Below are 72,089 nucleotides of genomic sequence, written 5' to 3' on the forward strand. Positions count from 1 at the left end.
ATTTACTAACCACAAGAAGTACAACACACTTTTTGATATCATTAAATAACACTTTAACTTTCGTCAATATAATAAAAAAAAAATCTTTAAAAAAGCTCAACTATTTCACTTTTAAAAAAACTTCTAAGTTAATATAAAATTCTAAAATATTATGCTACAAAACACCATTCTACCATACTGCCTAAACGCCAAGTTCTAAAAACGTGGAACAGTTCCTTAGCACAAAAATCGGTTCCGTAAGACGCGGGATTTGACATACCTATTTCTAGGCTTTTCTAAATGCTTTTCTCATTCACGTGGTTTTACAAGCAAGATCTGCAAGCAAATTTGAGCTTAAAAGGTTTTCTTAGCTTTCAAGAAGAATTAATGTTGTTTTCTGTTTAATTTAATTTGTCTAAATAGAGTAGTTTTAATTAATGTTTGTTTTTTCTTGGCTTTTTACTTATTTGTTTTCAGATTCTTAAGAATTAGGCCACTTACCTAAGCAAGATTTGTTTATTTTGTAGTGCAATTGGAAAGAGCTGAAGTGCTTTTTAGTTTTTTAAATAAAAGGGTTATTAATAATAAAAATTTTTATGTAGTGGAACTGTTACTGATGTGAGTAAGTTTAATATTTTGTCTTATTTTATATTGGATTTTTTCTGTATCTATATAAATATTATGTCTAAGAAAAAAATAACAAAAAATAGAAAAATTAAATAAATTCCTGCTGGAGGTAGTAAAAAAAAAAAAAAAGTGTTTTTTTATATTTTATTTTATATATATATATATACACACGCACTTACACAAACATACATATATACATACATATTACTTTAGAGTAAAATATACTGATTGGCATTGCTTCATTTTTTATACAAGATTCTGCATTTATTATTTATTACAAAAGATCACAATTCGTAAAATTCTTTAACGTTTATTTAATATTCAGTTGTAACAATAGTATTATTACTGGTAATATGTTTAATAATAACAGTGAAATTGAAATGGATAATATTAGGTTCCAAGAAGGTATTAGTGTAAATGGTAATCCATCCAGTAGGCGTTATGTCACTGTATTATGTTTGTTCAGCACCTTTTATTACTGGTGGGTTACTTTTAATTTACATTTTAATTTAGTATTTGCTGATAAATATTGAAATTTCAGTACTTTTTACACCCTAAAATAACCAAAATAATATGTAGACAGCAATGAAAGGCAACATTTTGTTTAAACAGAGATTTAAAAGCATGTAAAAATAAAGTAAAACCACCTGAAAGACTTATGTCGCAGAAATCTATCCGCTTTTTCTTTTGATTAACTTTCAAGGTAATTTAAGGACATAAAGTTACTGTTAAATTATGTTTTCTTCACTTGGCGTATAAGAAAAAATAGTTTGTTTTTCCCCAATTCAATATGGTTACTTTTGATTTCGCGAATAGTCACGTGGTTCAGACTGGATGGATAGACGACTTAAAAATAATTGTTATCAAATAAAATAGATGGATCTAAGCATGATGAAATTAATTTTCATTACTTTGTAAGAAATGCTGCTCTATGAGCAGAAAACTTACTTGACACAATTCAGTGTCAAGCGGTGTTAATGTCTGTTAATTTGATTTTACATTAGACACTTTAGAACAAAGCAAAGTATGAATTTGACTATTTATAGTAACAATTAATAACAGTTTCAAATTTAAATGATTTTTTTTTTGATAATTTCAAACATAATTATGTTTTTTCTTTTATTTTTAGTTGCCTTTGTCATCACTTGATTATTTTACTAACTGTTGAAACATGGTTTTAATTTTGTAAACTTAATATGTGAAATTTACTCATTAGTCAACAGTTTGAGAGAAGCTGGAACCTAATTAAGAAATGCTGAAAATTAGTTTTAGCTAGGGTAAAAAAATTTTGTTTATTGGTAACAAAACCAGTTACTATTATTTATTGCATGTCTTTTTAATTTTTTTTAACATGCCGAATTGGAAACACTTTCTCTTCCTCTCTCTCTCTCTCTCTCTCTCTCTCTCTCTCTCTCTCTCTCTCTCTCTCTCTCTCTCTCTCTATCTCTCTCTCTATCTCTTTCTCTCTCTCTCTCTATTAGTACAGGGAGAATTGATAAAATTTATGTGATTAATGAGCTCTTGGGTATTTTTTAATACTACAATTGATAGTGACCACGTATAAGAAATATTTTACGATTGGCTTGCTATTTTAAAATATAATTGCTCAGTTTGTTTAACTAGGCCGGGTGAATAAAAATAAGCAATTACTTTTACTTAGTAATTGGTCAGCTTTACGTAAATAAAAACTTTAGCTATTTGCTTAAGTTTTTGTTCACTTAAAGCTGAACAATTACTGAGTAAATTGCTTAACTTTACGTGAATAAAAATTAGATCAAAACTCCTAACATTTTTATTCACACAAAGTTGACCAATTACTGAGTAAAAGCAATTGCTCATTTTTATTCACACGGCCTGCTATAAGTGTCCCTTGATTGTTCAAATATTGTAATAAATAAAATTTTTTAAGTTTCAAGTATTTAGTTAAAAAATACCTTATTAAGTTATGGTGTCATTTGCCAGTGTTACTGCGTTGTGTAATCTAGCCATTTTATAATCTTTTCTCAGTTAATTATCCTGGAGACACATTAACGTATCCTTACAAATACCTTATGCTATGTGGTATTGTTACTGTGTTTTGTGTTGATAGAACTAGGCTGTTTTTATTCTAATTCTTCTACTAACAATAAAATGCAAATAATGCTTTAGTAATTGAAAGTTGTAAATTTTATTTCATTTCTTTTTTTAGGTATTGGCAGGCTTTACTTGACTTTCCTTTTCTGGTACCTGCTGTGTTGTGACAGATATTAAAAAGAACTTAACAGATGATAACGCTGTCTTTTTATGTCGCTAACTATAAGCAATGCCATTGCTGTTATAAAGTCAAGCTTAAAATATTACTTATAGATAAATTTGTACTTAATTTTATTTTTTAGATAATATATCAAGGTAATAATGTGTTTTTGTTGTTATTAATGATTTAATTACTAATAACCCGTATTACGGGTTGCTTACTGCTAGTAATGAAATATTTGTATAACAAAAATAATTTAATAATGCTTTTCGCATCTAAAATATTTTACTATTCATTAGAAGAAAAAATCATTGCGTCAACTAATTTTACGCTATGGAAACATGTTTTAACCCTCATTTGCAGAACGGCATATTTCTTTTTCACGATAAGAAATGATACACGTATATTATATACGTGTATCATTTATATACATTTATACACTATATAAATGATACACGTATATTTCTTGTTAGAGATTTTAATGTATTTATATTTGTTTTACTGAAACTAAAGTGCTTTATGTTCTTAAAGAAGTGCAATTGCAAATTATTCTCTTTAATTTAGATTAAAGACGCTGTTATAAATAGTTACAGACATTAACCCGACACCGCATACATTTTTTTCTTAACGGTTTAAAAAAAAAAATTTTATTAGATATTATCAAAAACTAAGTCGATAATTCGAAAAATTATCTTTTAGTCTTTGTTTCTTTAAAGCAACAATATGCAATCGAGTTTTAAAAAAGACGAGGTTTAAGATTATAATTATGCCTAGAAACCTTGTAAATACTCAACAACAAAGTCAAATTTAGTAGCTTCCAACTTCTGTTTCTTTTTTTACTAAAATAGTAACATAAAGTTATTGATTTTCTATGACATAAAAAAGACCTATACTTGCCTATTTTTCAAAATATTCCAAAAAAAATTTTGAAAAAGGGGATTTGGTACAGATTTCCATAAAAAATCAAATACAAAACAAACAAATTTGTTATTTTCTGTATTAATAAAATTTAACAAAACATATTAAACATTTTTTAAAAATAAAATTCACCAGTTTCAATCAGTGTGAAAATATTTGAAGCAGTTTGATTTTGCAGTAAAGCACAAGTTCACTTTGCATCTTTCACAGTAAACTCTTGTGATGTGCTGACATTCAGGATTCTTGCACCTTCCCTTTTTTACGTCATCCATGACGTAATGATGATATCCATGGCCAATGATGATATCCATCTAAACGAATAGCTTTTATTGGTAGTGGGGCTGTAGGACAACGCTTTTTTTCTCCATAAATTCTTTTTCAATATTTGAAGAATTGGGTCTTTTGTTAGTTGTTGCCTTAGCTTTTCTAATTAAACAATCAGCAATATTCATTTTGAACTCTCTGAGTTTCAATGTGTTGCCTTCATTTTGACGACGATATAAGATCCATGATTGAACCACAACCATGTCAAAAAAGTGGAAAAGCAATTTGTGGTACCATTTTTTAGACCGTATACTAATTCTGTGAAGACTAAGAAATCCATCTAATAGGTCTACTCCACCCATAAACATGTTATATGTTGTTACAATAAATGGACAAACAACATTTACTCTTTTGTTTGCTTTTCGATCAAAACGAGAAACATTAGATACTGGGTTGACACTTTCATACGTTGACAATAGTGTTACACCACGATTATCAAACCATTTGATAGCCCTCAATTCAACACCGTCATAGGTGGTTGTCCATAACTCCACAGAACCTCTGCCATTCTTTCTCATGACTTGATCTGATGTCATTTTTACTTTTGAAAGATAATTTACTCTTACTGTACCTAGACAACCTATTCCTTGGTCATGAAGTGTCTTGAAAAGATCAACACCTGTATACCAATTGTCGCAGAATAATTTATACCACTTGTTCCTAGGAATATGCTGAAGTAATGTTAGCACTATATTTCCAGAAGCTTTTAAATTAGGTTGATTTAAGCACACATCAATGGCACCGGTATGAACTTGAAAGTTATAAATCAACCCATCAATACCAGATAAAACATACAGTTTGTAACCCCATTTCTTAGGTTTCTTAGGATTGTATTGTTTGAATCCAGATTTCCCTTTGAATGGAACTATTTGTTCATCAATACATAATAATTCTGATGGTTTTAGATTTGAAAATTGTTTTTGTAAATGATCGACAAGGGGACGGATCTTATAAAGCCGATCTGTGCAGTTTTTAGGACGAGTTAGATTGTCACTACAGTGTAGAAACTTTTTAATTTTTTCAAACCTGTTTACTGGCATTGTACCTGCAACTTTTTCAAAATAAAATTCTTTGCTCCAGTACAATCTAGTACTTGGCATCTTTACCAGACTCATTGCATACAAAAATACCAATAATTTGTTCAAGTTCGTTGCATGACAAGTTCAATGGGGAAGAAGAATTGCATTGTATGGCATACCTATTTGATTCTTCTACAATAAGTTCAAAAATAGAATTATTAAGAAACTTTTTGTAAAATTCAATTGGCTCCCAGTTCTTCATATCTTCATCATCACTTTGCATTGTCTCAAAGTCTTACGTTATTTTTTCAACTTTGTCTGGATCCTGATTTTTCCATAATAAGGGGCGTTTCTTCACTAAAAGTATAAAAAAATATACATCTATCATACTTTTAGCGATAAAAATAACAGATTATAACTTAAGTAAATTATGAATCATAAATAATGCAAAAAACATATATATATATATATATATATATATATATATATATATATATATATATATATATATTTATTTACTAGTGTATAAACTGTCTAAGAACATCATTAGTTGTATACAAAATGTTACCTTTATCATGACCTCCATTATTGCAAGGTGCAGATGCTGGGGATGTTGTGTTAATAGAATCATCATCATTTGTATCACTATCACTTGGTTCTTTTAAAATTTCCTCGTCAGTTTCACTCTCAATAGTACTTGAGGAAAATATTTTTTCATCAGTGTCACTTGAAAGGTCACTTCTTCAGACAGATTAGTTGGTGGAATACGCAATCTGTGTGAAACCCACTGTTGTTGTTTTTTTGAACCATAAAAACTTTTGCAATTCATCTAAAAGTCAAAGAAAACATTTTGTGGGCCAATAACAACTACATAGAAAGGGTTTAGAAAATTACTTTATATGTTAAAAAATATCCTAAAATGCATAATGTTGCTTTAAAGCAACACATAGTAAAATAAAGCTAGCAGAACGCATATATGGAAAAAATGGTTTTATTCCTTTTTATTACACTTACTAAAGATTAAAAACATTTAAAATAATTTTATATATATTCTGACCCTTTATATATGTATAGATATTTAGTTCAAAAAATACCTTTTTCAAAAGTAGCTAACCGCAGATTTCTTCTTGTTTGAAATTGATAATAAAGACATTTCTTAGGAACAAAAAAACAATTGATGTGTTTTAAACCGCGGGTTTATTAGTATATTTTACGGAATAACCAAACATATGCATATTAATTTAAATAAACACTATGAAATTAAGTCAAATTCTGTTTGTTTCTTTAAATGTACAATATGCGGTGTCGGGTTAAAAATAATTACTTCTGAAAATTAGTTTCCTATATTATGTAGGATTTATGTGGTATAAAAACCTTTAATTTAAGTATTAAATTTTTTAAAGTTCATATTATTTAGTGTTACGTTATCATAGTATATAAAAGAAACACTAAACAATATGAACTTTAAAAAATTCAGTTCATAAGAAAAGGATGTTATTGCATTGTAAATAAATAAAACATAGTTTACTAATAAGTCAAGTTTTATTTACCATATTATTTAGACATATTAAATTTGCGATTGACAGTGTATTTACTTGAAATAATTTATTTGTTTCTTATAATATATATATATATATATATATATATATATATATATATATATATATATATATATATATATATATATATATATATATATATATATATATATATATATATATATATATATATATAATTAAATTTGAAGGTATATATTAAATAAAATAGTATATCAGATGAATATTAATATTTACTTTTTTGTAGTGTAGTCTTTTTAAAAAAGCTCTCCTAATTATTATTCTCATTATCTGATCTATATTTAAATTGTTTATAATTGTTGTTTTTGACAAAGTTATCTGTAGAATTGAAATTTTGATGTTAATAAATGTTAAATTATTATTTAATTATTTGTTTGTATTTATATAATTTATGTTATATTGATTAATTTCGATTGAAATTTTTAAAATAAAATACTACTTTTGATATACTAAGTTTTTCTCAGGTTCATGCTTTGCTTTCGGTTTCAACCCAACCTTGAATTTCCAATGTACCTACATCTGAATCTTCCAGTGCTATGCTAGACAAATGGATGTTTTCAAAGTTCCCTGGAAAAGCTGCCAGCTGAAATCATGGATTTACTCCACAAAAATGCTCCTTTTTTTAAAAATGCTCCTAACTTTATCTACTTCTTTCCTACACCTTCTTCTATATCACTGCATCCTGATTATCTGCGACTGTACGCTCTACATGCTTGCTCTACATGCAATTTTTAAATACTTTCAACATTACTTTTTTTTTTTTTTACTGTAAATAATGATTTATTAATCTGATCTAATTATTATTAAGATCTATCGAATCCTGAAAAAGGAAATTAAATTGAAAAAAAAAACTGTTAAAAAACAGTATGTCACACCCCACCCAAAGGTTTTGACTTTTGTAAACGAACTAGCGCTGTTTGAATGGACAGAGCATCAATAGATCAAAAGACGTTTTGTTTTTATTTATTATAACTATTATAATATGATATATAATAAGTATTATAATATAGTATAAATTGTCATAATAAAATATTATTTGTTATCATAAATATTACATAATGTATAAAATATTATATATATAATAATTACTATAATATATCATAATTTATTAATATTTATTATAACTATTATTACTATAATAATTATTTCATCAACATTTGAGGAGTTCATCTAGAAAGTGCGCTAAGTCCAAGTAAATTGAATTTATGAAAGTGTGTAAAAACTGAGCTACTCATAGTCGTGCATCTACAGAAATTGATATATTTTTTTGATATATATATTTTTTTCTATTTATTGGAAAAATAAATTTTTAACCCTTAAAGGATGGAGGGATATTTTACTACCCCAGGAGAGTTTGATTTTAACTTGTGGTGAATTACGTCTTCCAAGATACTAACAATAATTAGCGGTTGTTTCTTAATATAAACATTAATGTATTTGAAATGATGTGGTCTTCGTAGAGGTATGGGAAAATTACGCCAACGTAATTAATTGTAATTAAGTTTATTTATTTTGTGGTTCTAAACTTTATATAAAAAGGGTGATATTTGTAAATAATTTTTTCGCAGTCAGATGAAAATAAAATAAAATTGATAAACGAGTGAAATCATTAGTGTCTCAGGGAAAGTATTAAAAATTTCCCCACACTAAAAGGTGGCGACCCTACCAGGACCTACGAAACCTACGAGTTAGTAAAGAATGGACCAAGAGCGAATTTACCAAAGAGAAGTCAGCATGATAAGAATAAACATTAAAAACATAGAACGCAACACGATTAATGGCGACAAATCAAGCATAATCTTGGCGCTGGACAAAATAACAAATTTATTGGGAAGATTTGAAATGGCAAAGGATGAGCTGACCAGGAAAATGCTTGACGACGGCGAAAGCATCGATTCAGTTGAAGAATGGCTTTCGAAACCAGTAATGGAAGTAGAAGCAGCAATTGAAATCAAAAACAAAATGGTGGACAAGTTGGATTCGATAAATAAAAACGAATGCGTCAGAAAATTTGAGTATGAAAAACAAATAGTGGAACAGCAGTTAACGATTCAAAAAGAAGCAGAACAAGCCTCATTGAGAAAACTTCAAAGCGAAGAAGAATGGTATTTAAAGAAACTAAAAATGAAAGAAACATTGCGTAAATCTCTTGGAAACGAAAACGAAGCTACTAAACAATCTGTCAAACTTCAAAAGTACACAATTACAAAATTTAATGGCGATTATAAAGACTGGTTGCGATTTTGGAATCAATTCACGGTAGAAGTTGACAACTCAAACATATCGAACATCAGCAAATTCAACTACTTGCTGGAACTTGTCGAAGGAAAGCCCAGGGAGGATATACTTCATTATCATTATTGTCTCAGGGAAAGTATTAAAAATTTCCCCACAAACTGCCACATCAACAAATTTTGTCTATTTGAATTGCCACTTCAGAACATCTTTTATTATCATTTAAAGAAGTTATTAGTGAAAAATGTTTTTGCTTTACTAATCAATTGACAATACTATTGTTAGTTGAAAATTTAGTTACGTTAAAGACGGTTAGGGTATTTTTATACCCCATTCAAATTATCTCATTATTTAGTTAGTGAATCAATAAATATTTATATGAACCATGTTTAGTTTAACACTTACTTGTGTTTTAGTTATTTTTTAATAGGTATGGGGTATTACTTATCTTTTTTATGAGTAAACTATACCATATATGCTTTATATATTTACAATCACTGTAACAACAATAGTGTGCTCTTATTGCATATATTTTGTTTTTATGTCAAAAATATTTATATTATTGATACAAAATAATAATGCCAAAAATAATTGTTATATATTTTTTACATATTTTGTTTGATAAACACTAAAACTGTTTTAGTTTTGCTTATACTTATTATAACTATTATAAAATAATATATAATAACTATTATAATATATTACAATTTGTCATAATAAAATATTATTTAAAATCATAAATATTATGTAATATGTATAATAACTACTATTTTATAATATAATTTGTTTATATTTATTATAACTTTTATTACTATAATAATTATTTTATTGACATATGAGGAGTTCATATGTCGATGAAATAACTCATAACTATTTATAGTTGTGCATCAAAAGAAGTTGATATATTTTAGACTTAGCATGTTTTGCATACAGTCTATATGATTTAAATAGATTTTTTTAAATGTTTTGTAAGTGTCTAAAGTACTCAAAACTACTGAGATTTTTTATGTTGTGTTTGATGTGTATTATATTATAATTTTTAATCCTTTAAAATATGAGTAGTTTCTTAATAGTCGAATTATATTTTTATAGCAACATATAAATTCTACACATTTATTTTTGACTTAAAGTCTGTAAAATGAGTTAAGTGACTGTCTATTTGCTGAATTACCGGAGTTTTTTCGTAAATTTGAACGGAAAAAATAAAATACGGAAACTGTAAATTTTACGGAGAAACTGTTGTCATTTGTCTGTCTAATTTTCTCAGTTAATTTGTACGGAAAAAGGTGTTCAGGTGATTGCCTCCAGTTTGTTACCAAACCCATGTTTTTACTCTCCTCATTACACTAAAGCTTCTTTCACATGATTATGTCGATAGAGGCATGTTGTAGTAAAGCTTCATAAACTTGTGTGTTTGTGTATTGGTGACATTTGCAGCTGTCATGGCATTGAAAATATCTTCAATTGTTGCCACTCTGGAAACACTCTGTATTTTGATTGATGCACTAGCATTGTACAGGTAAATAATTGTTGGTAGCCCTTTCAACTCAACTTTTAGTTCCAAGATATCAACATCATTAAAAAATGGCATTCCATATAAAAACGGTGGGGAACCTTGTTTATTCACCAACGAAATCAAAACTTCTTCTATATTTTTACAGCTTTTAATCCACCCTGTTGAAATCTCTCACTCTAACTGTTCTGCATAACATCAATTGTTTCAAAATAAAATTTCCTTTAATTTTGGATCAGTTATTGCACCACCCAATGTAAACATCTAAGTAATTACTGAATCGCCTAATGTTTTAGGTAATACTCTTTGCCTCTGCGTAACTTCGGTTTCAGACTCATTGTCTTGCATGTTTCCAGGTATTTTTTTTGTCGCCTTTAAAATTCTATTAAGTTCTTTATCTGACCTAAGTTCTGCAAATTTCTGAGACACATTTCGAAAGCAGGATACTGCAACATCACCTACAAGATTAATTTTTTGTAACTGCTACGATAGATTCTCTAGAATATATTGTGCTTGCTGTCCAAAAATATTTTGCTCAATTTTGCTACCAAGCATTTCATAAATGATGCTACATCAAAGCAAATACCGGAAACTTTTGTATATTCCAAGTTGAACATCAAAAGAATATTTTCAATATGTCACCAAGGCATCTGAAGGAAGACCGTTGACGCATTTATATACTCCGATAAAATCTTCATTCACTTCAAAGTTATCACTGCAAGTTCTTATATTAAACGACATTTGTTCCTTCTTAGTAATATCCGAAGATTCATTTGCAAGTACCGAAAAGAATTGTTTATCTTTGATCAGTTCAACAATTTGCCTTCGTGCTTCTAAGGTGAGAAATTGTTCTTGATCTTGCAAGATGTCATGATATAAAATATAATGGTTTTCAATCATTAACATTTCTAAGGCCTTGTCATTTTTACTTAAACTAAACTGGTAAATATTGGATTCTTCATAATCACCTCTTATAGCTACACCCTGTGAAAGCAATGTTTTCAATGTTCCGAAATGAGCTAGCAAGCCTTTTCTTTGAATTGATTGCTTCTCCATTTACATTTGGTTAATTTGAGCATTAATTTTTGTAAACTTCATATTTTCTTTCTCAATCTTTTGAGCACTTGCAGCCTTATGAACACTGGATCTTTTAGTGCTGCTGCAGATTTGCTCCATGTTCTCAATCCTTTTCTGACTCCTTGCTTGAACACTCGACCAGAACATGAATCATATTTTGTATATTTCACAAAAGACAGCTTTCAGTGATCTATCATAAAATAACCAACTAAATACTTTAAACCAAGCCTTAATACAAGTTCTTCCATTTCTGTCACTGTTTTTTTTTTATCAATTTCACTGAAATCCTCTGCTTTTCTAACAAAATTCATTAGAATTTGACCATCTTTTGCATCAGACTACTGTTTTTCTGTATTGTCTATTTTTGACTGCCTATGTCAACTTTATCCTGATTCTGTAGTTCACTGTGAGGGTTCTCTGGCTCCACCGGTTCAATTGTTGTTTTTTTCAACAAATTAGTAATTTTCATCTGATAAGGTGATGCTCCTACTTGCAATAATTTCTTAGTTTTTTTCTTTAGAAGTCTTTTGGCCATCGACATGACTGTTCAGTGGTTAAAACCGTTACATTTAAGTTAAGATTACGATTAAGAAATAAAGTACTAAGAAATATAAATTTGTACGCAAATAATTGTTGAAAATAATCACCACTCGAAAATAATCATTGAAAATAAAAATGCTAACTGAAAAAACTATTGCTACATTAGTTTTATAACTGTATATTGTCTTTACAATGTGTTCTTTTTTTTTCTCTTTTTCTCGAAAATAAAAATACAAACTCAAAAAACTATTGCTTTTTTGCAAAACATCTACTAAAAAACATTTGGAATATATATAGAGTGAAAGCATAATAACAAAAAATTATAACGTATGTCGATAGCAAGAAGAATAAAATTTAATATAACATATTTTATTTAATATCGAATTGATTTTTGGAAACATTTCAGTTCTAAACGTGATTGCGATTTACAAAAAATTCTTTAACGTCAGCTTATTTATCAAAGTTGTTTTTGATTTGCGCCACTGCTGGTTATTGATTCTTGGCCTTTTTTTCTCTTCAATAAGATATTTTTTAAATTTTCGCTTAAATCAATTTTAAACCATTTCCTCTTTAAAAAACATTTGAAAAAAAAATCTATTACCACCTATCCCACGTAGTTACCAGTTCCATTTAGTAGATATTGATGATAAAATATTGATAATGAAATGTTGGATAATGAAATGCTTTTAAAGCACAAAAATTTACCATACCTATTTCCTAGAAAGGACACATTCATTCCTTCTTTGCCACCCCAGCCAAAAGGAAAGGAGTAGCAGTTGCTACCCTAGGCAACCCTTTTCCGGCGTGCCTGTTCCTATTTGTTAAAAATATATTTACTTTTAAGATATTTTGATAGATGGTTGATAGCATAATTTTATTGCAGAGAATGTAATTGTGTTAATCAAATAAATTTTTATGCATTTCGTTTTTATTTGATGTATATTTTTTTGCAAAAGCTGATTTTTAGAAATTAAAAGGAAGTGCCATAATTTACAAATCAATCTGACGTTTGAAGAATATTTTTACGTGTATGGAAAAGAATTATTTCTTGAACAACAAATGTTTTTAAAAGTACTTCTATCAAGCTTGACACCAAAAAATTGGCACTCTATTTTCCCAACTTACCGACATGGGATATATATTCCAAGTCCCGTTTTGCCGACTGAATTTAAAAAGAGGTTGCAATTTGCCAACAAAAGTTACAAAAAGGTCCAAATTTGCCAGCTAATGGTATAAAAATTCATTGAATAATGGGGGTATTACACCCGCAAACCACCCCTTTGCGTCGGCCTAGGGTACGTAACATAAAATTTTTAAATTTATCAAGTTCTTGATTATATATCATTAGTGAAAAAGTTAATACAATTGAATAACCCCACAAAACGATATGACGTTTTAAATACTGATTTTTTAATATTAGAATTTGTTAAAGAAACTGTGGTCAAAATAAAGTTTTTAATAACTTTTAACTAAGCTATTACAACTTTATCAATTCTTATATAAATGCTTATATGATTCTTATCTAAATGCTTGTATCAAAAGATAGACGTAAGAGTAACTTACAAATTTTTAAAGAGTTCTAGACTATGGGGCAAGAGGAGACTCACAACCACTATCTTTAGCGACAAAAAAACTAATTATATTTATAAAACTCTTCATAAAAACTTACAATTTACTATCAGACCCCAAATAAATATTCAGACACAAAAAATCAGACCACAGCTAAATAAAATAAATTTTGTCATAGACTTAAAGTGAAAGTCGGGGTAATGATTACAAACACACAATCATTAAAAATGACATTTTTTAAATATATACAATTTTATGATCAAAAGCAAATCTAGTATTAAAAAAAAAAAGATTAAACTTTACTACTTTACAACATTATTAGCAGCGCTCCAATTGATTTGAGGGAAGGGGCGTGTCATTGTCTCAATGTTTATTACTGTGCACTGACAAATTCTAAAGGTATTGTATTGTTGTTTTATCATGTAAATATTTTTTCATATGTTTTCCAGGATATAGATCATTGGGCGGTGACAATTTGGCAAAGGTCAAACAGAGAAGTGAAGTACATGTATGCATTTAGTACAGTCTAACATTACAAAAGCACCAATAACAATATTTAAGTTATATTGGAATAGGATAGCATTTAGCAATATAAGCAAACATATATCATTTTTAGTATTGTTGATGGTGTCAAATATTTAGCTGAAGCTAGAATCTTCATATATTTTTCTTTTGAAAGTATAAAAAAAAAAACAATAAATATAAATTGTAGCATAATTTATGTACTATTTAGTTAATCAATTAACTTTAAAATAGTTTTTTATATATTGACTTTTCTGGCCTTTTTTGAAGCAAACTTCTTAATCACTACTGTGAAATCTCTTGATCTAACTATGTCACTTTCAATGCATAATAAAGCCAAATCATTTAAGCGAGGTTGTCCCATTGTTGATCTAAGTTCATTCTTAACTCTTTTAAGGACTGAAAAAGATCTTTCTCCAGTACAGTTTGTGACCATAAGAGACAAATAAATTCTCAACACAGTGTAGACATTCACAAAGGTATCGGTCAAACTATTTTTAACTAGAAAGGTGTTCATTTGCAGTTCAACACAATCAGTTTCATTGGGCGGTGACAATTTGGCAAACAGAGAAGTGAAGTGAATAAATTCACCATGACAGTTAGGTTCAACATCTTCAAAATATGTTTCACATACAAATGAAACATGATCTCTCATACCATCATACCAATTTTCTGCGGTAACGGAAGTGATCATAAAATAAAATAAATTTTTTTTTGATGTTTTAATGTTTGAGAACATTCAAGTTTATTTATGTTTCCATCTATGTCCGCACAACTATTAATTTTTTAAATACACGCTAAAAAAATAACTTTGTGACATATAAATTTTCTAATCAAATAGGTTTTATAAGAGAGTGCTTTAAAATCATTCACTAATATAATTGTTTTTCCTTTAAAAGGTTTTTACATCAACGAATGTTTTAAAAGCATTCTCTTATAAAACCTATTTAATCAAAAAATTTATGTCACGAAGTTAATTTTTTTAGCCTGTTTTTTAAAAACTGATAGTTGTGCGGACATAGATGGAAACATAAATAACTTGAATGTTCTCAAAACATCTTTATGCGGAAAGATAATTTAAAAAATATTTGCGAATACCAAAATTCCGCCAAATATACGAAGATAGAGATATAGTATATCTCTATTCATTTATTTATTCACAACGCCTCCGCAGCTCCCAATAAATTGATTTAAAAAAACTGAGAAACATAGGATATATATATATATATATATATATATATATATATATATATATATATATATATATATATATATATATATATATATATATATATATATAATTAGTAAAAAACACTTATCTAACTTTTATCTTCGACTTGAAGTTTCACCATTGCTGGATCATCAGGAAGAGTTACTCTTACTCACCATTGCTGGATCATCAGGAAGAGTTACTCTTCCTGATGATCCAGCAATGGTGAAACTTCAAGTCGAAGATAAAAGTTAGATAAGTGTTTTTTACTAATTTATTATTGCTCTGTTCTTTAAGAACATTGAGCACTCTATTTGTAAAATACACTAACATAATTTACATATATACATATATGTATATATGTAAATTATGTGATATATATTTACATATATATCACATAATTTACAAAATATGTAATATATATTTACATATATATATATATATATATATATATATATATATATATATATATATATATATATATATATATATATATATATATATATATATATACAGGTATATTGTGTACATTTATAACAAAGAGATAAAAGGCCAAATTTGAAGGAAAATTATTAAACTTAACTTTTGCATAGGTTTTGCTGGAGATTTTCTAACAGCATCTCTAATTTTTGCATAAAATTCTTTTTTTCGCACTTCTGCACTATCTGGTTCGTGATTGTGAGAAGAGAAAGACATCAAAATTTGATGTCTTCCTGGTGCCTTCCTGATGGATTATACTTGATTCAAGAATAACCCATTAAGTGTGGTAATTCTCACTTTGCAACCAATGCTATTTAAAGTACATCTCCAATTATTTTTACCATTACGCGAAGAATCTTTTCTGAAAATGTTTTCTTGAAAAGTAGCATATACTGTTTTTCTTTTCGTTTCAATAAACTTAATTGAACAATCCATTTTTGGTATTGCTAACTTTACTATTTTTTTGTATATTAAAATTTATATATATAATATATTATCAATATATTATATATATAAATTTTGTATATTAAAATTTATATATATAATATATTATCAATATATTATATATATAAATTTTAATATACAAAAAAATAGTAAAGTTAGCAATACCAAAAATGGATTGTTCAATTAAGTTTATTGAAACGAGAAGAAAAACAGTATATGCTACTTTTCTGCTATAATATTATTATATATTTAACTTATATATATATATATATATATATATATATATATATATATATATATATATATATATATATATATATATATATATATATATATATATATATTTGTATATTACAATATAATATCATGATTTGAAACCTTGAATCTATCACGTTACTCGATTTCTCGGTTTTTGATTACCTGACTTTTCGCTTTCACTCTAACGACCCATTAGGGGTCGTCCATAAAGTACGTACGCTCATAGGGGGGAGGGGGGGTCTTCAAAAAGCGTACGAAAGCGTATGGGAGGGGGGGGGGGGGAGGGTTCAATTTAAAAGTACGTACTTCGATTTTCTAATTTATCACAATTAACCAGCTAATCAATAGAAAAGTTACATTCTGACTAAAGATTCTAGTTTGCCAACATAAAAAGATGTATGGTATATGAAGTAGAGGGTATAGTTTTCCTCTATGCACACACATGTATGGGCGCCCTCAGAATTTTTTGATGTTCCAGATAGGACACTTTCACACATCGTGCAAACTCATAACTTAAGTTTGTTTATACCTATGCCAAATGAGGAGGCCTTGCAAAATATCGGGATGGCGGAGGCCTGTGAACAAAAAGCCTTAAAACGCTTACCCTCCCGACCCCCAAAATGAGAGGGGTGTAAATTTTGCATGGTTATAACTTTTAGATTTGGAAAAAAATTTGGATGGCCTCCGCCATCCAAATTTTTTGCAAGGCCACCTCATTTGGCATATTAACAAACTTAAGTTTGCACGTTGTGTGAAAGTGTTCTATCATCAAAAATCAAAACATCAAAAAATCCTGAGGGGGCCCATGCACACATGCCCGCCCTTATATACTGGCCCTGAGTAAGACCTGAGGGCCGTGGTTGATGGGACGGAGTCACCCCAAAAAAAAACGTGTCAATGGCGTCTCAAAGACCGCTAGGTTTTGCTAAAATAAAAAGTTTCTTAAAATAGCAAAAGGGCACAAAATTTGCTGTTGCTCCCTCCCACTGGGTTTTACCCTTTGTTTTCAATATTACTGATCTCACCTTAGACTCGTTTTTTACTTACTAAAGAGGGGTGCCTGAAAAAAACGTCCACCTTAAGTATAGTTTATTTACATTTGATTCGTTAAAAAAACAAAAAAAGTTTTCCTTGATTTCTCCGAGAATCGAATCTGGATCTCCGTCGACTATTGCCGCCGCACAAACCTTTCGCCCAAATAAACACTTGCATTAATAAATTTTAAATTTATTTAAATTATCATTTTTATTTATACTTAAAGACGTTTTTAAAATGCGTAAGCAAAAAGCTTTGGGGTAGTATAAAGTATCTAAGGTACCCTCCGTTTTTTTTTTTTTTTAATTAAACTTTTTAATTAAGAAAAAAAAAACAGGAGGGATGGGGGGGGGGGATATTTGAGGGAGGGGGGGTATTTGAGAAACGTACGTACTTTTAAGGGGGGTTGGGGACATAAAAGTACGCATGGCAACAGGGGGGAGGGGGGGGTCAAATTTCAAAATTTTTGGCGTACGTACTTTATGGACGACCCCTTACCTTTTTAATAAGGTGTGACGTCACGCCGACTGGATGGATAAAAAATAATATTAATTAAAAGAGCTAAACTTTTTTTGTAATTAATCTTTTTTCATAAAATTTTCACCATGTTAATACAAATTCAAAGCTCTTTCGATGCATATATAATACTTTATTAAATAAATGGTTTGAAATTTTTACGCACATACCTACTATTATTATTTAATTGGTGTTTATAAACTAATTTAAATTAAATTAACTAAACTAAATAATTTAGTAAACTAAACTCTCGGTACTACCGTAAGTTTAATTTAAGAGTTAAATTACTAAAAGAATTTGATTTAAAAGAAAATCTAATTTAAAAAAAGTTGCAAGTCTTAAAATAAAATAATTGTATACAACTGTAAGGGAAGGGCAGGTTAGTTAATACGTTTTTTAGTTTTCTTCATTTGCTGAAAGGTTTTTATTAGAAAGTATTGTTTAAAGTGACCTAGCATAACTTTTATGTATCGTTTATGTGTGTGGACATCATGTGATGTTAATTGATACACTTCATAAGTAAGTCTTGTAAAAGTGATTTATTTTAAAAAACTATAAATAATAAATAAAATAGCAATATGTTCTTAAAAAAGTTGTTATAAAATAATTATAACATAATGATACAAAGTAATTGAAAAACATGAGATTTAGGGGCATTAAAATAAAGGCAATACAATATGAAATAAAGCAAAAACAACAATCATTACAAAAGTTGATAATAGCAGATTCTATGGTAAATTTGAATTAAATCATTTTAATATTCAGTTATTTAAAATAGACAGCATTTTTCAGGTTATTTAATGATCCATTTGTTCAAATTGCAATTAAATCTCAATTGAGCTGAATGATGTGAAGAGCCTCCTACAACTTGGTTGTGGTAGCGTGTAATGAATGACAGTTAGGGTGGCTTATAAACAACATTTTTTGAAAATGTCTGATGGTACCTCTTAATGATGTCCTATATAATAAATTAATACAAAATTTGAAAAATTTTTTTTAGGGGTCAATCAAGACCCTTAAACATCAGACGGTTCCCTAATATTTTGAAAAAAAAAGTTCTTTAAAAGCATTTCATGTTGGGTATCTAAAGAAGTGAAATTTTATAAAAATTTCAAAAATAATAAAATTTATGGAGACACAAATTAAAAAAGTTTATTTAAAAAAACCATTAAAGATGTACTTTTTTATTTTTTGTTAAAAAACAATTTATAAGCCATAAAATTTAAACTAGTAATCTTTATATGAAGTGTTTAATGTTTTGGGATGTTTTATAAAATTTCACTTATTTCTTTGAAATAAGTTGAAATGCCTGTTCAGGCTCTCAACTTATTTCCAAAGTATAAAACTAACCTGAAAAGTGAATATCATAAATATGTACTCCAACATGGGGGTGGGAAATTACTAAATTCTTTAAATACAGTTAAAGCAAAAGATAATTTTTTTTATTACTTGGTTTTGAAGATTTCACTTGTGATAATGCAAAGCACTTTTTTTTAAATATTATAAATACTTTGGTTTTCTACCTCTTAAAGTTAATAAGTGTGTGTTTTAACTAGCCATGCTTTTCAACTGACCTGCCTTTCCCCTATGTTATATAGTTGTTTATAACTATATGTTCACATTTGATTTTCTAGTTTAAATGGATGAAAACATTCTTCAATACCAACAGTATAGATATGAATTTAGTCTTAGTGTAGGGAAATACTGGAGAGACCTTGGACAATGCTTATCAGTTGATGATTGCTGTTTAGATGTGATAGACCATGAAAATAAATATTGTTATGAGAAAGCATATCAAATGTTGACCAAATGGTTAGAAATGACACCTAATCCATCATTAAATGATTTAAAAAAAGCTTTGGAAACTATGAAAAATCAGGATTTGATTGATAAACTCCAAAGTAATGTTTTTATCATTTCTTCAAGTTCCACAACATAAATTCTTATTATTTTTAAATATTTTTTTATTTTATTTGAATTTGTTATTGTTTTTTATTATTTGAATTTTATTTTTATTGAGTTAATTTTTATTATTTATTTTTAATTGTATTTTTTGAATTATTTTATTTTTTATCATTACTATTTAGTAAATTCATCAGAAGTAAAAGAAAGTAGTTCACGCGAAAAAGGTAATTAGTATAATTTTTTTTTAATTCTATTTATAAAACTCACTTATTGGTTTTACAAATTTTATATGTATTACACTGTGCTATAAAGACCGCCAGGTTTAACTTCTCCCCACCTTTAATTTTTTTTCATTTAAAAATAAATGTTACTTAAGTATGTTTTTTTTTTGTATTGGATAAATCTAAAGTAGATCAGAAGTACCAAAGAAATAATTTTTTAACCCGATTTACCCCCTTTAAGTGATAGTTACCCCCTGAAAAGATATAACTAGTTTGATTTATCTTTTTAAATCAATATCCTTTATTATCCTATTTAAAGTATTATAATATTATCTACTATAACTTTAAACTTAAAGTGATTTAAACTTCTAATACACCAGAGCCCTTTATGGTAATAATGCAAAGGTAAAATAACAAGAAAAAAATCAATCAATTCAAAAATATTAACAAAATGCAAAAATATTAACACAACTAATTATATATTGTAGTTTTTACATCTTATCTATTCAAAAAGTGGTTGTAGCAGATTTTTATAGTTTACCATAGTCTGTATGCCCAATCCTTCACTTATATCGAGACCAACTTGGTTCAAAGGCACTGTGAACAGCTTCTCTAGAAAAAAAAAGATATTTTGAACTCTTTTATAACTGAAGAAACATTGCTGCCTAATTCTTGTCCAAATGCGCACTCTTTAACCTCTGAAATTTTTCAGAGTCAAAGAACAATTGGTATTAAATTAGTTTGAGATGCTAAAAAATCTCTTTCTAAAATATCTTCTTTTTCTAAAAATTTTGTGGCATTATTGCCATCAAAGCCTATCCCATGATAACTACAAAGTAAAATATAATGTTGTTTCAGCCAATTCAAAAACATAGGACAATGATCTAAACATCATAAACCTGATCTAAAAGTAGCCTTCTAAGTAGTGTCACAATCCCAATAAGAAGTTGTAATTCTGGTGGTGGAACTAAGTGATTAATTTCGATTTCAGGATTTTTATCAAAATAAACAAGACAAGCACTAATGACATTTTAAAAATCTTTCATCTGCCCCATTTTAAACAAATAACTTGTACCAATGATCAAGAGAACCTAACATTCTTGAGGTACCAATTTCTAGTGTACATTCACCTTCACACCATATGCAGGCATATTTACCAGAATGAGAAGATAAGCCAAAGATGACGTTAGCACATTTTAAATGCAAAGTGATACGTAACATCATTTAGATTTAATATTCTCAAGATTTTCTGCAGATTTCCATGGTCTTCAGAAATATTTTCAACAATAGCAAGAATAAAACACTTTTTAACTCCGCTGTCAATGTGTATCTCATTTTTATTGATCTTGTCAAAGATCTTACAATTATAATTTACAATTACTTTAAGAAATCTTTGACCTCCATTAATGGATACACCTACCATACTGTAAAGAGGATCCAAGCCTCTTTCCATTAGAATATTGAGAATAAATTCAGAAGTGTCATGAATAAATACTATATCTCTTGCTACAGTTTCATCATTCCAAATAAATGATATGATATCTGATTAAAAGACTTACTGGAAGATTTATTGTCTTTAGTTCCAGCGGTTAAAGTTAACAGATTACCACATTAAAAATAAAGTATAATTAAATTAAATATTTTCTGAAACATACCCTTAACTAAATTTAAAATGCAAATGTTTCAAAAAAGTTAGCAATCCAAATAAATGTTTAACTATAAGTTATATAGTTTAGAAAATATATAAGTTTTTTTTAAATGTATAATTTTAAGTAGAGAAATTAAAGTTAAATAAATTTTTTATTTAATAAAGTAAAATGACTAAATATAATTTGGTTTAATGTATATTATTCTGACAATAATGTTTTGAATAATAATAAAAATTTATTTTAGCTAGATTTTGTTAAATTTTCTTAAATTTTAAAGATTAAAACAGTTTCAAAGGTGAAAGTTTATAAGATGGGCATTCAAGGTTTTTCTACAATATTTTATAACTCATTGTAAATCACATATAGACTCTTGAACTATTGAGGGAGAGGTTTTAAAATAAACTTTGTCTTCTCTAATTGAATTTTAAATTTCATTTTCTTACTTTAATATAGCTATATTTTATTAGATTTTAAATAAAACAAGAAATTTTATATATTTATTTTAATCATTTTTTATTGTTTAGATATTTTGAGCAATGCACTAAAAAATTATTATCTTGAAACTTATAAAACAATTGACGAAATTCAATCACCACTAAACACAATCTCCAAAGTCAACTTTTTAGATAAATTCGTTAACCTGTATGTTGTTGATGCTGTTAAGGTCCAAAAAGACGCAATTTACATTGCAGAGCGAGATCAATTTTTAAAGAAACAAATGAGTTATCCATCACTTCTATTTGAGAAGCATTTAATAGATCCGTCTTTATTTTTAATATCTGGTATTGCTGCTATTGGTAAAACATGGCTGCTTAGAAAATGTTTACTAGATTGGTCAAAGGGTCTTATTTGGAAAAAAATTGATTTTGTGTTTTACTTTGAGTGTAGAAAGCTTAATTTGCATGAATCTATTTCTGATATTAATCAATTACTTAATGTCTTTTACAAAGATATTTTTAAGAGTGTTTCTTTTGATTTCAATCAATTTAAACCATCAATCATGTTTATAATTGATGGCTTAAACGAGTTTAAATATTTTGATCAATTTATAAACAGTACACAATGTAGTTCAGATAATTTTCCTATTGTTAATGTCTTATCAGAAATTCATAAATACAAAGCTGTGATTTCAGGAAGAATAAATACTATATCACAGTACGAAAATGTAATCACAAGTTGTAGAGATAAGTTAACTATTAGAGTTATGGGTTATAATGAAAGTGGAATAAATTATTATTTGGAGAACAACTTAATAAAAAACACAAAAGACATAGTAGAAAATATTTTAGAAGAGTCTTTAGTTGCAAAAAGCATGGCAACAGTACCATTTTTTTTATCATGCATGTGTACAATTGTTGCCGACTTTAAAGAAAATTATAATTTTAGGAATCTCACCATGGCAGATTTGTATGCAAATAATTTTTTATACTTTTTTCAAAGACATATTTTCATGGAAAGTCATAAACCAGTTTTTAGAATGATGGAAAATGATCAAAATAAAAAATATATTTTTAACATATGTAAAATGGCTTATTGTTTTTTTATTGAAAGTAAAGCTACTTTTTCAAGTGCAGAAATGCAAAAATTTTTGTCTGATTTTGATCTTATTGAAAAGGATTTTGTTTTTATTGAAAAGATTGTAACAGATTACGGTGTTTATTACCAGTTTTGTCAGCTAGCAATGATGGAGCTATGCGTCTCTATTTATGCATACTATAGTTTTAGTGGGAATGAGATTATGAAAAATCCAAAGTTGAATACTTGTTTATCAATTATATGTGGTTTATTAAATAAAAATGAATATAGTTTTATTAAATACTTAGCTAATTTGACAAATCCACATACTGAAAAGATATCTTTGAATCATGTTATTAGTGAGTTTATTTTCTTAGGTTTATATTGTTGTTGTTATGAATGTTTTTTATTGAATTTTTCTAAAATGTGATAAAGTTTATTTAAAAGTAAATATAATATAAAAAATGGGTGTAATATAAATGGTTGGAATCAAGGGCACCCAGATTTTTCTATGAGGAGGGGGTTAAATATTAGGAAATTTTTTCAAGGGTAAGTTAATAGCATAAAAATTGTGCTGGCCTTATTAAGCAATTGTTACAGATTAAGATAAACTTTTTAAAAGAAAACAAAACAAATCTAATCCATTTTGTTCAAAATAACCAGTTTTAAAATGATATACAATAGATATGAATGATTTACACGATGATATTTATCTAGGTTTTTAAGCCATCTTATCTAAAATCTCGTTCCGAATCTACATTTCAACATTGCTTTTATGATATATAAATTCTCTCTGTTCAATAAAATGTTGTGTAGCTTTCTTCTAGTTGTTTAACTTTTCAGAACTCAAACTTCCTGCTTTTTGATGCTCCATTATGTTTGTTGTAGCTCAACCACTTCTGCTCATCCAATATCATCCAATAGCCACCAAAGTTGAAATTTTAAATTTCTTTTACCTCATGATGGAAAAAAATTTTTAGGACTGTTACTGTTAGTTTATCTAAAAAAATCAATTTTTTTATTATTCACTAAAACTGCGTCAACATAATTGCCAATATTGTAAATATTTCTGTCTTGTTATCCTGATTAATAACTTCTAATTCAAGTCATATTGGTAAGAGTTTTTTTTTTAATTTCTTTGCTAATCATTTTAACAAATAGTATCATTTATACATTTATTAAATTTTTAATTATTTTAAATCTTTATTTTTATTTAAATTAACCGTCAATGAATTATGATTATATATATTATTGACTTAAATTTATTTTATAATTCACTCACAAATATCAAAAGATTTTTTTAGTATTTATTGCATAAAAAATGACAACTTTTAAAGAAATTAAAGAAAAAGGCATTTTTACAAAATCTTTTAATATTTTTTTGTTTATTTGTTTAATGAAAGGTTAAGTATATTAAGTATACATCTTTATTATTATTAAGTATATGCCTTTAATGTTTTTTGAGGCCATTTAAACGGTTCATTTGGTCTGAGAATCTGATCTGTAATTGCTTCTTGTAGACCAGTGCCATGCCCAGATGTAATCCCATACAGTTTGACTGTTATTGCTCCCATACTAACACACCCAAACTAAAAATTCCGTAACTTCCAATAATTCTAAGGTTCAACATTGAATAAAAGCAAATAAACATTAAATTTTTTTTTTTTTTTGTTAGCTGTATATTACATTTTATAACTATAATTATAGTGGTGAACTTTATCAAGGTTGCCTACCTTTATTTTATATATAAGCATGGAATTTTATTTACTTGAATTTAAGGAATCATTTTTATAGGCTAGGGTGGGTTAATTTTGGTCTATGTATAATGTGGGTTTAATCAACATTTATCAGTTTTTCAGAAAAACGGCTTTAGGTAAAAGCTTAGGTTAAAAAAGCTCTCTAAATTTTAATTATCAGCTTACTAGGTAAATTTTTAAGTATATTTTTTATTCGAAATGCACATACATTCAAACAGATTTTTATCAAAAACTCTGAACTTCAAAAAAAGGGTATTAAAAATGGGTTTTAACATAAAGGAAATGCTTTATCTAGAAGAAAAATTACTTATTAGGTTCAAGTAGATTTAAGACAGAATGAACCTTAGTTTTTATGAAATAAGCAACATTGTTGGGTGGGGTAATGTGGGTCTATATGTAAATGTATATCCTCTTGCTAAGAATCTAATACCTATAGAACAATAATTACTTTTAAAATAAAAATTTGCATAAATAAGATATCTTACTATGTTTCTGGATTTATTTTTCTGGAGTCATGTTGCTATGGGTTTATTTAAATAATCAATAAAGCAGGTCTTGTTTTAAATTAAAAAAATGCTTAACACATTATTTTAATGAGTCATAAAAATCTCTTTATTTTTTTATTTTTTCAAGACATTTGTTAAATTATTGCAATATAATAAATTAGTGCAAAGCGGGTTTAATTAAAAAAATAAATCAATTAACAAAAACAATGTTAAAATGCTGCTATGGAATGTTTATTTTTTTTTAATTTTTTTTTTAATATTAAATAATTAAATTTAATATTACATTTTTTTAAATGTTTGGTATAAACAACTTTCTTTGTTTTTTTAACATTTGTTTAAATGAATTAAAATATGTTAAATTTTTTGAAATTATTTTGATTTGTAATATATAATGATTTTTTATTTTCACTAAGTTAGAGAGTAACAAGTGAAAAGATTAAGTTAATTTATTTACTTTATTTATCAAAAGTTAATCACTTTATCAGCAATTTTTCTGTGAAAGCAAAAAATATTTTAGTTGTCCTACTACCATTTATTAAAAAATATATATTGATGCGGTTACATTTTATATACAATACATTTGCCTTATGTTAAAAAGTTTAACGTAGGTTTTGTGCAAATTTTTGAAGCAGCTTCGGAACACATTTACAAGGAATTAAATTTTTAGTAAAAAAAAAAATGTTTAGGAAGAAGTGTAAAAAACTTTTTCAGCGTAGCAGTTTTGAAGAATATTGAATTTTTATTATGTAAAAATGTTGTTTTTGTAGAATGGTAAGTAATACATAACACAAAAACTTTTGTTTTATTTTTGATTAAGCTTTTGTTTTAAATTCATCATGCTTTAACTTTTTATAATTACTTTGACTTTCAAAGTTGGATATTATAAATTTAATATGGAGAATTAAAATGGGATTTATTCTATAAATTTAGAAAAGTGGTAAAAAAAACTATGGAAATTGAACCACAAAACAGCTCTACATTCTTTTGAAAACAGCTAACAGATCTAAAAAAAAGTAGCGCTTTGAACGAGTAAAATTCTTTTGTACTTAAAACATCTATTAAAGTACTATTACGTTTAAACTTTTGATCAAATAATTTATATATAATGCATACTCAATGACTTCAGTCGTATTTAACTTAAAGTTGGTATATTTTATTATTATTATGTTAATTCACCTCCCCAAGGTTGAAAAGGCCATTACCCATTACAGACAAGGAGGCTACTTAATTGTGATTTTAACCCTTTCTCAATGATTTCATGTAGTTTACTAAAAAGCATGTCTAATCATGATTTTAAGATTTTCTTAAAAAAATTAGTTTTTTGCTATAATATTTGCTCGATATTAAACAAGGGCAAATTAAGTATTGTGGTTGCAAGTTGTGTTATCTGGAAATGCTTCTGGTCTTTTTTTTAGTTTTTTAAAAACTGTCAACTCTGTTTTTATAAAAAAACTCAATTGTTGTTATTCAATAAAAAATGTACATTAATCTTAAAATTATCATAAAAAATCTTATTACAAAACCATGTTATTATTTTTATTATTGTTATTAAAAAATGATTTAAACTTTAATAGCTTGGATAAATTGCCAGATAAAACTAGAAAAATAAAGCATACAGTACAATCTAATATAAAAAATGTAACAGCTGCAAATCACAAATGTCTATTGAAACTTGTGGTGATCAAATATTTAAATAAAAAAGTCTTGACTACTTTTATATCTTATATAAATCTTTTTTAATATCAATATATATAAATCAAAATAATTGTCAATTAAATGCTCGTAACTCTAGCACATATATTTATACAAAGTTAAAAACAATGGTGTTTAAAAATAAAGAAAAAGTAATTTAAGTCACGTTTTTAATTCATTTTTTTTATCAAAATTCAATATTTATTATCATTGTTTTTATTATCAATTAACTAATGTTTAACTGAAAACATCAAAATTTTTAAATAAAAAATTCTTCAAATTTTCCCCCTAACAAAAATCGTATTTTAATTTTTCGCGCAATGTGCAAATAGCTTTAGTATAATTTTTAATTGGTTGATTTTAAGATTACCATGAAATTTCATGGATCTTTAGTAACTATTATTTTAACTTTGTTTTTTATCTATAATACTTGAAATAATTGGTACTAATAAATAATTGGTTAAACACACATTAAATTAAAATATGTAAGTTTCTACTGTTATTATTGTTTTGTTATTTCATAAATTTATGCAATATGATAAATTTACCCATTCATTAAAACAGTGTTCTTGGTTTTTAATGACAATAATAAAACAAAGAATTTGAAGACCAGAAATTTTTTACAGATATCTAAATTTGCAATCACTTAATTTGCCCCTTGATCCATGGTCGCTGAAAAAAAAGGTTCAAATTATACCACCATACTGTACTGTTATAAATTAAATTGCGTTGTTAGCGTGTTTTTAAATTTTGCATCTTTTTCTCAATCTTTTAAATAATAACAAAAATTACTAAAGAAATATAAATTTGTTTTTTGAAAAAGATTAAATTTCTCTATTATTTACTTATATTACTATGATTTAAAATATTTTATACATAGCATAGTAATCTTTAGTTTGTTTTATCACAATTTAGTTTTTTTGTTTTGTTTTAAATGCTTAATGAACTGTTTTTAATAAAGATCGTAAACAGTTTATTTGATACATTTTATCAATTACCCATAAGATAAACATTTGTAAAAATAATAATAAAAAGTAAACATCATTTGTGTTCATAAATTAAAACTTATGTAATACAAGCTTATTGTGATTTTGAATTCAAATAAAAAGTTTTAATTGCATAAGTAAAAAAATTTCTCTTAAACAAAAACTTGTTTCTTACAACAAAAAATGAAGATAAAACTTCATGAAATTTTACCTAAGTCTCCATTATAGATTCAAATGTGTAAAAGTAACTATAAAAGGTTACTTTTCTCTAATGGAGACTTACATAAAATCTTAACATTTTTACATAATAAATCAATTTGCAAATAAAAAGAAAATAATTATTTATTTAAAAAGTGTTGGAAAACCATTTTACATTACTTCAAAGTTAAATTTAAATTTTTAATTTTTAAAATCATACTTATTTAAGTTTTTTGATTTAAAATATTTATTTAAATTTTTTAGTATTAGTATTAGTAATTAGTAATTGCTGTAACTGGTGTGAATTAGTGAGTGTGCGAAATTTCATTCAAAGTATATTTTTAAGTATATAATTATTAAAAAAAAATAATAAGGACCTTTTTTTTTTGAAAGAAGGGGGGAAGGACTTTCACAAATGATATTGCTTAAACAATGGCTGGGTATGGCACTGTAGACTTGTTTTTGCTGCTTCTCTTTTTATAGACTCGTTCCATAACATAGACTTTTGCTCTATAGTATGTCACTTTAAATATATTTAAAGTGACATACATCCACTGACTTAAATAGAGATGAAAGCATTGAAGTGTTCATACATTGACTGAGAGATTTGGTATGCACAGACTCAAAATCTGTTATACTATTTTTGTTTACTACAATTATCATGGCTACTTTTTTTTTTATTATTTTGGAAAAAAGGAAGTTATTAAAACCATATTTTAAATTCATATTGGTTACAATTTTTATCTTACATTTTAACAGTTATTGAATGCTATATAATGAAAAATATTTTTTTTAAGCAATCAAACAGGGTAATTCCATGTAAAAGTGGGACAGTCATTTCAGTCACCCCTTGTATTTTCTTTTAATTTTAACCAGTGGTACCTATTAATGAAACATGTAAAAATGTAAAATTTGAGCTCCCAAATCCAAATGGTTCAAAACATCATAATGTTTTGAAATTCAGCCCAAAACATTCCTTTCTTAATGAAGTCTGCCATTATGAACTTTGTAGTAGTACTTTTAATTGAATAATTTACGATCTAGTGAAAGAATGTGGCTAAAATTGGTACCTGACCATTTTTGAGGGTGCTGAATTCAAAAATGTTGATAAAATAGTAAAATTTAAATTTTTTGATAGTTATTTTTTTATTTTTTGTTCTGTTACCATGGGTTGCGCTTTCATTAATTCCTGGAGTTGCCCAAGTCTCATGGATTCGATTTTTGTTTTAAATGTATTAGGTGATCCTAGGCTATCTTTATAAAAAAGATGGTTTTGGTTTCTGAAAGCATAATAAAGATATGTCATTTTGAAATTTAAAAATTTCTTTATTTGGCCGCTATTTTCTATTATAGATTTTATAGCAATACTTTTTGTGAGAATAATTTAAGTTCTAATAGAGAAATATGACTGAAAATCTGTACCTGACCATTTTTAAAGGTGTTGAATACAACGATGAAGAGAAATTAACCTAATTCCTATTATTTTAGAATAATTTTTGAATTTTAAAATGTCAACAGTCCTTTTTTTTTCTTGTAACCATAGTTTGCATTTCACTTATTTCTGGAGTTGCTTTACTCATTGTGAAATAAGATATTCTGAACAAGTTTAGGTGTCTGAAAGAAAACAAAAAATTATATTGCTTTGCATAACTTGCATATTTATGATCTATGTTTTTAAAAGTATGCATGGAAATATAGTTTACTATACAACACATTGAAAAAATAATTTCTTTTTTTATTATTCTAATAATTAGGTATTATTTCAAAATATTGGTTGCGTGATAATATTTTAGGTTACATGCTCAAATGTTGTGTTAAAAAATAAGAAACTAAAATGCAAACTTTTTTGAAAAATATCAAAAACCTGCTTTATTGAAGAAAGCTCAAAAATAATAATGAAAAAGATTAACCAAATATTACTAAAATTGAAGTTTATATCATTTGAATAATGAAAATAAAATATTAATCAACTTTCACTGAAAAGATAAAACTTCTTTAAATAGAGTTTCATCTTCTTTTGAGATTTGATACTGACACCTAGAAGATGTTAAAGGTGTTTTAACAAGAGAAATGACATTTCTTCTTGGCACCCAGCAATTATCATCCCGCTTTGGCCAGTAGTACGACAGACTTGGATAATGTGGATGCATAAACTTTACCATAAAATCATCATTCTCTTTATCAACTTCAGAAACCATACCGAGCCAGTAAAAATTGTCATATTTGCAAAATAGGTATTGTGACATCATAACATTGTCAATTTTAATAATTGGGCAATTCCCAAATTAGTGAAACCAGAGAGCTAATTTTTCAAACATGTTATTTTGACAATCTTTTTGCATATTTTCATTAAAAACATACTAAATTTACATTTTAGAATAAATTTAGAAGTTTTTGTAAAGTGTATAGAAAAATATTGACATATATTTTTATTGTTCATAAATTTCTTAATTTTTCAATTTTTAATAGCAGTGTATTATATTTCATTTATTATAATAAACAATTATCTAATATAATGTTTATTACATAAAGTAAAATGTTTATTACATAAAATCATTATCATAACTATTTTTTTATAATTCAAACAGAAAAAAAATATTTTGAAAGAATATAGATAAATATATTTTACAAATTAGTAAATACCCTTGTGGTGATGTCACATGCGTAACAAAAAAAAACTAAAAGTTTTATTTGTGACCGAAATACAACGAATATTTAAAAAATATTTTTAATTATAAGCAAAAATATTAAAGAAATAAAATAGAAAAAAAAAATTTATCGTATTGCAGTGCTATACCTAAAAAAAAGGGAAATAAATTGGGTCACCCATGTAACGCAGTTTTATCGTTAATGTTATATGTACAACATTAAACAAAATAAAAATAATAAATTCTAGAAACCAAGAAATAAATATTAGAAGTGGATTAAAACAAAATGATAAATAATATATGATAAAATAAAAATACCATTTTTAAATATCTTTAACAAGAATTGATATAATTTAGTTTTATTTAAATTTTTTAATAAATTGAACAAGAAAACCACAACAAAGTGTTTTTTTGTAATTTACTTTCAATTTGAATCTGTTATGACATAACATATATAAATTATTTAATTAATAAGATACAGTAAAATAATTACATAAATAAATAATTAATTTTAAGTTTATTACAAGGGCTAATAGTTTTCTGTTTTAAGTTTAAGTTTATATATAATGAAAATAAAAGTATCTGGAGCTGACAGATTGAAAAACTACAGAGAAAAATGAAAAGCTGACAAAGAATATTCTACTAAAGAAAATGAAAGGATTGAAAAACTGAGAAAATTAAAAGTTGCTTAAATGAAAAAAGCAGAAAAAACCTTGTATAAAGAAAAAAATCGAATGCAAAAACAAATAAGTAGACAAAAAATTAAAGAACAAATAAATAAATCAATAGCTTCAAGTTTAAATAGTTGCAGTCCTTACCAATGCAGTCAGACCTTAGGAAAAGCTTTATCAAAATCAATGAGAGTTCTCCCAAAATCTCCAACTAAACATAAAGTTGTTGTACAAGGTTTGGCAAATCATGTTGGTTTTATTTTTAAAAATAAAATTGAAAAGAAAAGAAATTATCAAGTGATACCAATAAAAATGATAAGTTAGTAATTGATTTTTATTACAGACCAGATATTGTCTATGCAATGCCCGGTCTAAAAGATAAAATCACAGTGTGGGAAAACATAAAGAAAAAGAAATTGAGAAAATACTTTTTGACAATGTTTTTGAGAGAGGCACGTGCTATTTTTCAATCAACCTATGGAGAGCTTATGCCTTTTTCTACTTTTTGTAAACTGAGGCCTGAAAATGTACTACTTTTAGAAGACACACCTGTAGACCAGTGTAAGTGCAAATTGCATAAGAATTTTCAATTATTACTTAAAGCATAATGCATCAACTATAATAGTTCATGGTGGTTAATCATTAATTAAGCATGTTAGATAATCTCTATAATTCACAGCCACTTAATTCATCTTGTTGGCGCGGAAACTGTCTGCAATGCAAAAACACAGTAAAAAAATCACTTAAAAATTTAAATCCAGCTGAACAGGTCGCGTGGCTACAGTGGAGCAAAAATGAATCTGGTTGTCTTCAATTGCAATCAAAAAATGGGTGCAAGGGGGAAGTAATAGAGGAATTACTATTTTCTTTATCTAAATTTCAAGAACATGTTCAAATAAAAAGAAATCAAGCAGCTGAATTCGACAACGACAAGAGGAAGTTGCTTTTGCAATGGCATATGTTTGCAAATATCAAAATGAAGTACAAAGTGCATTGTGGAGTAGAAAATCAGTTCAATTATTGACAGGTGCTGTTTTCTTTAATAATGATTGCAAACATATCTCATCTGTTCAGACACAAAAGATAAGGGCAAAGATAGTGTTTACTGCTTTATTGAGAAATTATATGAACGACTAATGTCTGAAAATTGTAATACTGATACTGAAACTCTTTTCACTGATGGCCCATCTTTAGAATTTAAAAATAAATTTATGATGAAATTACTCAACCAGTTATCTTTCCAGTATAATAAAACATTTGAATGGAAATATTTTGCAACTTCCCATGGAACGGGGGTTGTAGATGGTGTTAGAGGAAGAGTAAAGTCACTTGTCCGAATGAAATGTATGAGCAAGAATGAGAAAGTATGTGTACAAACATCTATGGATTTTTTCAATGTTCTGAAACCATTAATGGTATCTACTACTATTCTCCACATTAGCAATGATGAAATCAGTTGTAAAATAGACAAAGAAAAACCTTGGTTAGAAGTCAAAAAAACACCAGGCATTCGAAAAATTCATCATGTTAATGCTTCAAAAGGATGTTTATCATTTTTCAAAACTAGTGATTTAAGATCATCTGATTTTCAAATAAAATATGTTAATAATGTAATCCTTAAAATAACACCTACATCTTCGGAAATGGCTAATAATGATTGGTGCTCTGTGCAGAACGATGATACTATGTATACTGGTAAAATAAAGCTGAAAAAATTAAAACTTTGAAAAAACAATCATTTAAAAGTGCTATTAAGTTGGATCTTCAAGTATATGCTTCATGTTAATAAAATATGAATTAAAAAAAAAGTTTGTTTTAAATTTAAAAATTCATTTAAAATTCGTACACACATAACAAAACTTGCCACACATGTAACACAAAAGTTTATAATTTATTTCAATGAAGGTCTTGTAATTATGACAAATGAAAAATAATTTATAAACACCAATATTTTACCATTAACAGACCAATATTTTTTTTTTAATCATAGCCAATCAGCAGAAAATTGTAATCAAAGTTCGAAATTCAAAATAATGTTTTCGTATGCCTCACACAGCTATATCCCCTACTAATATAATTGCAATATATATCTTGCATATCTTTATTAAACTTTTTTTTATAGCCTCTTATACTGCAAAAATTTTGTACCAGAGTCACACACATAACATGAGAATTGCCCAATTTTATATTTTTGTTTTTTGAAGAAGTCAAATGTTAAAGCAAAATCATCATCTGATACCCTTTTCATTTTTATAATTAAATGAGAAAATGTTATAAATTGATGGAAACTTCTTGTCCCAGGAATGGTGGTTGCTATTAAAAGTCTATCAGTAAGTTTGTTTCTTACTAGCTCCATTTCTTCAGCAGTGGCATACATAAACGAAATCCCACTAATTGACTTTTGACAGTATTCAAACATTGCTTGAGAAGACAGTATATGACCTGTGGTTGGAATCTGCAAGCTAGCTGTTGCAACAAGCCTTTTAACAGTGCCACCTATTCCATCACATGGAGATTTGCCATGGCTTGTTGCAAAGAAATTCCAGATGCAGCGAACAGAAAAATCTTGAGCGTGGTGACATAAATTGTAAAAATGTTCGCAGTTTTTGTACTGCCCTGCACAGCCATCAGAAAAATAATGAATTTTTGTAATTGTGGGACAAAGATGCGTTTTTATATGATTAATGGTTTTATGCATAAATTCATTGGATAAATCCAACATTATGATTCAAATCATCTGAAATAACACAAAAAGAAGATATTTCCAATTTCACTTTCTTGTAGTCGATGACAACTGGATGAAGGGAACATTGACTCTAGCTCCAATGATAACACTGTATCTTGTGTTACTACAAAAGTGTAATTCTCTGCAAAATCTGCCAGTACAATAGCTTCATCAATACTAATCGTTTCTTAGAGATGCTTTAGATAGCTAGATTGTGATTTTGCTATAAATGAATGAGAAGTCATATTATCAAGTTTTTCACACAAGAGCTCTATGAATTTAATGGAGGTTTTATTATTAATAGTTCAGTTCTATCTGTTGTTGTCCACTGTTTGAAATCCACTGACTGTTCATTTTCATCACTTCCATATTGCTCTTTTGGATCATCATTTTGTGTGAGATACTGCTGGAAATAATTTTGGGCAGCTTGTATGCCAGGACAACTATTGCATCGGTGAATCATGCAAACTCTAGATTTTCTGCTGCAGACAATCTTTTCAATGATTTTATGGTAAGATGTTTCAAGGCCTATAGCACTCAACATTAATTTAACATTTTGGTGTATTGTACACACACAAACAGAATGTGTACCTTTTGGACCAGCAAGGATGCACCATTTAGACCGAAGACTGTAAAATTTAGAAAATCCAATTTTATGGCCTGGGTATTTTGTCTTATATGCCACAGCTCTTTTAAGTTATACAAAATCAATTTTTTTGACATTTTTTTTCCCCAACACTTACACAGTCTTTTTTACCTAGCATTTGCCTTGAATACTCATTGTCACAGTAAAAAAGCTTTACAAGTTCTATAACATCTTTACTGATTCGGTGCCGTTCAACCACGTCAGGGTATGCTATGATCCCTTTTTGGTTGTGTAAAAACTTTGCATTTTGAATTTTGTGTTTAGAAACTGAAAACTCTGATAGACCAAGATTTTGGGGTTAATGTCAAAATTCGAAGTTGCTGCCTTCTGTTAGAAACCTAAATTTTTTCTTTCATGCATTCTACAAGGAAGTCTATATCGCCAGCTTTGGTTTGAATTTCCTTTAAAACTTCATTTTATTGGTGCAACAAGATCGGATTCGGTTACATCCAGAGCAGTTGCAAGCTTCTTAATAACTGCTTCTTCAACTTGCTTTACCTTTCTCTTTCCAAATAAAGGCTTGTTTGAGGTTTTGGGTAAATGAACTTTTAGAGGAGACACTTCAAGTTCGCATAAAGCACTGTTGAGCAATGATCTTGTTGATTCCAGTATAATTTCTTTTTCCACATTTTCAGTTAATTTTATCTCCAACTCATTCTCTTCTGATTCTTCACTTGATGCTAATTTATGTCTGCATTGTGGACAAAGTTTTTCACCTGGAACTACGAATTTGCCTTTGTTGCATAGGTACTTTGTTGTATCCAAGTTGATTTCACCAAGACTACCTAAAAAAAGGGAAGAACTCTTTCAATGTATATAAAAATTTTAATAAAACCTTAAAAAGTTTGAAGTTGTATGGCATTTCATGGCTGTTTGCCATGACTAAGAAACTGAATTACAAAGCAAGATTTAACAATTATTTAATCTAAAATTAAAATAATTTTTTTTTATTGAAATTTGTCATTGTTAACTGTTGTTACCTTAATAAACTATTTTCACACACCACAATTGAACCCATGAGATTTAAAAGTCACAAAAAGATTACTTTATCCTAGTTTCCTAGGTATCCAGGAGCTCTAAAAATATAAATAAGTTTATGGACTACTAATAGGAAAAAAATTAAGACTTTAAGGTTAGAGGAACAATCTTTTTTTGAACCCGGAGTCCTAAAGTATAATGGCGGCAAGCACTCTGGGACTTCAGGACTCTGGGCTTAAAAGCAATAAGTTTTAAGTCATTAAATCTCATGAATTTTTTTCTTATAGCAGATCATAAGTCAACAAACATGTTTAGAGCTTCTTGACATTACAGATTTGGAAAAAGTAGAGATATAAAGCCAGAGTCCTTTTGGGACTCCGCATCCCTGGTAATATAATACCATTTTAAAATTCAAAAATTATTCTAAAATATTAGGAATTAGGTTAATTTCTCTTCATCTTTGTATTTAACACTATTAAAAATGGTCAGGTACAAATTTTCAGTCAAATTTCTCTACTAGAACTTAAATTATTCTCACAAAAAGTATCGCTATAAAATCTATAGTAGAGAATAGCAGCTAAGTAAAGAAATTTTTTGTCTAAATTTTAAAATGACATATCTTTATTATGCTTTCAGAAACCAAAACCATCTTTTTTATAAAGATAGCCTAGGATCACCTAATACATTTAAAACAAAAATCGAATCCATGAGATTTGGGCAACTTCAGGAATTAATGAAAGCTCAACCCATGGTAACAGAACAAAAAATTTGACTGGCCATTTTAAAATAAAAAAATAACTATCAAAAAATTTAAATTTCACTATTTTATCAACATTTTTGAATTCAACACCCTCAAAAATGGTCAGGTACCAATTTTAGCCACATTCTTTCACTTGATAAATTATTCAATTAAAAGTACTACTACAAAGTTCATAATGATGGAAGTGGAAAAAAATAGGCCATTTTAGGCTGAATTTCAAAATGTCATAACTTTTGAACCGTTTGGATTTGGGAGCTCAATCTTTACATTTTTTTTGTTATATTGATAGGTACCACTGGTTCAAATTTGAAAGAAATCTGAGTGGGTGACTGAAAAATTTCAATTTTTTGTCCTACTTTTACATGGAATTACCCAACAGCAGTTAAGTTAGGTAGCTAAGGTTTTTGCTATTTTTACATATAAAATTAGGAATATTGCTAACATATGTTTGTCTGTTTAGATGTTAAAACTTTGGAAAGAGTCAGTCTAATAAGGAAACATCTTCTAATAGTTATCCAAGTAACCTTTATACTATAACATAAGTACAGTTATGATTTTTTCAAGTGTAAGGGTGTCTGGCGAGGGGTTGCCACCATGGTAAGTGTCTGGCAATGGATGGCATGATTTCTAATACTCCTCTGAAAAAATTATAAGAAAATTATGTTTTATGATTTAATAAATTTTAGCCGATATTTTAAACACCTTTGGCATCTGTTACCAGCCAAAGCCACTACGATCTAAAGTACATATTTAACCATTGTTCCTTTTGTGTTCAATGCATGCGCTGAGAAATTTTTTTTGCTTTTATAAAATAACATGGGTGGAACTAAGTAAAGAAATAATACTCAACATTTATTTTGTGATCTTCAAGATAATAAATTGAGTTTATTAAACATTTGTATTTTTGTCACTGATGTATTTCACTATGTTTTTAAATTTTTTACTATTTCCAGTATTCAAATCATTAAAATTAAATCTCAAGTATAAATGATTTTAAAACTATTTGTCCAAAATGAATGTCAATACACATTTCTTTATAACTATTTCTAGATTCACAAAACTTCCTTATTATTTGGTTCTTACAATATTAGATAATAAAGTAGAAAAATCAAGAAAAGAAATGCATAAAATTAAACCAATGGGTCATATTATATTAAATCACCTTATGGTACCATTTTAAATTTGCTTCAAATTTTGACCACCCACAGTTTTTATGAAAAAATCACAATCCACCTGAAATTTTGTACAGTGATAGTTTATCATCCAAGTAACATAATTTTGAAGGGGTGTTTTTTGCTGATTTAAAGCAATTTTTGAGTAGTTGTACCTCAAAGTTGCTAAATATTGAAATATTAGAAAAAATTTTGGAAACTTCAATGTGCTTTAGTTCAATACCTACATAAGGCAGTGCCATTTCTTTGTTACTTTTGTGTACTTAGAGTTTAAAAGTTTATTTATTTACAAAATCATGGTGTAAAAGTTAATTTAACACTTGCAGCAGGTTGTTAAAACTTTTTTTTAAAAATATGAAAAATTACACTTACTATGCATTCGTAGAAAGGAGTTTAAATAGTTGAAAAAAGTTATGAAAATTTTTGCTGTGGAGGTTCTAGTATAGGCAACCACCAAAAAAACATGAAGAATTATACTTTTATGACATGGTTGGATCCCTATGACCTAGGTGTATATTTTTACCTTTTCCCTAAACAAATATACTCAGTTTTTCCTTAAATGATATAATTAATGTCTTAATTTAATTTATTTGATATGATTTTGAAATATGTATTTAATTTATATGATTTTGTTTAATTTTATTCATAATTTAATTTGATTGTAAATTGATTCAATTTGAGTATAAATTGCTTGGTTTAAATTGCAGTATATATATTTAATTTAAGCGTAATAATCATAATTTAAAAAAATACTCTCAAGTTCTTAACACCAGGGAGGGGGGGCAACACTTGAACTTCGTTATAAGTTTGTATTGTCCAGGAAAAAAAGATTTTGTTCCTGCGCGTATAAATAATATAAAAGTTCATAAACAAAAGGCATAATATTATTTCATTTAAAGGAACTTTATCTGGAATTTAACAAGTTTTTAACACAAAGTTAGGTTTAGCAAGTTCTGTGAACTAAATGGTGAATCTCAGATGGCAGTTGTGGAAGTCACTCAGTTTGCATATGTTTTTTTTTCCATCAAAATGCTAAGTTGATGTGCCCTACTTTACCTAAGGGGCATTTAATATATAACAAAGATTTGATGAAAGTATGTGTTTGTAGTATAGATGCTCAAAGCTGCATGTTCCAATCGTCCTGGTAAAGTAAATTTACAGACTTGAAAAATGTGTTTAAAATTAATGATTTTGATAATCAGATCATATACTAACCAGGAATGTGAAGTCCCAAATGGACTCCGGCTTTATATCTCTACTTTTTCTAAGTCTGTAATGTCCAGAAGCTCTAAACATGTTTGTTGACTTATGATCTGCTATAAGAAAAAAATTCATGAGATTTAATGACTTGAAACTTATTGTTTTTAAGCCCGGAGTCCTGAAATCCCAGAGTCCTTGCCGCCATTATACTTAAGGACTCCAAGTTCAAAAAATGATTGTTCCTCTAACCTAAAAGTCCTAATTTTTTTCCTATTAGTAGTCCATAAATTTATTTATATTTTCAGAGTTCCTGGGTACCAAAAACTTGGATAAAGTAATCTTTTTGTGACTTTCAAATCTGGAGTCCTTTTTGGGACTCTGCATCCCTGATACTAAAAATAGGTGTCAACTGAACAAGCTGTACCTGTCACAATCCAAGAAAGCATTATTAAAAATAAAAACTATAATTGAAACTTTGTATGATCTTTGTCACCAGCACTTTATCAAAGTAGCACAATAGCAGTATATAACACAATAATAGTAACACAAATGTTAGATTGACTCACCTGTGTTATTCTTATGGGTTTTGCAGAGAACTATAGTTTTTGTGTGCAAGATACTGTACGAGGTTTTAATGGGAAGCCAATCAAGCTACCTAGCATTCATTTGCTATTTATTACAAAGATGAAAAAGATCAACTCAAATGTGAATTCTATTTTATAATAACTGATCATATTTGTATTCCCAAATAATAGTTCATTGTTTTTTCACAAAGTTACTCCGTATGGTTAAAATCCAACTACACGCGATCAATAAAATGAAATACTTTAGTGACTGTCCTGTGTCACAGTACAAAAATTACAAGTGTCTATAAAACTTAACTTTGTACCACCTTAAAGATCACAATGTAAATACTGAGCATCACACACACATATATATATATATATATATATATATATATATATATATATATATATATATATATATATATATATATGTATATATATATATATATATATATATGTTATAAAAAGAGAAGCAGGGAAATGAGTCTAAGAGGACCAATTACAAATCAGATACATCTCGAGCATCTCTTTTCCATAACTAAAGCTTGTTCATACCATATGCAACACAAAGTTTTCTTACTTCTACCTCCTACCAATATTTTCTAAAGCTGGTACCTCTCTACATGCTAATACCCAAACCAATTTAATGTTCTCTGACAAGTTTTGTTCTATACATAATTTTTTCTAATCTCTGTCTAAGATTATGACTCCTTTTTTTGTCTTGTTAGAGTAATACCACTCATCCACCTAATCATCGTCTTCTTTTTCAGCAAATACACCATATAAATACTAAAGTTATGTAAATATGTAAAGATATTGTATGCCAGCATCTAAATAAATAGCAAATATATGTATATATCCACATATGTATATATATATATATATATATATATATATATATATATATATATATATATATATATATATATATATATATATATATATATATATATATATATATATATATATATATATATATATATATATTAGGGTGTCCCAAAAAACAACATTTTTGAAAAATATATGCAGAGACCCCCTTAATGTGTTCTATCTAATACAAAAACACTAGGTTTAAAATGTTTTTGAATAAAAAATATTTTAAGGGGTCCCTCAAGACCCTCGAATATTTAATGGGTCCCTAATATTTTCAAAAAAAAAAATTTTCAAAAATATGTCAACCTGGTACTCCAATGAAGCGAAATTATATAAAAATTTTAAAAATAATATAGATTTCAAATATAGAATTGTTATTTTTGGTTTTATTACATGAAAAATTACGTTTTTTAACAAAAACCAAAAAATGGTTTTTTATGTATTTTTATGACAATTTTGATAAATAACTTAAAATTTTTCCAAATTAAATATCATTTTTGAAATTTTTATATAATTTTGCTTTATTTGAGTACCAGGTTGACATACTTTATAAAAACTTTTTTTTTGAAAATATTAGGGACCCATTAAATATTCAAGGGTCTTGAGGGACCCCTTAAAATATTTTTTATTCAAAAAAATTTTAAATCTAGTGTTTTTGTATTCGATAGAACACATTAAGGGGGTCTCTGCATATATTTTTCAAAAATGTTGTTTTATGGGACACCCTAATATATATATATATATATATATATATATATATATATATATATATATATATATATATATATATATATATATATATATATATACATATATATATATATATCCAAGCAGGTGTGGATACTTTTATTCCTTTTTGTTTGTTTGATGATTCAACTTTATACTCATATTTTGACAAAAAGTCTTGACTTTTTGTCTGATCTGTAACAGGTTGAGGCTTGCAGTGGCTTGTAGACTTCAACAAAACTCAGTTATTTACTGCAAACAACTATCCCAATATTGTCGACATTCCTATATACACAAATAACAACCCTCTCACTTTAAGACATGTTCCGAAAGCACAATGTTGTAAATGTAGTTGGACCTGCTGTATCTGCCAAGCTTGAGCTTTTCTCCTATTGTTATAAGATTGCGTTTCTTTTTTTTACCAAATACTATCATGGATGCTGCTCAAATGGGTGATCATCTCTGATTTAATCAACCAAAACTTATTCTCGCTTGGTTTGTCATTCAGCAAAGTTGCATTTTTTTACTGTATCTGTCTCTTCCTGCTATAAAAATTTTGAATATATAGTTTTTTTCTTTGCACAACAACAAAATCTTAAAACTCTCACCCGTCTTCATGTTTTCCTGACTCATACTCAACTACATATATATATATATAACCTTTCTTGCTCTTTAACCATATCCTGATGAATATATGTCAGTATTTAATAAATAGTAAGTGTATGCATAAATTTATTATATATAAAGTATTATTAATATTTTCTTAGCCTTGGCTATCAACCCCTGCTAAATCTTATAATTTTGCTGGAAACAGGTCCTGTAAAATGTCCTGTTTTTAACCGGGGCCTGGATCCAGGTCACTTACTATTATGAGTTATGAGTTATGTTTATCAGAGATAAAGAAATTAGTATATTTGTGTTTCATGTGTATATACACTTCTTCTTTCAGCATTATTTTACTTTTTATTTTAACTTTTTTGCAATATAATATATATATATATATATATATATATATATATATATATATATATATATATATATATATATATATATATATTTAATATATGAACATTAATAAATACGAATTCTCTCAATACTAATTTTTTTTATTTTATGTAAGAAATTTTTGCTAGATTATTGATACTAGCATCTTCAGCTTTAATACAAATTATTAATTAAATTAAATTACAAACAAACGGTAACGCCACTTTTTAATGGCTTCTTTAAAATTTGCTTTAATTGGGTTTCTCTAATATTACGTAGGTATAAAAAATATGGCGTCCAGAATTGCGTTTTTACATATTGACTATCATCTAAATTCATACCTCCATTTTTAGGTCCGCATTTGTTGAACTGAATTTCGATTGCCTCTCGAACTTTTCTTTCAAATTTTTTGGGTTCTACTTTTAACGTCTTTACTTGATCCTATTTTATACTACATGAACATTTAATTTTATGATGCCCAATTGCAGATTGTTCTAATTTTTCTTCAAAAACATTTATTTGGTGTTGTCTTGTTCTTGTTGCTATTTTCATTTTTGTTTCGCCGATGTATTTTTGTTCACACTCGCATTCTATTAGGTATACTCTGGGATGGCTATTTGATGGTAGTTTTGTTTTGTTGCGTGAAGTTAGCAAAGATTTAAGATTTGCACTAGATTTAAAGACTGCCCTGTAACCTGCTTTCCTAAAGATTTTTCGAAGTTTTGGTGATAATATTGGGATCCACGGTAGTGATATAGTTGGCATGGTTGCTTCGTTGTTAGATAAAATTATTTCATTATTTGAGTGTCGTTTTTTTATAACAATATTTGCAAGGTCTTGTAACTTTTTCTTTTCGTATCCATTTTCAGCAAACACATTTATTCCGAAATCGATTTCTTTATTTAAGAATTTTTCAGAGCAAATTGATAAAGCTCTATGAATAAATCCTTTAAATATTCCTTCTAAGATTTTTGGATTGTGGTTTGAATTGGCCTTAACCTGAATATTTGTTATTGCTTTTTTTCGATGTATGGTAAAATCATAATTGCCTCTTCGATTATTGGTTATTTGGATGTCTAAAAAATTTAATCTTTTGTTTTCATCTTCCAATTCAATTGTGTATTTGATGGCATGATGTTGACTGTTTAATATTTGTTGAAAATGGATGGCATTATCTTTATTTGTAAATCTTGCGTGGCTATCATCTACATACCTGAAAAACCATTTTATTTCTAACGATGGATTAGAATGAAGCGCAATGTCGATTGCTTTATTTTCAAAAAATTGCAGGAAACCTTCCGCAAGTTCTACCATGAGTGAAAGTCCTATTGGACCTGAATCTACAAGCTCGTGAATTTCTTCATTCCATAAAAAATAACATTTATATAAACACAGTTCTATTAGTGATTTTATTTCTGAAACGCTTAGTTTTGTTAGTTTATTTAAATTTGGGAAGTGCTCTAACATATCAAGAAGAATTTTTGTAGCCTCTCCCAGAGGAATTGATGGACATAAATTGACAATGTCATAAGATACCTGTATTTCATCGTTTGATATATTCCAAAGTTTAACTGTTTTTACAAAAGTTGATGAATTTTTTAACTTTGGTATGTTTTTATATAATATATAATATATTTACTAGATATTTACTATATATATTATATTTACTAGATATTGTGATATTCCATAACTTGGTGTCCCGATGGTTGAAACAACTAATCGATTAGGGCATGATTTTTCCGGTTCGTGCGCTTTAATTACACCATACATACATGGCGGTACTGGGTTGCTTGGGTAAAGACTTTCATTTTCTTTTTTGGTAAATCGCCCTTTTTTATTCAATTTTGATAGGTAAGTTCTAATTTTAGTAGCAAATGTAATAGTAGGGTCCTCTTTAATTATCTTTGTTTTGCCAATCTCTTGACGAATTTTGTCAATGGCTTTGTTGTGTTCTATTCTAACAAAGCTTGCACCTTTATCAAAAGAGTATATGTCAATGTTTTTGAAAATAAAGCAATCTTAAATCTTTGCTAACTACACGCAACAAAACAAAACTAACATCAAATAGACATCCCGGAGTTTACCTAATAGAATGCGAGTGTGAACAAAAATACATCGGCGAAACAAAAATGAAAATAGCAACAAGAACAAGACAACACCAAATAAATGTTTTTGAAGAAAAATTAGAACAATCTGCAATTGGGCATCATAAAATTAAATGTTCATGTAGTATAAAATAGGATCAAGTAAAGACGTTAAAAGTAGAACCCAAAAAATTTGAAAGATAAGTTTGAGAGGCAATCGAAATTCAGTTCAACAAATGCGGACCTAAAAAATGGAGGTATGAATTTAGATGATAGTCAATATGTAAAAACGCAATTCTGGACGCCATATTTTTTATACCTACGTAATATTAAAGAAGCCCAATTAAAGCGAAGTTTAAAGTAGCCATTAAAAAGTGACGTTACTGTTTGTTTGTAATTTAATTTAATTAATAATTTGTATTAAAGCTGAAGATGCTAGTATCAATAATCTAGCGAAAATTTCTTACATAAAATAAAAAAAATTAGTATTGAGAGAATTCGTATTTATTGATGATCATATATTAAATTTATTCAACTCTCATACAAGATGTCGTCTTTTAAAATATATATATATATATATATATATATATATATATATATATATATATATATATATATATATATATATATATATATGTTTATATATATATATATATTTGTATATATACATGTATATATACATAATATATATATATATATATTTATGTATATATATATATGTATATATATAAATATATATATATATATTTGTATGTATACATAGTTATATATATATAAATATATATATATATATAAATATATATATATATATGTATGTATACACACACACATTTAAATATATATATATATATGTGTATGCATATATGTATATATATATGTGTGTGTGTATACATACATTTAAAATATATATATATATATATATATATATATATATATATATATATATATATATATGTATATATATGTATATATATGTATATATATATATATTTGTATATATATATATAAATAAATATATATATTTGTATATATATATAAATATATATATATATATATATATATATATATATATATATATATATATATATGTATGTATGTATGTACACACACAAGGACTAATCAAAAGTTTTAGTTTGAAAAACAACGGCAGCAGCCAGTTAAATATCACCTTTTTAATTTTAATTTTGTCAATGCCTACTTGTTATTTATTTTAGTTCGATATCTAATAAAAAATGAGTGATAATTATTCAACTTATTTAATTTCATATAACACTGGATTTGGATTTTATTTCATACAACACTGGATGACACATGTCATATTCTATGTACTTTTGAAATACTATTAAAAGTTTAATTGTAGTTTGCTATTCACTCTAAATGTATATTTTTAAATAAAATAATGAAAAAGAAATACATTTTGTTTAGTAAAAGTTTTTTTTTATGATAGTTAAACTTAATATTAATTTTGAAAAATTAAATATTGAATTTAGAGTTTTTAGAGATTTATTTTTATTTTAATAAAAAATAAAAATAAATAATACAAAAATTATTTTTTGAATAATTTTTCTCCTGTGTTAAACATTTTAAGAGAACACAAAAAAATATTTAAAAAAAGACTGAAATATGTCCAATATAGTTTTTATTAAGTGAAAGCAAAAATCTTTAATGATTTATCCAAAACTGTAAAAGCTACAAATAGTTCAAAATAATTTTTAAAAAGTGGTAAAGCTAGTTTTTTCTCAAGAATTTGACTTAATTTGCTGTTTTGTTATTGGTGTATTTTTGTTAGGATGCTTATGAAAAACAGTTTTTGATAAATATAATCATTGTTTTATATACTTTTCTTGTATGATAACTGATAAACTTTTCTTGTATGATAACTGATAAACTTTTCTTGTATGATAACTGATAAACTTAGTTTGTGTAATACTTATTTGTAATGATAATTGTTATGATATATTGCAGTCCAAACAAGTCCACTTTGAATACTCATAACCAGTTTTTTTTTTTTTTTTTTGCATTTGGGAACAAGTTTAGGTAATCAAATTTATGTTCTTTGAAATTAAAATTTTAAAACTTTTTTTTTAAATTTTTGAAAAGATTAGGTATTATTAGAAGTTTTTTTTTTTTAATTTTTTTTGTTTGTTCTTATATTTTTATTTATTTTTTTTTTTTTTTAAAGTATTACTAATATAGAGTTTGTTTTTTTTCTGCAGATGAGGTTCCAAAAGAATTAAACTGTAAGTTTTTTTTATTGTTTCTTTATTAGCCTAAATTTTTATTTATTTTTTATTTGATTATTTAAATTATTAATATTATTATTTATTATCATTATTTAAATAACTGTTCATCAAATTCTTATATTTATTTAATTTATATTAGTGTTTTTTCAAAAGATTTGCATGTTTTAACAAATTTAGACGATTTAGTAACTTGAAATCATTTTAAAATTACAAAAATGTTTTCAAATTACAAGTATAAAATTTATTTTGTTTTGAATCTACATTTAACACATAAGACAATAAAAATCCTCTGTAAATTTTAATCATTGTGAAAGTTGTAACTATTCTGTAAATTGTAAACATTGATTTTTTTTGTCCTGTAAAGTTTAATATTTTATTAAGTTGTTGATTCTTAGATTTATTTTTGATAAATTGTTTAAAAATATTTTTTATTTAAAAAATAATATTGCTCATTTTTTTAATAATAAATTGCTAACAAAAATAATGTTGACATGTTATTTTGTTATTCAATTATTTTTCTCAGTTTCTCCTGATTATCAAGATATACAGAGTTTATTCATGCAGTGTTTTTTTGAATCACAGGCAACTATTACAGACGACATTAAAGCATCTATTGATGAAAGAAAGTGGAGAATTTTGATAAATGATGCAAAAACTTCTTATGAGGTTTTATGTGAAAAATATTTTGTAAATAATCTCATTAAGTCAGGAGGGAAGTTGACAACTTTAGTTATTGAGAAAAATAAATTAACTCAAGCAGAAAAAGATCTTGTTAAACAATGTTCAAGCATCGTAAGAGATTACCGTAGAAAGGGGCGTTATCGTTTATTTATTGATCGAGTCATAAAACGATGGACGGGAAACAAATAAAATTGTTTTTGTCGGCAATTGTATATATATACATATTATATGTGTGTGTGCGTGCGTGTTATATATATATATATATATATATATATATATATATATATATATATATATATATATATATATATATATATTATAAATATATATATTATAAATATATATATATATATAAATATATATATGTACAGTATATATACAGTATATATATAGTATATATATAGTATATATATATAGTACATACATATATATATATGTACAGTATATGTACAGTATATGTACAGTGTATGTGCAGTATATGTGCAGTATATATACAGTATATGTACAATATATGTGCAGTATATGTGCAGTATATATACAGTATATATACAGTATATATACAGTATATATACAGTATATATACAGTATATATACAGTATATATACAGTATATATATATAGTATATATATAGTATATATATATACTATATATATACTATATATATACTAAATATACTGAGACCGTAATAAAAAATAAACATATACACCTCATGTTTAGTCACTAATAAATTGGTTTTCTATGTGAATATCAGTAATTGGGATTATCATTGAATAGAAATATTTAATTAAAGGACATTTTTTTCAAAAAAGAGCCGGTTTTGATCCAGCCACTGCACATTTTAACAAAATTTTAATAGTTTTGTGATTAATTTCGTTGGAACCCATGGTTATTTAAAGTCCACTGCGATTTCACACGCTTTTCAGTTATTTACGCCATCTATGCGCAATTTTAGAAAACACTCTCCCCCCTTTTTTTAGTAGGATAGCCCGCTAATGTTTTCAAAAAGCTAAATATATTTCGAAATAATTTTTGCCATGCATTAAATTTCTAATAAAATGCAATAACGTTACTAATTATTAGTGGTCATAAAAATTGAAGAAATACATGCATTACATGTCATATAAGTTTTAGCTACCTGGGTTTTATAGTAGAAGAAACAAAACACTGAAAAAATTTTTAATGAGAAATTTATTATGGTTCTTGCAATATGATGTTTCATTATAAAGTTTCAATATAATATATGGCACATTCAGCGGGCAGGTGTTATTAAATAAATTTATGGTGTACATAAAATTTCTGCTCGACATGTATAGGCCACAAATACATGTGTTACCAACATTTAAAAGATTAAATTTACTTATATAATAATTAGCAAGACAAAAATTATACAGCTTTCTTTTTTTTATATGCACCTTAAAAAACACATTAAAAAGGCAAGTCCATGTCTTAATAAAAAATTCTTTACAATAAAAAAGTTTGCGTTTGCGTGACTGCAGTCTGCTTGTTTTTTTTTTTTACTTTTCGATCGTTTTCCGTCGCAAAAAGTCTGTAAATGTTTAGTTAAATAATATTTCATAAATATTTTCTGCTTTTTCTATTACTTACATGATAAATCACGAAGAATTTGCAACTTCCAGAGGATAAAAGCATTAAAAACGAAAGAATTTTCAATATCAGCTGTTGTGATCACGTGGTATGATAAATGCTTTCCTATTGGCTGAAAAAATAAACTAGTTTTGAAGCAGCTCACAGTGGGCGGAATTTCAAAAAACCTGGCCAAAAGTCAAAAAATGATTATAATTAATGGAAAATTTCTGTAAAGCATTTTTTTGAATCCCCAACTTTGAATTTGACTTAAGTGTACCAAAATTCAATAATGGTAGATCCAAAATGGCGGTGTTTTAAAAACATTAATCATTAGAAATGCCTTTGGGCTTTCGTGTTTAACCAATTAGTTCTAATTCGACATTTAAGTTCAATAGACTAATGTATTATTTACATGACATATATAAACATTATATATAATACCGATATATAATGTATTATGACTGTATTATTATGCCGCAATGTTAAAAAAAATAAATTGAAAAATTCATTATTTATTATACTTATTTATTTGTTCAAGGAAAACTTTTATTTGCATCATTTATCATAATTGTTTCATTTATATTACTTTAAAATAAATCACCACTGTCATCTGAATCATTTATTGTTGAAATATTGTTGATAAACTCAATCACAGACGAATGAGTTTCAGAGTTTTCGTTAATCTGCGGAGGTAATAACATTTGTAAAGCTTGAGAAGACAAAGATCTGCTAACTTTTGCATGAGATTTTAAAAGTGAAGATATTGCAGGATCTGACGAACCAGAAGTCTGCATAAAACGTCATGCATTGTATTTTTTCTGGAATTTTTCCTGGAGAAATCTTCGCGATATTTTTTTAAGTCTTTGTTTCTCGATTCCTGTGCATCCCCAGATAGTTGTCTTATGGGTAGCATTGCTGTTTTTGTTATTAAGGCTCCATGAATAAGTACTTTGTGTACTGTTGTAGGCATGTTGTACTTTTCAACAAAAAGTAGTGCAGTTTCGGTAGAATAGTTATCGAGTTTGTCTGCGTCTATTGGAAAGCCACTAGATAATACCTGTAAAATTACATGAAACCGATTTATTAGTTCTAAATCCACTCCTAGAATATCAGCAGACACTTGTGAGTTTTTAAAAAATCTTCGAGCTGTATTTCCGTCATTTGTATTACCGCATCCTGGTTTCGGTCGATCAACTATTAACCCTAGCTGCAACTTAAAAGCATTCTGGATTAACAATTTTTGTTGTAATATTATACTTTTTTCAATGTCAGAACGTGCTTGCCATTTTTTCATTCCAAGTTTATACCCAAGATGCAAAAAACATTCAAAAAAGCGAATCCATGCGTGCAACGTTGATAAACCGTATTCCAATTTTGATTCGTCAACTTTTATTTCTTTAACGAAATTGATATTATTAAATTGACTCGAAGTAGCAGAACACAAATAACACCGCATTGTTGATTTCGTCAATGTTATTGCATTGCAAACTTTTCCGTCAATCATTGTCATAACCAATTTATAATGTATTTTAATTTCTATTTCATGTTGAACAATGATGAGAGGAACCAGTGATTTAATTTTATCTTCAGTATAGTCTTTTTCATTAATGCTTGTATGGACATTTTCGTGAAGAAATTGAAGTCCGATAGGTCGGCAAAATCGAGTAGATGAGGGTGTCCTATTTTTCTATAGAACAATATCTTGACCTAAAGCTGAATTTGTACACAAAAGTTGTAATGGTACAAGTGAAGTCAGAAAAACATTTGCATCTGAGTTTCTTCCATCGGCAAATCTCTGTTTATATTTGCTATGACCGGAACTGCCATCAAACCCCCACTTAAGAATTAAAATAAAATTTGATAAAATATTTACATTCAAGGAGTCAATTACATTTTGTTGAGTTTTTATAATTCTTAAACAAGTGTGATTTAATAAAGATTGCAGTTTTACTTCGGCGCTTATTTCAGTTACCGTTATATCTTCAGGGTAACACATTTTCTTGGCTTCTTTAAGTTTTTCGTAAGATGGTAAAAAAGAAGAGCTATTCGCAATTGCAGCACTTCTTATAATATTGATGTTTAGAAAGCTTTGCTTCCATTAGTATAGAAAGAGCTGTTTCAGCACATAGTTCAGATGTTTGTGAAATTTGGGACAATTTAAGGCTCTCTATATAGTTTGTGACTCGGTGTTGAATTGTGGAAGGTAAATCTTTAACTGTAACTCCGGCATTGCATGCTCCTGAAGCCCGAAGACTCATCTGAGAAGCAAATGCTAACTCGGATGAACTAAATGTCGAACGCATTTCCTCTGTTTTTCGCCGTTTCGTTCGTTCACTAGCTTAATCAAAATTCAAAGGTGGTCGACCCATTGCACTATGGCTTTTTCTCTCTTTATTTCGTGCTTAAACAATCTGAAATTATTTAAATGTTTAGTAAATATAAAAAAGTTTAAAACTTTAATAGAGATAAGCATTAAATAACTTACACAAATATTTGTTGAGGCTTTTAACCAAGTGTCATGTGTCTTCAAAAATATTTTTTTTGATCGGTTACTACTTTTCCATTTTATTTTTAACTTTGTCAATACATTTTTTAGTTTCTTTTTATCATCTGTTGAAAATTGGAAACAAATTTTTTTTCTTAGACACAACTGTGTCTAAGAAAAAAAAATTGCAAAATATTAAGCTGGTCACCTAGATCTGAAGATAACTCGTTTTTTAAAATTTCAAAAATTTTAATTCGAGGAATTTGCAAATGATCTTTTTGTGAACCTTAGATATTAATTGAAAATATAATAATTGAAAAATCATAAAAAAATTATAACTTTACTAAACTAATTAAAAATAAAGTAAAAAGTAATCGATAATATATTATATTATATAAATTCGATATATAAGAGAAAGGTAAAATATACTGTTAATCATATGATTGTATATAGATATAGTTATTATGTTTTTTGAGAAACTGATTTTGTAAAATTCAATAAAACTATACAAAAATCGTCGTAGCTGAGGTAAAAAAGACGTCGTAACCGAGGGGGTTTGTCTCCCCCCCCCCCCCTACACTCTAACTTTGTCAAAATCTCATTCATGTGTGCTACTAATTTTTTTGTAGTTTTATTGCACTTAACAAAATCAGTTTCTCAAGAAACATATTAACTATATCTATATACAATTTGACTGATTTTGTAAAGAAAGCAAAACACCGCCATTTTGTTTACTAAAAAACACGACTAGCACTAAACAATATAAGTTAATAAAGTAATAGGCAAAAATAGGTGCCTTTTCTTTTAATCAATCTTTAGAATACACTTTTATGAACAACATCCAAATTATAACTAAGCGGAATCTCGCGGGTTCACTACTTTTTCAATGCTTGAAAAATAGGTTAAAGAAAATAAATAAACTTTATTCTGTACTTTTTTGTTCGCACTTTTCGCATAAAATTTAGAGAAATAATATAAAACTTTTTACTAAAATATTATATAAATACCTTGAATAGTATCGTCCATAGTTAGTTTTTTAGTAACGATAAATAACTTTTTTGTAAACGATACTTATTTGACCACATTTTTTTTTTGTTTTTAAAATGTCTATTAAGTGTTTTTAATAACAGATGTTTAACTGCGTAGATTTAGGTAACTTTAAAATTTATACAATTTTTTCTTATACAATTAAATGCAACAGGGCTTTGTTTATGTAGTTTCAAAATAATAAAATCACAATAGTGATTTTTTTTTTGACTTTTGGCCAGCTTTTTTGAAAATTAGCCCACTGTGCAGCTGCGCAAACAAAAAGAGTCGGTTTTGCACCATTTGCTGAATTTTACATAGTAAAAACTCGAGGATTAAACTGGTTTTGCACAATTTTTTTATTTTTCAATATAGTGCGAGCCATTACGAGACATTTGGCGCGCTTCATTCAAAATCGAAAAAAATGTCAACGGGCCGGTTTTGTAGCTGAGGGTCTCATATATATATATATATATATATATATATATATATATATATATATATATATATATATATATATATATATATATATATATATATATATATATATATATATATATATATATATATATATATATATATATATATATATATATATATATATATATATATATATATATATATATATATATATATATATATATATAATATATATATATATATATATATATATATATATATATATACAGTAGAGTAGGGCATAAGACACCAAAGTCATTAAAAAAAATACCATAATAACTTTTCTGGTTCTTTTTGATATGCGTAATAAAAAAATGAAATTTTTTTTATGGACACCCCTATGGTTGGTCCCAGCAGTCCGAAAATTAAAAAATTTATAATTTTTGTAAATAATAAGGGGGGCAGGGTCACTTACAAATATTTTCAAAATAACTTAAGAGTTATTTTTGTAGCCTGATATATCTATTTTTAGATTATGTTTTGTTTTATTGCAAAAGATGATGGAAATGGTCAGCCCTACCCATTTAAATACATGATGTTTATATTTGAGAGGTAGGGGGAGGCGTATATATTTTTTTTCCTACGTATTTTAAATAAAAAATATTTTTACATTTGCATTTATTTTTTAAAAAAAGATTATTTTAAAGTTTTCAACCAAGATTTTTTTTCTGTTGACTGAAATTTTAGCCGATGATCTGCAACAACTAATAAATTAGCTTGGCTATCTTCTTCGTTTCTGAAAGTTTCAATGAAGTCTTGACTATCATTTACAACAAGAAGACCAGTGACATATTTTTTAAATCTAATGTAACCCGAAAATTTTTCCCTGTTTGATGAACTGATTTTAAGCCATTCCGTCTCATGTAATGTCATTTTTAATAAATCAAATAAAAACCAGCTTTCAGGACCAATAAAATCTTCAATATTTTTAGTAATTTTTTTTTCATTGTCAGTAAAAATTTCGGAATTCAGTTTCCCCATCTTATAACTGGTGGGCTTCGCTGTTTGAGCTAATTTAAGAGCTAATTTTTGTAGCTGATCTAACGGGAAACATTTATCAACAAGACACATAACCACAAATCTTTCATTTAAATACCAATTGTGCTTTTTAAGTGATTTCAGTACGGCTTCTGCTGGTTTAAAACTGAATTCAGAATATTGTATCATTTCATTAATAGCTTTTAGATCTAAAGAAGGTGCTATGACAGGGATAGGAGCTTTAATAAACCATGGAACATAAAGTAGTGCTGTAAATGAAGCAATTTCATAAATCAGCTTTCCCTCTTGCAATGATATTATGTTAGGACATAAGTTACTAAATTGTGGCTGAAGAAGATCATATGTTAAATAATAAACTCCTTGTGCCATAAACCTGGCATGATGCGAAGCCATTGAAAATCTAAATTGAAATTTTGTTACTTTGCCACCTAACCAAAGAACTGCTAACTGTATAAAATACTGGTAGTCATTTCTTGGAAATATATCATTATCTAGACAATTTTGAAGGAATGTTAATGATTCAGATGCCTAAATTTCAAAAAACTTTATTATTAAAACTTATAATTAAACACATTAATCTAAATAGGACAATTAAACCAACCTGCTTTTCCAAAGAAGATATAATTTTTTTTCTCAGTCAAACCTCTTTTGGTTATCATAATTTATCTTCTTTTCAAAAATCGATTTCCAATTACCCTTCAGCCTATCAAATAACTCAGTCTTTGATCCACTTGTTTTACCACCAGTAAGAACATTTGAAAAGTGCTAAAATATATTTATTTCAAATCATTTAAATAAATTTTATTAATAAAGCATTTAATTCATCAAGAAATATTAATAATTAAATATATAAATAAATATGAAAATATTATATGATTTTTTCAATATTTACCTTTATATGTAATTCATAAACGTGATGAAGACAAGCCATCCAAATAAAAGCTTTTACTCTCCACTGCTCAATTAGAGTACAGACTCCTTTTAGCCAACCAGTATTTGTAACTGTGGTGTCAAAGGACAGACAATCAACATAGTCAAATAGCTCCCAGTCTTGTAAAGTTTTTTTTGATTGCTTTCCCAAGAGACTCAGCAGTGCCATCTTTCACAATTAAAATACCCAAAAGTTGGGATTCTAAGAGATGTGGTGAACTGATTAGTACAGCTACTCTTTCAACTTTTTCTTTACCAAGTTCTTTCATTTCTAACATACTTTTTGAGTCAAAATGCACAGTAAGACTTTTACCCTTAGCCAATGTAATAAAGTTGTCTCTAATATTACAGGCATTTTTTCTTATACTTAATTTTTTCTGCCTCAAAATATTTTGTTTAGAAATAGAAAAATCATCTGTCGTTCCAGAACTATTATTTATAAGAGAAACAAGAGTTGCACTCAGTGCAGTCGAACTTATTCCATATAGTGATGTTGTTGGAGCTAAATCTTTTCCAATATTATTTGGAACAATAAGAGGAACAACATTAGATTTTCTAATTTTTCTAGAAGGCTGTAGATACTCTTCATCTTGGTTATCATCTAAAGTATTTAAAATTTTTGTTGTGTTTTCATGTTTCTCAGTAACCAACTCTTTCTGTTTTTTTACGGACTCCTTTGTTCTTAGATTTTTTATTTTCATTTCTCTTTTTGTTTTTTTTGTTTTACAAATTTTTGTGAAATTTTATCTTTACCCATCATTTTCTGAACACGCGCTCCTTTCTGGTCGTTAAGAAAATCTACATCTTCTCTTCTAGTTTTTATATCTTTAGTTTTATCTTTCATAATAATACCTTCACAATTCTTTAGATTTACATCAAATACCTCCTTTAGCATTCTTGAAAACTGTTCTCTTTTTAAAACTAAATTTGTACTTAAACGGTTCCTGTGTTTGTTTAAATCTTTTCTCTTCTTTATTAAGTCAACAATCTTGTCTCTAAAACAAATGTTGAAGAATGCATTAAAATTAATGCAATTTATTATAAATATATAAAACTGTATGACTTTATAATAGCTACTTATATAACATAAATTTGAAATTGGATTAAACTAAAAATTAAAATTATTTCAAGTTTATAAAAACCTGATATGCTTGTGAGTATTAAAAAAAGGAATTCCTGCTTCTTGCCATATTTTCTTCGCCTCATAAACAACGCATGGTAAACATTTTTGGAGACAACCGCCTAGAGAGATCACCAAGACGACATGAAGCTATACTAACTGAGAAAATGTTTGAAAAATCAGCTCTTAGCATAAGATCTCTGTAATGGTAATATTGCAATACAGTTTTTTTAGTTGGCAATTGTGTATTAGATATTGTTCCAATTCTTTTTCCAACAAGAAAAACTTCACGGTGAGATATTTTTTCAAAACTTTTGCTTGTTTGTATTATTTTTATTTGTACTAAGATAAAAATTTTAAAAATTACCGATTTTTTTAACTTAACCCTTCCCCCCTACCTCCCAAATATGAACATCATGAATTTAAATGGGTAGGGCTGACTATTTCCATCATCTTTTGCAATAAAACAAAATATAATCTAAAAATAGATATATCAGGTTACAAAAATAACCCTTAAAATATCTTGAAAGTATTTGTAAGTGACTCTGCCCCCCTTATTATTCACAAAAGTTGTAAATTTTCTAATTTTCGGACTGCTGGGACCAATCATAGGGGTGCCCATAAAAAAAATTACATTTTTTTAATACACATATCAAAAGGAACCAAAAAAATTATTATGGTATTTTTTTTAATAACTTTGGTGTTTTATGCCCCACCCTAATATACAGTATATATATATATATATATATATATATATATATATATATATATATATATATATATATATATATATATATATATATATATATATATATATATATATATATATATATATACAGTGGCGGAACTACTGGACGCAGGACCCTGCGTTGCGGGGGGGGGTCTACCAGCTATAGGGGACCCTCATATAAAAAAAAATTATACTCTCAATAATATTTATACTATAAAACTCTTTTCCGCAGGTATAGTGGGCCCTAAAATATAAAACTTGGATAAAAAAAATGTCACCCATCGTATTAAAATATATTGTTCAAAAATTTATTTTTGTATTGGAGTGCGTAGTTTACATTTAAACGAAAAGTTGTAACCTTTTTAAAATTGCATACGCAATTGAGAAATAAAGTACGATTATCAGCTGCGAACTGCCAGATGTTATTGTATAGTTAATTTTTATACCGTTATGTAAAACCGTCGGTAAAAGTAATAATTTGTTGCGTATAAATTTTTTTTAAACTGTAAGAAGTTCTTCAATTTATGAGTTCTTAGTTGCATATTCAATATTTTTAAAATATAAACAATATTATTTGTTATGTCGTTGCTTATCTAGGATAATGATTCTATAATCCTTGTTTCATATACAAATTAACTTTTAAATGTATGTTCTCATTTTCAATTTTATATTAAATCTTCCGTTGTATTAAGTTAACTTTTCATTTCTTATTTTATCTGAATCTCCAATTTATTTAATCGTGTTACGAATAATAAAGTATTGTTGCACGAGAGTTTATTACTTCACTGATATATTTAATAAAAGGTAATTAATAAATTTGTAATAATTAAAAATTTTACAACAGGTACTGAATTTATAAATTTGTAATAATTTAGATTTTGACTCATAATAATGGAAAAGAAATTAAGTAGTACAAGCGGTGCAGCAAAAAGAAGAAAGTTAAAAGAAACAAAAGCTACTTTAGCTAAATTGCCGAAGCTAACAACGTTTTTGAAACCAATCGAAAAGCGAGCGGAAACGGAAGTGGAAAGTCAAAACTCTGCAGAAGTGGTATGTATAAATCAGTCAGTAGAACATGATGATATCGAAGAAAACATTGCTACTGGTAATAAAAATGTGAACGAAGAAGATGTGAATAGGTCTCCAAGAAACCACCGAAATGAAGACAAGGAAGATTCAAACTCTGATACGAATTGAACAAATTAATTTAGAAAAATCAAGTGAATTATTTTCTACTGACATTGCAAATTTTCATGGGAAAATACTAACAAAAGATATTAAGAAAATAATTGTATTATCGGAATCGTGTCGGCCAAAAGGTCCTTTTATACGCGACCCCTTGCAAGAAAACCGTAGGTTTTCTAAGGAATATTTTAAAACTACCACAAAATATGGATCTATAGAAAGAATGTGGCTTTGCTATTCCCCAAAACTTGATGCCGTTTATTGCGAGCCTTGTTGGCTTTTCTCAGAAGAACGAAAAGCAAAGGATAACTGGCGTGAGCATGGTGTCAGAGATTGGCGTGGTCTTTCTAAAAAAATTAAAATTCACGAAAATAGTCAACAACATATATTTGCTTATTGCATTTATGAAAAATGGCGACATAATGAAACAGTTGATAAAAATATAGAAGAACAAATACGATACCAATCAAATTTTTGGGTGCAAGTCTTAGAGCGGATAGTAAATATAACATTAGCACTTTGTAAAAATTCTTTGGCTTTTCGTGGTCATCGTGAATCATTTGACAATGAATATAATGGTAATTTTTTAACCCAAGTTCAACTTTTAGCTAAATATGATAATGTTATAAAGCAAGTTTTGAGTATGCCAAATGGATCTATAAAATATTTAAGCCATCAAATTCAAAATGAAGTCATACATTGCCTTGCAACGCATTTAAAAGCCACTCTTACTGCTGATATTAATAGTTCACCTTTTTATTCAATTATAATGGATACAACACAAGATATTACTAAAAGAGATCAGCTCAGTCAAGTATTTAGATACGTAAAAATTATTAAAAATGAAAAAGATGAAGCCACATCAATTGAAATTAAAGAAGTTTTCTTGGGATTCACGGAAATATATAACCACACTGCTGCTGGACTACATGAAGAAATTTTAAATCTGTTAGAAAAACATCATATAAAATTAAGTAACTGCAGGGGTCAAGGTTATGATGGTGCGAACGTCATGAGTGGGATACGGGACAACCCAATGCTATGTATATGCATTGCGCAGCTCATAATTTAAATCTTGTTATTAACGATGCGGTTAAATGTTGTGTTGAAGTTGCTTCATTTTTTGTAATGCTAGAAGATGTGTATTCATTTTTCGGAAATAGCATAAACAGGTGGGATCTACTATCCAAATATACAGGAGAATCACAAATAACATTAAAAAGGTTAAATCCAACGCGATGGGCAGGACGATATACTTCTCTTTTCGCCGTTAAAATTCGCTTTCTTGATATAATGAAAGCTCTTTCCGAGATATCAATAACAAGTACAAAACGTGAAGAACGCGAAGAAGCAGTACGAATACAAAAAAATATGAGCAGTTTCGAATTTGTTTTTTTATGCGTGCTTTTGTCTAAAATCCTTAATGAGGTAAATATACCATCAAAATTGCTGCAAACTAAAAATTTAGATCTTACGACAGCTTCAGGTTCTCTAGAAAATGCCAGCAAAAATTTAAAACAATATAGAAAAATGTTTGATTCAGCAAAACTTGAAGCGGTAGAAATAGCAACTACGTGGCAGATTCCTGCAATACTTTTTCAAAAAAGAAGAAAAATTGTGAAAAGGCATTTTGACGAATTATCTACAGATCACCGTTTTGATAGTAGTGAGGAAATTTTTCGCATCAATATTTTTATAAAAATTTTGGACGTCGTTATCAACCAACTCGACAATAGATTTAAAGGAATGCAAGAAATGGTACAATTATTTTCCTGCATCCATCCAAATAAATTAATGGTAATGAAAGAAAGTGAGATCATAAGCTGTGCAGAAGCCATTCAGAGAAAATATAGTGAAGATATAACAACTGAATTTCCGCTGCAAATGGTTATGGTAAAGTCAATGCTACACAATGAATTATCAAAAATATCATCTATACGTGAATTGGCTGACCTTTTAATAGTAAAATTGTCAACTATAGCTGCAAGCGTTCCACAAGTAGTGAATCCATTTTTTTGTAAAAAACTGAATTCCGGATTTTCGGAATTACAGGAGATGAAATCCGGAATTTCGGTTTAATTCCGGAATTATTATAGAAGAATTTAAAAAATATAAAGAAAAGAAAGTACATTATTTTTTAACATAAATGTATTTAGTTCAAAACAATAAAATTAAAACAAATTACAAAATAAGGAAATATTTTATATTAAAATATTTTTGAACTACATAAATAAAATTGCAAAATGAAAGTTCAATTTTCATTTTGGTTTTTGAAAAAGCTTCTTAAAAAGCACAAAGTATCCAATGTTTTGTCGTTGAGCCTTGATCAAAATTTGTTGAAAATGCTCCTGCAGCGGAAAAAGCGCGCTCTGACTCCACACTAGTTGGTGGAATTGTTAATAAACTTTTTTTATTATCTTCCAAAAGCATTCCGCGGGATCCCCCTTCATCCCAAAATTTCATTTCACTGCGAATTTCGGAATGAATCGATGATTTTTGTAGAACTTTTGACCGTGATTCCGAGAGTGATTCTTTTATCTTTTGCTGAAGAATTTCCTGCAAGGATAACTGAGTTTCCAATGATTCGATAGGTTTATCGTCATCCATTTTAGTAGACTCAGATACTGTCGGGTCTATTTCTAATGCTACTTCACCACTAAGTCTTTGGATTAGGGATAATTTTGGTTATTTCAGTTTTCGAGCGACGCAAAATGTTCTTGTGAATTTTGGTTTTACCCCCATTATGCAAGTATTGAAGAACATCGGATACCACAGTTCTTCTTCGATTAATTTGAACTTCAAACTCTTTTTTCATTTCACGGCCAATTTCTTCATTCTCATCAAAATTTTCTAACACAAACGTAAATGTTGCATCAGCAGAAAGTAAATTTGCATCAGCACGGCATAACGCGTCTACGGCTAATTTTATAGGCTTCAAATTTCTAGAAACTGTAGATATTATATTCCATTCTGAATCATTCAAAAATGTATCCGCTTTGATATCAATTATTGCCTTTTTTATTGAACTTTTCAAAAGATTAAAACGTTCTAACATGGACATCAGGCTACTCCATCTAGTCTTCGAATCAAGCAATAGCTGCAATTCCTTTCCATGATCTTCCTTCACATGTTTTTGCAACACTTCATTTTTTAAAGGGGAACGTCGAAACATTCGAACAATTACCCGAACTTTCATGATTACATTTCGCAATGTAAACTTTTCAGTAATTTCTACATCACATTCATTTCTCGTCCCCACTTGCATTCCTTCATCATCACTTAAATCTTCTTCATCAGAGTCCAGATCTAGGACACTCTCATAATCATTTTCATCTACCTCTTTCTCTGTTTGTTTGTAGATCACATTTACAATTGCAATCTGAATTGCATGAGCAAAACACAAAATTTGTTCACATGGTAATAATCTACCCACTTTTTGCATCATAGAAGCACCATCAGTTACAATACACGAAATATCGTTCCTTATATTTAACTGAAATGATTCTAACTTGTCCTCTAACAATTTTACACAATTTTCAGCCGCAAATCGACCATTAATTCGAGAAAGACCCAAATTCCAGATATTTTTCGACCCATGAACGTTAACATTCATATAACGTCTATTTCGAGAGGACGTCCACTCGTCCAATGTTAGACTAAAGCATAAATTCTTTTTTAATTGATTAATTTCAGCAATTTGCAATTGTTTAATTTTTTTAGTATAATCCATCACGACTTTCTGTATGCTGGTGGGTGATTTTGGAATATCACCGAATCCACGCATTGTTAAACATTTTCTTAAATCGTTTGACGTACAAAAAACACGAAACGGTAAACCATCAGAAGCAATCATTCTAGCTACTACGGCAGGAAAAGTTTCATCTTTTTTTGACTTGAAAAAATCAATGATCGTGTTCGTTTTTCTGGTTGTGCTCACAACACTATCGTTACTGTCAGATGTAGAAGCTGTTGTATTTTCATCAAACTTTCGCTTGTTCAAAACTGTGTTGTGTTTAGAACGAAGATGTGTGTGCATGGGAGTTGCACATCCACCCAATATCTTTAAAACTTGCTTGCATTGCATGCATTTCGCCACCTGATTTGTTTTCCCTCGTAGAAAATATTTCCACACTGAATTTGATGAGCTTTCTTTTGAAATTTCCGTAAAAGTTTCTTCAGATTTATCTACCATACTTGGGTTGGGATTTAAAACAATAACAATGTAAGTCTACAAAATTTTTGAAACATAAAATTAATATAATGACTTACTTTGTCTGCTCTGAATACAATTTAATTTCTTAATGTTAATATTTCATTTAAAAAAATTTTTTTAATGCATTTGCAGTAGCCTAAGCCTACTAAAATTTAAATTTTTTGAATTTATAACAATGAAAGTACACAATGCTGCCATCTATAGTAAAAGTTCTTCTAAATTCGAAATTCTAAAAATTTCAAAAAAAAACTTTTGTTTTGTTTTTATATTATGTATTTATTCCGTTTTAAAAATTTTAATTTTTATTACTAAAAACTGTTGTATTATACTACTGAGGATGACAACTTTGTTGTTGAAAAACGTTTTTAGTAATAAAAATTAAAATTTTTAGAACGGAAGAAATACATAATATAAAAACAAAACAAAAGTTTTTTTTGAAATTTTTATAAAAACAGTTCTAAATAACTTCAAAAATAAAATAAGAATTAAATAATCGAAATTCTAAATTCGAAAAATCCGGAATTTGCGTTTTTGAATTCCGGATTTTTAAAAATTCAAAATATGACGGAATTTCGGAATTCCGAAATTCCGAAATCCGGATTTGGATTCACTATCCACAAGTGATAACAGCATTGTTATTGTTTCTTACATTACCTGTTACTGTTGCATCAGCTGAACGTTCTTTTTCGAAACTTAAAATAATAAAAAATTATTTACGAAATAACCATTGGTAAAGAACGTTTAAGCGATATATATATATATATATATATATATATATATATATATATATATATATATATATATATATATATATATATATATATATATATATATATATATGTATATACAGCCCTTGGAATTAGGGTCATCATTAGGCAATGCTGACCTAACTGCCAATCTGGAAGTGTTTGAGATTAGCAAAAAATTACTGACCTTGATTCTATGATTTATGGTAAAATCTTTGTATATATATATATTTTTTGCTACCCTGATACCGATCTCTAAAAGATTAGGGTCGACAAGTTAGTGCTAACCTCATTTTTTCTAATTCTGAGGGCTGTTCAATAAGTCAATAAATCAGAACGTTCTGCTATAGTTGAACTGGAGTTTTAAATTTGTTTAATCTTTCCTGCATTCGATTAGTTCTGTTCCATCTTAGGACATGTTGAATAAGACAAAGAGGGTCAAGATTTTATTGCTGTTGAATTTGCTTAAAGTTGTTAAATCTTAGGAATTAGTGATTGAAATGAGCTGGCGACATTTTTAAAGAACATCAATTATAATATTTCGCTCATGGTCTGACATTTTTAAAGAACATCAACTATAATATTTCGTTCTAAAACAACTAATTGAAGCAAATGAATAGTACAATGGATTGAGGGAACTTTAGCTAGATTACTTCTACTTACTAGCACTGTCTCTTTTTTTTTCCAACTAGATTACTTTCATATTGCTAGCAATGTCTCTTACAGTATTATATGTGTAGTCTTAAAGGTAATGTATTTCAACCTGTGGTTTCCAGCTATCCCGCATACTTTTTAACTTTTCGAGTATTTTTATTCAGAATTGCTTTCAGGAAAATGAGAAGCATGCAATACTACATTAATTCTAATAAAATATTTATGAATACAGTGGCTTGACAATGAAATAAATGATTCATGAGAAATTTGGTATGTCTATATATCTGAAGAAAAGCTTATTTAATTTAATTTTATTAACTTATTTAAAAGTTATGTTAATTAACTCCATATGAAGTTGAGGTATTATTGTTTTAGAAAAATATTTTCTTTTTTGCAAGCAATATCTGGGTTCTAAATGATGCATTAGTTGTTAAAACCTGCAACCTCAACTAAAGTAAATGGCTGGTTGTCTAAGGCCATCATCAACCCATTTTTAGGATGAATAGTTTGAGACAATTTCATTGATGCTCTGTACTTTTTGTGACTTAATATTCATCTATTGAAGTCTGCTTAGTAGTTTCCAAAACAATCTCGTCTTTTACTGTAGTACTAGTTGACAAAACTACTCGTGTGATTTTATTGACAGCCTGAGCTGTTATTTTCTTTTCTGTTCACTTTTATTTCGTTCTATATAATATTTTTTTAGATAATTTATTTTTATGTGGTTATGCAGAGGTATTGTACAAAAACATTTTTGCCTAGTCTCCACAGTTTTAATGTTTAATCTTTTTTTTTTTTTTTTTTTACAGATATTCTAGTTTGCATCACCTGCATCATTTATTTTATATAACGACCAGATAAAGCTCTTTATTAATAAGTTTGTCTAAAATATAAAACTATACGTGTTCACAACTGACATTAAATATATAACTGTTATACACATATATTTGATACCAACACATTTTTCTGTATTATGCAGATGATAATTTTGGTATAGTATTTATACAGTGTATAAATACTATATTGAAATTAACATTACATTAATATTAAATTAACATCGCATTGGTCTGAAAAACTTGATTTTTGGCCAAAATTAAAAAAAAAAAAGTCTGTTATTTTGTTAGTATTATTATTATTATTATTATTTTTAAACACAACTTTATCCAGGCTATTCAAAAATATATAGGTTTTATTTTTTTTCTTGAATGAAAAGTCATAAACTGTATCCAAGAACGGCTAAAAACCGATAAATAATTTATTGCAAAAATACAACATTTTTTCATTTGTGAATAAATTTAAAACTATATGCACATACGTATAGATTTTTTTTTTAAACGAATTTTATAGTATAGAGTTTAATTTGAGATAATAGTTCTTTATTATTGTATATTTGCATAAGTTATTTATGTTTGAAACTAGCATAAAATAAAAGTTTTTTCTTTAATTTCAACTTCTTCCTAAAACTAAAATCCGCATACTTGGACTTGATTGATATAATTTTATTAAATCATAATATGCATAAATTATTCCAAAAAAAATCAGCTGCAGGTATAATTATTTAAACCAACTTTAAAGCTGCAGCTGGTTTTTTTTGGAATAATTTATGCATGATGTGATTTTATAAAATTATATCAATCAAGTCCATGCATGCGGATTTTAGTTTTAGGAAGAAGTTGAAATTGAAGAAAAAACTTTTATTTATGCTAGTTTCAAACATAGATAACTTATGGAAATATAGAATTTTGGTAGCAAGTACAATGGTATAAAGAAAAAAAAAATGTTTTCGAACATGTATTTATAGAAATAAAACAAAAATAGAGACACTAAGTGTCTCTTTGTTTTATTTCTATAAATACGTGTTCGAAAACATTTTTTTCTTTATACAATCGTACTTGCTACCGAAATTGTTAAAAATAGTTCAAATATTCATTTTTAGTTTATTTTTATAAAATATTTCATATATATATAACTAGAGGAAAATATTTAAAAAAAGGCATATTTTAGTAAATTTAAAATCCATGTAAAATGCAAAGTTCGCTATTAAAACATTATATTTTGAACATCTATTATCGCTTAATAATTCCTGAAAAAATCAGATAAAGATAATTGAAATAAAGGAACTAATATTCATTGCAAACTATACCGCATTGACTCTATATTTATGTTATTTTATACCATATTTTTAATCATATCTTTGTTATTCCGTATTGTACGTATACTTTTAATATTATGGTTTTTAATTTAATGTATTGACTTAAATATCTTTAGGTTGATTATTAAATTGAAAGTTAGAATAGTAGCTTTTCATGAAAAAATAAATACCCAATTTATGACAAATATGAGGAGTTTTCGCTTGTGATTTTTATTATTTATTAATCAAAAATATTGATGAAAAACTTGTGAAAAATATTCGGAAATCGTCACCAACAATTTTTAACTAAAATATTTAATTTTGGCTTATAAAAATTTTTTTGTGGAAAGGGGAGGAGCTTTGCTCTTGATTCCCCTCCCCCTCCTCCATCGCTGCAGTCCATTTATATATATATATATATATATATATATATATATATATATATATATATATATATATATATAATATATATATGTATATATATATATATATATATATATATATATATATATATATATATATATATATATATATATATGTATATATATATATAAATTATATATTATTGCGATTTATTATGAAACCACAAGAAAAAAAATAAAACTTCTGAAATTCTTGACTTTTTTTTTTTAAACAACTTCGCTTCCTACAAGGCTGCAAGCAACCACTAATTAAAGTTGGAAGTTACTGGAAGAGAAAAGATGAAGATTGTAGAGTAAGATAACAATTGGCGGACGACTTTAAGGATTGAAAATTATATGAATCAGGAAAATAAGATGCAGGAAGCAAATTCCAAAGAGCTGATGTTCGAGGAAAAAAACGAAACGAATAAGAGTTTTTAGAGCATTTAGGAACAGTCACAGTAAACGGATGAGACTTAATTGAATGACGAGTAACACGAAAATGAATTTTAGTAGATAGCACAGGAGACAATAGCTCTTTAGAGCAGTGCCCATTATAGTATTTGTAGAAAAGAGAAGGAGAAGCAACATTGCGATGATGCGATAATGGTTGGAGGTTGGCTGCTAAAGCAGGTCCAACTATGTTTACAATGCGTTTTTTCACCTTGTCTAAAAGAGAAAGAGCATCATTAGAAGATCCGCCCCAGATATGGCAACAGTATTCCATACAAGGCAGGATTTAAGATTTATAGAGATAGAGAATAAAATCCGAAGTAAGAAAGTGTCGAACATCGATAAAGAGATACAACCATAGCAGATGCTAATTTTGCAACAGATTTGATATCTGGTTTCCAAGAAAGATTGGAAGTAAGAGTTAATCCTAGAAGATGAAGAGTGGATGACTCATCCACTACATTACCGTTCGTAAATACAGGAAGATCTAAATAATTGCGATAACGAATGACTAAAAAAAATTGAGTTTTATCTGTATTGAAGTTCACCAGCCACTGTGAGCTCAATGCTGTAGCAGAAGTGAGATCCTTTTCAATCTCAAATGCCCCCTCAGAGAGTGTCAGCTTCTTATTTACTTCAAACAATACCACCTTAGATGTGAGAATATCTAGAAAATTGTTAATGTAAATTAAAAAGAGTGTAGGACCAAGGATAGAACCTTAAGGAACCCTTGAAGTTACAGAATAAGAAGAAGAGTGCTGTCCATTGAGGACAACTTTTATACTACGATTGGAAAGGAAGGATTCAATAATCTAAAAGATGTTACCAGATACATCATAGGAAGAAGCTTATGGAGAAGACCAGCATGCTAAACTTTATCAAAAGCTTTTGAAATGTCAAGAGCGATGGACTTAACCTCTTCACCTATATATATTGCACGATAAAATCTATCGGTTATTACAGTTAGCAAATCAGCTGTAGAGCGAGAAGATCGGAATTCATATTGATGATCAGAATGTAAGTAATTAGATTCAAGATGAGAGATTAAGTGTTTGTTAATTAAAGATTCAAAAACATTGCTTATGATAGGAAGAAGACTAATCAGACGGTAGTTAGACGAATCAGATCGCTCTTCAGAATTTTTGAAGATAGGGATAACAGATGCCGCTTTCCAGCATGCTGGAAAACAAGACTCTGATAAGCACTTATTGAATAGTTTTGAGAGTATAGACGACAGCTCCGGAGAACACTTCTGCAAGACAATAACAGGTATGTTGTCTGGGCCACAAGCTGTAGAAGAGTCTAAGCAGGAAATCATTTTAGATACAGAAGCTGGAGTGATATGAATATCAAGCAATGGATCAATCTGTTTGACGGCTATTTCAGGGGTAGAACGCAACTAGTGGAATCAAGAGATGATATTGATGAAAAGTTCTTAGCACACAATTCAGCTTTGTCTTTAGGTGAGGTGACAAAGTCTGAACCATACAAGAGAGGTGAAATTAAAAATTTGCTCTTATTATTATTACTGTTTAAGATTCTCCAGAAGTAACGAGAGCCTAATTTTTGTGATGCAAAACAAGATTTCATGACCTGAGAATAGCGGACTTTGACGTTAAACAAAACCTTTTTACAATGGTTTCTAGTAGTAATAAACAAACGTCTGTTTTCTGGAGAATTGTTTTGCTGATAGATATGGAAGTAACGGTTTCGATTGGCAATCGCAGCAGCATAGTGTGAGGAAAACAACGGAGGAGAGTGAGGTTTGACCTGCAATTGTCAAGAGGGAACAAAAGGTTCCATGATTGGGCCGCTTAGGCGATATCTGAACAACAAAACCTTCAAATCAAAAACTATTTTCAGATATACATTCAGCATTATTAATTTAGTATAAGAAACATCAAAATTTTAATTTTGGCCAAAAATCAAGTTTTTCAGACCACTGTGCATTGTAATGAAGACAATAAAATGATATAACAAAAAAATAAAGTAATAATATGCTGTATGAAAATTTAAGATAGCAACCTAGTTTTTAAATTATTGTTAGGTAATTAATTTTTATTTAACTTTTGAACAAAAATAAAAACAGATAATGCAAATATACCAACAGGTATACAAAATTTGATGCAATTTTTTTTTTTTTGATTTACACATTATTTTGCTGATTTCTAAAAAAATGCTCGTTTTATTCAGTTCATAATTGTTTAAAAAAAAAAATCAACTATTATATATTTAGAAACATTTAACTTTTATTTATAACGAAAACATGCTTATTAAATTATCTTTAATGATAATTACAATAATACTTTTTTTCTCTGCTGCATAGAAAAAAAATTAAAATATACACTCAATATCTATTTTTTAGGAAGCAAGATAAAAATTTTAATTGCTGTGCCGATTGCCGCAATAACTGATATTGTATGTAGAAAACAAACCGCTTAAAACAAACATGACAACTAAATTCTGGTATGTATAAAAGGTTATATCCGGTACACCTCCAGTAATCAGGCTTTAAAAACTGTCGACCAATAAAAAATCATGTAAATCGCGCTATAATTAAGTTGTATGCCTGTTCTGTAAAAAAAATTAATTTGGATTTACCTTTGATTATAAATTGAAAATAGATTTAAAAGAAAATCCCCTCCCCCATCCCCTTGTTTAATAGATCTGGACTAAAATTCCCACTCTACCTTTTTATTTCCACCTCCCCTTTAATTAGGCAAACCAGAGTAAGTCTTGAGGATGTGATGCAAGATAAATTAGAGTATTTTAATTCCAAGATATTTATTAGTGTTCAACTGGATTTATTTTCTGCTCACTTAATTTGACATTTATTCGCTTATTTATTTTTGTATGGATAGATTTAAATGTAATAGTTTAAGTTTTTTAATAGGTAAAATTTATTGGAATGGAGCAATTGAATAATATTGGCTCGACCATAATTTATATATTTTTTTAATTTTTTAGATTTTAACAGACATTTATAAAAATGTTTGTTAAAATCTAAACCCTTAGTCAATCTATGTACACCTAACTGTACCTGTCCCTATTTAAGTCAGTCGATGTTGTGTACACTCTACTGTGACTGAGCTATTAATATGTAGGGGAGATGGGGGCGCATTGATCGCCGGGGCAGTATGATCTTTTGGCTTTTACTCGTTCATTTTTGCCTTACTAGAAGTGAGGTTGCAATTTAATTAACCATTATGCTTCCCTAATTGATTATTCGTAATATTTTTTCATAAGGTTATTAGCGTCAAAAAAAATAAAGAAAATATTGTTTTTCGTCATAAAATGATTTTTTTAAATCGTACTATAATTCAAATATATTTTTATTTAGATGTCTGTATGGGTTAACAACAATTTTATTTTAAATTTGTAAGTGTTAGGTGTATAATATAATATATAATTTTTATTTGGCTGCAATTTATACAGTAGATATTGCTATCAATATGTTACCTATACCTATTGGGGTACATTGATCTTTGACTATGCGGGGCCCATTGATCGGAGGATCAAAGTGCCCCATAAAAGACGAAGTGCCCCATGTTTTTGTTTATAAGCAATACAGTTAAACGAATGGAATTGTATTTATAATTTTAAAAAAAACTATATATAAACAAACAATAGCTTTTAGCATTTCATTTTTTAAATCTACTTATGTTATAAGCTAGTAATAATAATACTATGATTTTATAATATCAAAAGAATAATATTTAACATAATAATTAAAAAATATTTAACATAATATTATTATGTTAAATATTAGCATTTATTAAAAACATATGTTTTTATTGATATATTTTTTTACAGATCTTAAAATGGTTAGAAATAGAATTAAAAAAACAAATAAAGTTGCTATACCAAGTGAAACAATGAAAGTAGCTGTTAATAAAGTTTTAGAAGGAACACAACTGAATGTTGTAGCACGTCAGTTTAACATAGATAGAATGACTTTAAAAAGATATTGTCGTAAAAAGAGGCTTAATCCAAATGAAGCTTTCAAGCCTAACTACAACAATAGACAAGTTTTTACAGCAGAAGATGAAAAAAGTTTATCAAGTTATTTACTAATTGCATCAAAAATGAACTATGGCCTTTCAACTAGGTCAACGCGATTATAGGCATATGAATTTGCTTTAAAAAATAATAAGATATGCCCATCATCATGGATCAAAAATAAAATTGCAGGCATTGATTGGTTGCAAGGTTTTATGAAAAGACAACCAGAGTTGTCTCTACGAACACCTGAAGCAAAGAGCTTCGCTCGATCAACAGCTTTTAACAAACACACTGTAAGAGAGTTTTTTCAAAATCTTAAAACGGTAAGAAATCGATATAAATATAATCCTAACTGTATATATAATGTTGATGAAACTGGTTTAACAACCGTTCAAAAGCCGGTAAAGGTTTTAGCTGGTAGACGAAGCAAACAAGTTGGAAGAATCACATCTGCAGAACGAGGAACATTGGTAACTGCATGTTGTGCCTCTAATGCTATTGGAAATTCCATTCCTCCATTATTTATTTTTCCTAGGGTAAAGTTTCATGATTACATGATTAAGGAAGGACCTCCTGGTTGTGTGGGATTTGCAAATCCTTCTGGTTGGATGAACTCAGAAATTTTCATAGAATGGATTAAACATTTTGTTAAATATTCAAACTGTTCTCAGGAATCTCCAGTTTTGTTACTTCTCGACAGTCATGAAAGTCATATTTCTGTTAAAGGCTTGGAGCTTGCAATTCAACACGGAATTACAATGATAAGTTTTCCTCCCCATTGCAGCCATTAGATAGAACTGTTTTTGGACCATTGAAAAGGTTTTACAATTCTGCATGTGATAATTGGATGGTTTCAAACCCAAGACCAATGACCATTTATGATATTGTTTCAATAGTTCGAGAACCGTATACAAAAGCTTTCTCACCATCTAATATACAGACAGGATTTAGAGTAGCTGGCATTGAGCCATTCAATTCTGAAATTTTTAAAGATGACGAATATTTACCATCATCAGTTACAGGTAGAGCTGCTCCAGATACAGTTACTATCACTCCTGTCAACAACATGGAATCTGAAATGATACCAGCACATGTTAATCACATAGATTCTGAAATAACTATAGTAAATATTGAAACAAGTATTTTAAACAAAGTGTCAACAAGTGTTGCTTCTATAATCTCACCTGAGGTTTTAAAACCTTACCCAAAAGCATCTGCCAGAAAAAAAGATGTTAAAAGTAGGCAGTTAAAAACAAGGATCTTGACTGATACTCCTGTCAGAAATGAAATTCGTTTGTCAAAAGAAAAGAAAATTTTGAAGCAAACCAAAAATCAACAAAAAGTCTCCACAAAAGATAAGAAAGAAACTAAGAATTACTTGCTTAGGAATAAAAAACAATGTAAACCAAAAGCTGCTTCACAACTTGACTTTCACAAATGATGAAATATTCTTAATCAAAATACTGTACTTTTAACAAGTTTTGTAAACTTAAAAGTTGTATTCTT

General features: G+C 27.6%; 4 protein-coding genes across 9 annotated transcripts; 3 read left to right on the forward strand and 1 right to left on the reverse strand.

Moving 5' to 3' along the window:
- Positions 1-3,892: 3,892 nt before the first annotated feature.
- Positions 3,893-5,925, reverse strand: LOC136090098 (piggyBac transposable element-derived protein 3-like). Its single transcript, XM_065816201.1, has 2 exons — positions 5,669-5,925; positions 3,893-5,457 (listed from the first exon to the last, which is right to left on the reverse strand). Exon 2 carries the CDS (start codon positions 5,194-5,196, stop codon positions 4,084-4,086), a length of 1,113 nt encoding a protein of 370 aa, XP_065672273.1. The 5' UTR covers positions 5,197-5,457; positions 5,669-5,925; the 3' UTR covers positions 3,893-4,083.
- Positions 5,926-8,375: 2,450 nt separating this feature from the next.
- On the forward strand, positions 8,376-9,974 carry LOC136089685 (uncharacterized). Its single transcript, XM_065815741.1, has 2 exons — positions 8,376-9,051; positions 9,886-9,974. The coding sequence occupies exons 1-2, from the start codon at positions 8,376-8,378 to the stop codon at positions 9,972-9,974; spliced, it is 765 nt and encodes a 254-aa protein (XP_065671813.1).
- Positions 9,975-18,324: 8,350 nt separating this feature from the next.
- On the forward strand, positions 18,325-47,715 carry LOC136089276 (NACHT, LRR and PYD domains-containing protein 9B-like). Of its 6 annotated transcripts, none has more exons than XM_065815148.1 (7): positions 18,325-18,455; positions 19,711-19,977; positions 20,164-20,205; positions 22,376-23,725; positions 37,394-37,452; positions 46,755-46,778; positions 47,364-47,597. In XM_065815148.1, the coding sequence occupies exons 2-6, from the start codon at positions 19,716-19,718 to the stop codon at positions 46,773-46,775; spliced, it is 1,734 nt and encodes a 577-aa protein (XP_065671220.1). In that variant the 5' UTR covers positions 18,325-18,455; positions 19,711-19,715; the 3' UTR covers positions 46,776-46,778; positions 47,364-47,597. The 6 variants fall into 6 exon arrangements, with proteins under 6 accessions (XP_065671220.1, XP_065671219.1, XP_065671217.1 ...); XM_065815147.1 differs by having other exon boundaries at positions 47,305-47,444; XM_065815145.1 differs by lacking the exon at positions 37,394-37,452 and having other exon boundaries at positions 47,305-47,715.
- A 10,242-nt stretch (positions 47,716-57,957) lies between these two features.
- On the forward strand, positions 57,958-59,055 carry LOC136089686 (zinc finger MYM-type protein 1-like). The gene has a single exon (XM_065815742.1). The coding sequence runs from the start codon at positions 57,958-57,960 to the stop codon at positions 59,053-59,055; it is 1,098 nt and encodes a 365-aa protein (XP_065671814.1).
- The last annotated feature ends 13,034 nt before the right edge of the window (positions 59,056-72,089 follow it).

Source organism: Hydra vulgaris, chromosome 13, assembly GCF_038396675.1.
Source record: "Hydra vulgaris chromosome 13, alternate assembly HydraT2T_AEP".
In the NCBI taxonomy this organism is placed as follows: domain Eukaryota; kingdom Metazoa; phylum Cnidaria; class Hydrozoa; order Anthoathecata; family Hydridae; genus Hydra; species Hydra vulgaris.

Excerpts from the sequence above, each read along its gene's own strand:
- LOC136090098 (XM_065816201.1), bottom strand. The coding sequence starts at position 5,196 with ATGAGTCTGGTAAAGATGCCAAGTACTAGATTGTACTGGAGCAAAGAA.
- LOC136089685 (XM_065815741.1), top strand. The coding sequence starts at position 8,376 with ATGGACCAAGAGCGAATTTACCAAAGAGAAGTCAGCATGATAAGAATA. Across the intron at positions 9,052-9,885 it reads TCATTATTGTCTCAGGGAAA|TGTCTAAAGTACTCAAAACT; the intron begins GTATTAAAAATT and ends ATGTTTTGTAAG.
- LOC136089276 (XM_065815145.1), top strand. The coding sequence starts at position 19,716 with ATGGATGAAAACATTCTTCAATACCAACAGTATAGATATGAATTTAGT. Across the intron at positions 20,206-22,375 it reads AAGTAGTTCACGCGAAAAAG|ATATTTTGAGCAATGCACTA; the intron begins GTAATTAGTATA and ends TTTATTGTTTAG. Across the intron at positions 23,726-46,754 it reads ATCTTTGAATCATGTTATTA|ATGAGGTTCCAAAAGAATTA; the intron begins GTGAGTTTATTT and ends TTTTTTCTGCAG.
- LOC136089686 (XM_065815742.1), top strand. The coding sequence starts at position 57,958 with ATGAAGACAAGGAAGATTCAAACTCTGATACGAATTGAACAAATTAAT.